This window comes from Augochlora pura, chromosome 3 (genome assembly GCF_028453695.1).
Source record: "Augochlora pura isolate Apur16 chromosome 3, APUR_v2.2.1, whole genome shotgun sequence".
NCBI lineage: Eukaryota > Metazoa > Arthropoda > Insecta > Hymenoptera > Halictidae > Augochlora > Augochlora pura.
Window position 1 is genome coordinate 27,189,672 of NC_135774.1, and position 66,249 is coordinate 27,255,920.

Genomic DNA, 66,249 nt, shown 5'->3' on the forward strand with positions numbered 1-66,249 from the left:
GCAAAGACTTTTGCTGCCATGATTCAATTAACCCTTTGCACTCTGAGGTTCCACTAATTTCTTATACTAACAAAGTTTATATTTAAAAGATTGTTAAAAGTAAAACTGTTGCTACGAGCCACAATTAATTTCATATGTATAAGATGCACTTTGTCACAGAGAATGGTAATACCATAAGCCAAAAAACATAGATAAAATGGCTTCGAGTGCAGAAGGTTAATAGAAGATAAAAATTCACTAAACAGCAGCAAGTAAATTATGTAAAATATTCTTTCCACTTCATTTTACTTCCTGTCACAACCTAGAGTCAATAATAGTCGCGAATAAAACTTGTTAACAACGCCGTAAAATTTTTATTATAATAAAATTCCCAATCAAGCGAAGATTTTGTAGTAAGTTCGACTAAAAACTGAAGCTCGATATAAATAATTAGTTTGATAAAATTTTCTCTAGTCCATCCATTCGTCAACTTAAAAATTAACGTTGTTAGGAATAATATTTTCAGAATAACTTCGTCAGAATAATTCCTTCAGAACAATTTTTTTCAAAATAATTCGTTCGGAACAATTCCTTCAGAATAATTTGTTCAAAATAATTTGTTCAGAATAATTTGTTTGGAACAATTCGTTTAGAACAATTCCTTCAGAATAATTCATCCAGAACAATTCGTTCTAAATAATTCGTTCAGAATAATCGCGATTCAATTTTTACTCTTCTAATCGTCGACAATTTTCAATCGTCTATTTTCCATCAAATCACCAACAGAGAAAAAAAATAGTTCGACGAGTGAAAACGTCTAGGGACACCCTATACAACCGTGTAGGAGGTTACGACGAGGAGCCGCGTGGAAAAGTCGGTCAACAAGTCTATGCGACCTAGCGCAGCGATATTCGGCTGGATCACGGACCGAGAAGCGGTACTATGTATCGCTGTATCGCTTCTCGAATTTGATACCCGCGCTTCCTGGTTTTAACACTTCCTTCAGCGTTTCGATTTCGTAAGAGTAAGCGCGGCGCAACGTGCACAAAATCTGTTATGCGAACGTTCCGCGTGCCGGCATGCTAATCGCGACAGGGGAACGCTGCCGGGACCCACGTTGGCGACGATAGAAAGCACGTTACGAATAAAATCGACGTTGCTCTGAACTCTGCACCTTCGACCATGTTTTAAATCTCGTCTGGTTTAAACAAGAATAATTTGTTTAATCCTTGGCGATGTTATACATTCGAGGTTTTTTTGTTTAACCGGCTAGCTGTTTCTGTGATGGGTGTAGTACTACTTGTCGTAAAGAAATGGTTTCATTTTGTGTTATGAAGAAAGATGTACGCTTTGGTATTTGTTATTAAATTATATATTTTATGACATTGTTACAATTAAATGAAATAGGAAGAGATTTAGACTATTTTCGAACCAAGCTCTATTCAAATCGCTACAACAATGCAATCTGGCAACTATCGCCAAGGATTAAACAAATTATCACTCCGATAAAACGTAAAACATGAAACGGGGCTAAACAGCTCGAAAAATCCCCTATTCGCCGATGAATTTCAAAGCAGAAACGCTTAAAAATCAGCGCAGCAAAATTCCAGCGCACATCTCCGCGATGTCCAGGTAAAATAATACCGCGTCAACCGCGCGTAGTCACAGGCGCGAAACGCAAATTCCCCGTTTCCGGAATACCTCGGCTCTTACGAACGAGATCTACGCCACACCAGGCCGTCGTTATCTGTGGATGCTGCGGGCCACACTGTCACACTTGCGATCACAAGAACACGGTCGTTTCGTTCACCAACCAGCTTCTCAGCTCGGACGAGGAAAATATGAATATTTTGGACTTCGCGGGCCGCTCGAGGACCGTGTTCGCGCGGGATCGAGGTACCGGATGCGGCCGCTTTCGAGAACGAGGACCGGAGGAGCACACAGAGGCGTGGAAAAGGCAGATCGTGAGAATCGTTGATTACCGTGCGCGAAGATATCGTCGGGCAAAACCGAGAAGATGGTAGGACGAGGCCGGAGTGCACGGATCAGGACGCCCGAACCGTCTGAACGTCTTTCTCGCACTGAGAGACGAGTCCGGTTGAGCAATAACGCGCAGACACCGCCGGCAGTCAGCCGACACACACACACACACACAGACAGAGGTTCCCAGCCGGGTCGCCAAAGACCCCGCTCCGACGGTCACACCACCACCGCGGCCGGTCTCGGTCGATTCATCTCGGCGATTTAATAAATAATAATTATCATCGGCCGAGACACCTTGCTCCACTTTCCGAGGCGAGACAGAAACGGCGTTGTCATTTACCTGGACACCCTATTATCGGCGAACTATGGCAAGGCGTTACGCTGTATTACGGCGCTTTGCTGTCCCCGTTACGCGGCTCACCTTCGGATAAGGGTCTTATTTATAGCTGGGCAAGGTTCCGGGTAGTTTTCAATGCCTTTGCCGAAGGAAAATTGCTCTTTAACCCTTTACGTTATCGCTTCTTTCGTGCTGCATCGAATAACACTTATTTGTCTTTAATATTTTTATTAATAGCACCTGGCAATTTTTGTGAATATATTAAGAATTTTGTAGATTTATCACTGGATGGATTGCTTCAGAAAAATTAACATAGACAATTTTATAAAATAATATTCTCCTAAAAATAGCGTTTTATTCAGTGGGACTATTATTGCATCGATAATAATTTCATTTTATTTCCACCCCCATTGCTTCCTACTAATATATTATTTTAATGCTGTTTAACTGCTTTATATGAATTTATTCGACAAATTCTATTATAATACTATACATCAGAGAAATATTAATATCTTTTAAAAAAATAATTCAATTTTCTTCAATTAAAGAAACATTTAATAAAGAACATATAAAGTAAAACTGCTGATAAGATTTTCGTAGCAATTATCTTACGATTTTACACACAGAAATTCTTTAAAATATACAACGAAATAAAAAAGATCTAAACTTCGTAATAATGTCTATTAATATCTCTCCCGCGAGTTGTCTACTAAACAAATTACTTTACTAATCAAATCATGTTCCCCCCTGGCTTACATTAAATGTCAAGCGGCAGCAATTAAACAGGAAGAATTATCAGAGCACGATGACCTCAGGGGAAATGATCGAGATCGATTCGTTCTCTCTGTACACCGCGTTCGCGCAGGATAATCAAGGTAAACGATTCAGGTTAATTCCAGTTTATTCATGAGTCCGCCGGCTTTTATGTAACCCGCGTTCTATACCACGCGACGTACACGCGAAGGGCTCAGCCATGAGATAATAACACGATTACGATTACCGAGAGCAGGAATTTCATCGTCGGAAGAAATCGTTAATGGATAGGGTCTAGGTGAACGCGTTTATTTATTCATTAGATTGTAAACTGCTAGCTCGACGAATTATCGAGGTGTTAGAGTAGCGTTTTGGAAAGGGGGTCGCCGGGTAGACAAGGCTGAGAACCTCTGTTCTAGGCCGACGCACTTCACAGGTGTACGAAGCTAGAGAGCAAACACATTCTCTGCTGGTCAACTACGCGGATTCATGGGCGCCGGCGCTGTTGTTCTAACCCCATGGGTGGGGAATTTCAACCCCCTTTGATCTCTCTACGTCCGCCGCATCGATTTCATTTCGTGGACTGTAGGTGAAATAAAAGAGAGAAACGATTTTTGTAAGACGTAAATTTGACACAGTGTATATAGTATGTTTATGTACAGTGTGTATATGTATGCTGTATAGTTAGGCTGTTATGTGTTTGTGACAGGAGTGAATGAATGGAATGTAGTATTTGAATCATGGTTAAATGTTTCTTGCAGTTAGAGACGATTTTTATTTTTATAGTTGAGAATTTGCTAAAAGGTGTTTAAACTCACCTACCTTTTAAACATTCACTAGACAACCCTGAAAATAATAATTCTTGGATAAAGATAGTGCTTGTAAAAATTATGGATTTGCGAGCAATATTTATGCTATATTAGTGCTATGTTATATTAAGTAAAAACTGACGATTTTATTAATGCAAGTTGCAGTATAAAATGGCCGATGGGCAGAAGTCTAAATTAGAATTAAATCTGAAATTGAAAGAATTCCATTGCCACAAAAATGTAACTAGAAGATATATGCCATAGAAATATGACTGCAAAATATATGCGATAAAAATGTGACTGGAAAATACGTATGTATATGTCTCTATAGATCTATGTACATGTCATATACATCTATGAATATGTTATAGAAATGACATATGCCATAGAAGTGACCTTATCCGCGAGAATTCCGGTGCTCGAATTCCACCGGGCGACGCCACTGTCCGTGCAAATTGCGCACGCAATAAACACAAACAGCGGCCTCGGGTCGGCTGCGGGCACTGCGTGATTCACGCAAGATTTGCTCCTCGACGGAAGCGTTCCAACTTGGCAGCTTTCGATTCGCGACTTCGCGAGTTGGATCGCTGGTGGTTCGGGTACACCGGGCCGGGCCGGGCCGGTCCGCGACACGCTTGTTTTCCCCGACAAGCCCGACACAGAGGAGTCGTGTGTCGCAAAACGAAAGTGACTGCGCCGCTCTGTGCCGTCATCTTCCGCGTGCGACGGGGCCCCGCCGTGATTGTGCAAGCGCTTGCAATTCGAAATTGACCGATCCGTTGCGACACGCGTAATGTCCGTCGATCGACGATCCGCGAACGGCGGGAGCCGTGGTCGATCGCTTCCGGTTTGACTTCGCGACCGATTGTTACCTGTCGTTCCGCTAATTTTCGCGACACTGCAATCTTTATATATGTACATACTATAGAATACTGCAACAGATATTGCAGTATCTATGCATAGTATGATATCTATGCATAGATACTACGGTATTCGTGAAAATTATTTTATATAGATTATAATGTATAGATACTGTAATCTCTAATGTATTGTATATATAAATATAAATATAATGTATATAGAGATTACGGTATTATACATAGTGTTGTACATATATACAGATTACATTATATATGTAATATAGGTACATATGTAATCTCTATATAATGTATATAGAGATATAATAATGTAATCTCTCTATACATATATGTATAATATGTATGTATCTCTACATCGAGAATGTACTGTACGTATATGTATAATCATTTCTAGAGAACTTATCGCACAAAATTGCAGCCTTCGCGACTGCAAATAATCGACTTAATTAATTTAGAAAATATCTGAATATTTTAGAAAATAAAACCAATTTCTCAGAAGTTGTGAAATAAGAGAAATCATTCTGGTTGATCGTGTACGATTTTTATCTCGAAACGCCGACAGCCCGAAGTTAATATCAACGACTTCACATTTTCACAATAATCACAGAGTCGCAAATGTTCGCGAAAGGAATGTTTCGCTGAGCAGACCCGATTTATCGTACGACGTCGAAGAAAGATATTTTTACGGTGTCTCAGCAGTCGGAAAATAAAGAATCGCGAAAACACGCGTGGATTCGCGTGACGCGGCCGTTCGCGTTCGCGCGTTTTCTCGTCTCTCGTCCGTTACGGCGGATTTTTTTCTTTTACGCTCCTTTACGACCGCGGGGAGAGTTAATATAAACAATGAGGTTTATGTGAAAATTCTGTCGTAATTGAATGTCGCTTTCATGTTGATTTACATTTCGCTGAAGATGCTCCCGGCTATCTATAGACGTTCGTATCGCAGGCATAAGCGATGCGTAGAATTTAACAGCGCGTAATTTCGAGCGCAGTTTTCTAGGCAGAAGCATTGTCTAGTGAAACACGGTGCATGCCTAATTTAAATAGTTGCGATCCTAATCGCCGCGTTGGAACGCTCTTTGTCTCGCCTGCTGGCGCCGTTTTCGCGAACGGCAAATTGTGAAACCGATGCATCGGACAGAAAAAGAGATTATAAAAACGAGATCAAAGAGGGTCGCAATATTTTAGCCTAGAGATTATTCCAGGAAGTTGTTCTAAACTGGACCACCGAAAGTTGTAACCCCATAAATTTCATTTCACCGGAGAAACTTCGCGGAGCCGTGATTTATCGGGGTTTTCGAAAATTCGCAGCTGCGGAAGCGAAATCCGCGCGAAATCTCTTTTAGAGCAAAAACGAGGGAATAATTTAATTTGTCAACTATGCGGAGGCTGCGCCGGATGAACAACGGGCTTTAAATAGCCCGATTGAGATACGAATCGCGGGAACTACCGCGCTGTATGGCTTTCGTCGTACGCGAGAAGAAACCGCGCGCGAGATCGCCAAGCCGTCGGAATACATACTTCGCGCAATTAGGGTCTCGCGGCGCGGTCGTTCCGACGAAAACCAACCAGAACCGAAGAAAGTGGCGATTAGCAATTTGGAAAGCCGTGGCGAAGGAAGTCGCGAGGAAAACTCGAGTGAAAACGATCCACCTGAATTAATCGGAACGAAAGGGAACACGGCGTGGTGAATTTTTCGCGCGAAAGACCGCGTCGTTCCGCGAACGAAAGCATCCGTCGATTAACTGGAGCGGAATCTTTTTCGCGGGCTTTCTGCGTTGTCATTAGAGAGACGTGAAAATGCATCCACCGGTTGCGTGCCGATGAGACCGGCAGACGCTATTACCGTTCGCGCTCGAAGCGGCTTCGCGACGCGCTCGCTCAAATGGCATCGCCGTTGCGTGCTAGAAATTATGCGCGAGAGGAGATCGTCTATGCCGCGGCATAGTACAATCATTCGATGACGCGATGAAACGATTACGGAGTCCTTCTGGCCGCATACTAATCGCCGTGGAAGTTAACGAGTCGGCTTTCGCTGCATCCCCCTAGTAATTCAAATAATCTATTTATGGGGGTGATTCGATTATAACCCTTTTCTTCATATTTTCTTCAAGAATATTATTTCCAAAATACATTCAATAGCTTCTTCATTCATCTCGAGAAAGCTGCAAAAACGCTGTGTCCACGCATGTATATTCCCTTAATTGTTAATTAATTGTAAGAAATGCTCGACCCAGTTCCAAGACGAAACGCGCGGAAACTTTTACTTTTCAATATTAATCGGCCGCGCGCGGCCCGTAACAGGTGTTCGCGAAACGTCGGCCTAATTAATCGGTCACAATCAGGACCATGTCTCGCACCAGATCGGAGTCGGCGACCATGACGAAGCTCGCTTTGTCGGCGCCGATCTTGATCCTATTCCCGGCGGAAGCGGCCACCCTCTTCTTCGCCGACGCGTGGAATTCCAGAGCTCCGGTCGCCGTCTTGATCTTCGAGATGTTGTTCCTGGTGACGCCGGAGCCCGGCATGATCACGATCCTGTCGCCGGCCTGGCAGACCAGCGACTTTATCGCCTCCAGGCCCTCCTCGGCGGTGTCCTTCTGGCCGGAAGTCAGTATCCTCTCGAAGCCGAGGTCTATCAGCGTCTCCAGCGACTTTGTAGGGTCGCCGACCTCGTCGAATGCTCGGTGAAAGGTGACCGGCGCGGGACTGGCGTGGCAGAGAACCTCCTTGCAGAATTCCACGTTGATTTCGTTGTTCAATGTCAGCGCTCCGAACACGAAACCGCACGCGCCGCTTTCTTTGAGGATCGTCAGGTCGTCCAGCATCACTTCCATGTCGTCTTCGGTGTAGACGAAGTTCCCGGTGCGAAGACGGAGCATCGCGTAGATAGGAATCGGCGAGAAGCTTCTGATCTTTTTGATCAGACCGGGGCTGGGGGTTAAACCGCCCTCGGAGAGAGCCGCGCAGACCTCGAGACGCTTCGCCCCGCCGTTTATGGCGTTCCTCGCTGATTCTAGGGAGTCCACGCAAATTTCCATCTGGAATATATCACGGAGCGATATATTTTTTCACCCCTTCCCTTGTTTGATAATTATTTTTTTTTAAATAATTTTATTCAATTTAGGGAGCGGTTTAATCGATTCGGTAATCCAGCAATTGCTCAGATATTCTTTGAAATAAGATTCTTACAGCACTGTCATGGAAATGTTTAGTTAACGAGCGACGATTATGCAAATAGTCAATAATTAATCGAGGAAATACTTGATTGGTAATTAGCAGTTATTAACATAATATTACGGTACTTACGATGTTACGCGACAAGGTTACGGCGTTTTAAATCGAAGATTTAAACAGCGGAAGTTGCAGAGATGATTGCCAATCGTTCGGGTTTACTATGAGAATGAAAAGTCACTAGTATTTTGTTACTAACACCGACCGAGGTACTGGCCACAGGCGTTGGATGCCAGTAATAATTTTACAAACCGAGCGTTTATTTCGAAATACTGATAATGGAGTTCGAGCTGATTTTCAATCGTGATAAGGTATCTGGTAATTAACTGATAAGCAGAAGCGACAAGAAACAACGAAAATCAATCTGCTGGAGCGCACATGGCTCTGGAGATGGCGGACTGAAGTGACCGAGCCGCCATCTTGAGAGAGTAGTCGACGTTAAATGCGCAGCGGATAAAATCGATCTCGACATTTTCTTATCAAAAAGCGATTACTAAATTTACTTACTGTTAAGTATTGATACAATTGATATTAACATAAGTGTTAATACAATGAACGTACTATGCTCTACTATTTAACTCTTTGAAAAATAATAGTAACGCTAAATGTAGTCTACACGCATTTACATGAGAAACGGATAACATTTACATTTGCTCTCGTTCGTTATAACCAAATCGATTTTTTAGAGAAATATTGCGTAGAAAAATAAACTCTCTGGAAACAGAAAAATTCCTGCTAAATGAAACTGTAATTATAACGTTAATTTCTCTATAGTGTAGAATTTTTTACTATACCCTATTCTCCGGATTCGGTGCAACCCAGAACCGATTCTTGATCGCAGAGGATCGACCAATCGGTTGAATAAAAACGTCAGTACACCAGTGGTTTATAAAGCGCAATGAAATTCTGTATTATACAACACGTGTGATAAACTAATACCAAGAGTTATACAAGTAAAAAATAATAATAATAATAATAATAGTAATAATAATAATAATAATAATAATTATAACAAACATTTAAGCGACATTTATGATGGGGCATTGGCAAAAATAGGGTCTAGAGGTAAAGAAATAAAATATTTATTAAAAAGGACAGGGGAAGAGCAGGACGAAAGAGGGGGAATGTTGTCCTATGTTCAGTCGCGATTGTCCATTCTCGTCGATTACCGATCGACACGGCCCAATTCGAAGCATCGGCCGAGGGGATTACGGGGGACGGGATCCGTGGGGAAGTTTTATTGGAACGCAATTTATAAATGGATCGATCGATCGATTCCGCAACAAGGCCCGCGGGGGGTTGTTTTTTCTTTTTAGCTGTGGGGGCGGTTCTTTGGAGAACTAGAACGATTTTCCATGGGTTTAGTCCCCGACCGGCGACCGGATTTTTGTTAACTTGTCGACGATTCACAGGCCGGATCTGGCTTGCCATTGTCCTCGCTCATCGGCGAAGTCAATGGTTCTCGTTCAAAGGTCGCCGTTCGAGACCGCGATCGGCGCCGGACTCGTCGGGTTGCTCGCGCTCGTCGTCCATTTGTTCTTGTGCGGATCCACGCCGAACCCCTCGTCGTAGTTTCCCCGCGTGATAAACAGCTGCTTGAAGTGCGGGATGCAGTACAGTTTACCATTGTTCAAGGTGAACGTGTCCATCCTGGTCGCAGAACAAAGAACAATTAACATCGAGGATTGAAGAATAAAATTAGACCGCGGATCTTTGCGCAAGAAACAGAAAATCTTCAAAATTAATCGTAAAAAGAGCTATTTAAAAATGCACAGTGCTGTTTTAAAGTATGTCAACTTGTTTGCAGTTGTCTTGGAGAAAATATAAAATTGATTGTGAACTTTTTAATTTCGTAGTTTGCATGTAAAGGAATATATTTCAGAACTAACTTGAATGTTTCACGAGTGATATGCAACGAAAATTATGGTACTTTCACTGTATTAAGAAATATATTGTACCTACAATTAATCTGAATAGACCACTGATAGTAAGCAATAATTATAGTCGTTCTGCATGCAGTGTGTTTTTTCGCTATGTTGGGAAATACGTTGCACCAACTATTCAGCTGAATACTTCACTAATAAGCAAAAATTCTAGTCTCTTATACTGAATTAAGAAACACGTTGCAACAGTAATTAAGCTAAATATAACGTTAATAACAAGAACAAATTACGAACATATTTTTACGTCCGATCGTGTGCAAGAAAACCGTGAATTTTAAACAAAATAAAAATCATCCCCATCAACTCCATAAAATAGAAACTAAACAGAATATTCTTTCCTTCTTCCTCGAATCATTTCACTAAATAAAAAGAAAATACATTAAGATTTCGAAATTCATCTTCACCTTTTCGTGCTATAAATTGCAACCGCTTGCAGTAAATACGTAGAATCCGCTGTGATAAGCAAAGTGGTTTACCTCAACACGCAATTGCATTGCAGACACCGGAAACACTGTTTATGGAAGATTTTATTATTCGTCTCCACCTTCTCCAGGGGGTAGACTTTCTTCTGGCAGCTCTCGCAGACGTCCGTACAGCTCGCCTGAATCTCCTGTATTCGTTTGTCGGGTTCAAAGAGGAAAAAGAAAACAGAAAAGAAAACGAACAAAATAAAATAACGAACCGAGAAATAAAACCGGTCGACGGGGTGAATTTGGGGGGATGATCGTGATGATGAGTGGGGCGAGGGGCCTGTTAGAAGCTTCGGGGGGGTGGTTCGGTCAACTACAGTGTTCCCTTGTTACCGGGGGGGTTCTGGAGGATGTGACGTGACACCACGGTCCCCGGTGGCTGCTGGTGTTTCGGGAACGTCGCACGGAACGGGACACTAGGGAGAGAAGGTACATTTTCAGAGGAGCTTTCCTTCGGGATTTATCGTCCCGAGTGAAACGGGTTCGTCGTGCTGTTCCTAGCGAAGCAGTTTAAGAACTTGCGCGTGATCGGCACGCGATGCAATTAGACGAAACGAACGAATGCTAGCATCTAGGTTATGTGAATGTTAGTTCAATTTTATGACAAGATTATGTCAGTCTTATGTCAATTTTTATGTCAATCTTTATGTCAATTTTTATGTCATTTCTATGTCAATTTGTATATCACTTTTATGTCAATTTTTATATCACTTTTATGTCAAAGTGAGAGAAATTTCTGAACCTATAAAGCGAGAGTTAATTAACCTAAAAGCTTGCGGCAAGTAATCGTCATAATTTGTACACCTGTACCAGCACGTAGCAATCGTTCGTTCGACCGAAATGCAGCATAGTACTCGCATCGTTTGGTATTTCGTCAGGATGTGCCCTTTTATTTATCGTTTGCAATACGATCGTAATAAATCGTTACACGTGAAAGGTAAAAGGTAAAGAACAAGAGTACAAGTCGCTAAAAATTATACAATCCCAAGACGCAAACGAGGGTCTACGTGAAATAATAATAATATTAATCATATTAATAATAATAATATAATAATAATAATTAATAATTAATAATAATAATCATAATTTTATAATAATAATTAATAATCATGTCTCGGCGGAGCAGGCCGGGAACCAAGCGCGGTTTCGCTTCAAAATAAATCCCACTCGCGGACATTTCTTCTGTGTTGAGTGTGAAAGATAGAGAGTGTGAAAAGGGAGGGAAAGAGAAAGAGAAAGAAAGAGAGTGATAGAGAGAGAGAGAGAGAGAGTGTGTGTGTATATGTGTGTGTGATATATATATAAATATTCTCCTATCCGCCGATCAACAACAAACAATCGCGCTCGCGTGGCTCAAACAACAACGATATTCCCCTAGCTGAAGACAGAAACTTATTGCACTGAAAAATCGATCACGAGGGATCAAGCTCCATCGGGGGGAAGAGAAAAAGAAGTATGGTGGATCGCTCGATCGAATCGTGTAGAGAATATGTATATATATATTTACGTATTTATATAATCTATATCCTTCGATCTCTCTATGTAATACTCGGAGGTCTGGTTTCTTTTGATTAAAAAAATCACTAATGCCTCTAGATCTTGCACCTGACCCGGCTCGTCGGAACGCGCGCACCTGCCTCGAATCGCACCTGATCGACGCGACTCCGGTAATGTCGATCATTAACCCTTTCGGTACGAGGAGCGCTATGTCCGCCGTGACGCTTTCTTTGCACGAGGCGCCGCGCCAAAAATTCACACTTTTATCTGCCCTACGTGTTAAATAAAAACTGTGCTTAACAAAACAATATTTTTTTGAACAAAACAATATTTTTTTGAACAAAACAATATTTTTTTGAACAAAACAATATTTTTTTGAACAAAACAATATTTTTTTAAACAAAAAGAATTGCTTCTAGCTTTAATATTAAGAAATATAGAATTCTATTATTTATACTGTCAAGGACGCAGAATATAACCGGCGCTCGTCCATACAGATCGTCGCATGGACGCCGGATATATCCAACACTCGTACCGAAAGGGTTAAGCGATCACGCGAAAATTGTCATCTGGCTCGAACAACGCCGATTCGACTAAACTGTTCTTAACAGCGTCCGCGAACGTTCCATAAATCTACGTTAACGTTACATAGTCCTTCAAGAAACTCGACTCGTTTGGTCCACTTTCAAAAGGGTGGCATCGCCTCGAACGATGCAGCGAGACTTCTCGAATTGCACATCGAATCGCCATACATTTAGAAACAAAGAAAAAGGTCCGCGCGACCGAGAACAAAAATCGTTCGAACGTTCGCCGGCGCTGCGCGTTGAATCTCGAGCCTCGATGACGCGAACCGTGATCGAACGGTCCGAGATCACCGGAATCGGTCGACGACGATCGATGATTATGTCTCTGGTTAGGGTGTGAGGATGGCTGCCCGTTCCGACTTGGCGCGCTAAATGGTTCGGGGGGGTGGGGGTTTCGATATACACGTCGTTTCTCTATACCAATGATAAATATATATATATATTATATTATATATATATATTATATAGTATTTGTAAGTATTACGAGTATGTTAATGCGTACTGTGCGTCCGCGTTGGCAATGCTGAAGGAATCGATACCAGCCCTCCCGCCGGGTTCGCGCCACTGCGGAGGACTCTGAGGACCACCGCGAGGGCTACCCCGTGTATCGTCCACCCACTGAACAACCATATAAAAATTATAAAAAGACTATTCTCGTTCGATGGGCGCTCGCCTCGCGGACTCGAGAGGCCGGTCTATTCCCTAACGAAGGAACCAAAGTGTGTTTCCGAACTCTGTGTGTCTGTATCTTTCAATTCACTGGCTGGATCATACGACGAGGAGCTCGATACTGACGCACCTCCGACCCCCGTTAAAAGCCGGGCGACGCGAAAGCTTCGCCCAGCCGCGCGCTTAACATCGTGCCAAGAGACTGCCGATCTTTATGAAAACTACCATCTCTGAATTCCATAGAAATTGTACTCACAAAAGTTACTTTTATAGAAATTGTTCATATAACAGTTGTTCTCATAAAAATTATCATAGAAGTTGTTCACATGGAAATTGTTCACATAGAAATTGTTCCTATAGAAATTGTTATCATAGAAATTGTTTTTATAGAAGTTGTTATCATAGAAATTGTTCTCACGGAATTTGTTTGTCTCGCGATCAAAAAAAATTAAAATAGCATCGTCGTCGTCGCATAAATTCGAGTCGGCAGTCTACCGTCACCTTTTAAGCCGCGGTTGGTCGAGAAACTTTTGCGACAACCCGCCGCGAGCAGTATTCGATAGGGGAACCGTGTCGAGAATTTCCCGGATGGAAAACACGAGTTTTCCCAAGCAGCGAGGGGTCCCCGCGATTCTTCGACTCTTCTTCTACCGGCTGACGGTCCCCGATGTCCTACGTCTAGCAAGCGGTATAAAATGACTCGAAACTCTGTAAAGCGATCGAAAATGCCGGTGCATTTCGCATACGCAGTGACTCGCAGGTTTGTTCGAGCACTTCATCGACGATCTCGGAGGCATCGTCGTTGCACGGTTGCGTCCGCTCGGTCCCGACGTCTTTTCTATGATACATTTTCCCGAGCGCCGGCGTCGCAACCTATGTTCGACGCGAACAATTATCCGAGCCACCGCGACTCGCGCGGCCGAAACCTCTCTGGAGAACGCTTCCTCTTCCACTTTATGTCGGTTCTCGTCGCTTGGCACTCGCTGAGATTCTAATTTCGCCCGAGGGAACGAAGCCCGCCGCGACATTTGGCACCCATTTGCGACGCGCGGATTTTTCGCTATTTCCCGGTTACAAAGAACAGGGTTCACCGATCTCAAAGAACGGGGCTCGCCGGTTTCCGAACAGTGTTCGGTTATCAGAGGCGTCGCGATTTGGCACGTGTGGCGTGGATCTCGGTAGTCGTCTCCACGTCGCCGGAGCTTTGTTCCCATCGCGGTCCCTCGCGCGAACTCCCTCGAAAAATCGATTACAAACGGTCTCGTGCAAAAAGACTGGCTTCGAAAAGTTCCACCTCCGATTAGTTCCGCTCGCTGCGACGCGGATACGCCGAGCGGTCCGCGCCGGAAAACGTTTAGGCACCGGTTAGACCGTGGGCTTCGCGGCGTGGGCCAGGGCTCGCTGCAGGCTCGTGATCCCGACGCGTTTAAGCTACCGTTGTTCAGTCTGGGAGACTTTGTAATCTCGGACGAAAGCCTGAGACCTTTGATTAGATACAGAAACCCAACCTAAGACTAGCCGCAAACCGAAAAACTAGACAAAGGCACGAGCCAGCTAGAGACTCGGGTTACCGAAGACAATTAGCTAGGGATCGGAAAAAGGTTGGCGGACCAAGCTGGTTGCGAACCGAGCTGGTTGCGAACCAAGCTGGTCGCGAACCCCGTGAAGCTAAAAACCCAACGTTCAATACCCAAGTACGACTAAAGACTTCAATTTGCTAACAACTTAGACTAATGGAAGCTAGCTGGGAACCTAGATTACGGCCAGAGTTAGTTGCCGGCCGAAGGATCGAAACCGGCGAGAAGACGCGGTTCCAGCCGAATCGTAGATCCAACGAAGATTCGCTAAAAATCCAAGCTAGCTAACGACCGAGAGAGGTCGGGGACCCAAATTGCCTAGCTAAAATGATCGAAGCCGACGACCCAAAAGCCCAGCGGAGGATCCTCCGTTATGGATCTTGGATCGCTTAACGTAGATCGAACGGAGCAGCGAGATCTAGGCCACGGCCGGCAGCGTCAATTCCATCGTGTTAGATCTACAGAGTTCCGGGTGCGGAACGGCCGACGTACCCCCGCACGCAACAATGTACACAACCCTAAACGCTAGATTCGCTAAGAGAACGCTTGTCAGAAAAGACCTCTAGAAAAAAGAAAACCCAGAAAAGACCAGTAAAAACCGCACAATCATTCCGGACAACGTGGCTCATCACCGTGTGAATCAACGCGCGGATCCCAACGATCAGAGAGTTCGTGATCATCCTCTTGCGTTGACGCGCGCGCGCTCGCGCGTTCCTCGATCCTCCTCTTCCTCGGTGATCTCCTCCTGCTCGAGTGTGTTGCGTGTCTCGCGTGTCCGCTTGCCTCCTCCTCTCGGATCCTCGACGTCGCCGCGTGCGTGGTTCTTTACTGTTCGCGATCAACAGAGAATCGATCATGATCCATCCAGCCGCGATCGGGCAAAAGCCGGCTCGAGAACAACACTGGCAGGCTCTCACAATGTCAAATCGCAAGACCAAAATGCGTGGGACAGAGAACTCGTCAAACGCGGGCAAACTAATCATGCTTCCTACTTCTATTTTGTTTTGTTTTGTTTTTTTTTGTTATTTTTTTGTTTGTTTTTGGTATGGTAGAATATAGGTGACACGAGCGGTTCTTTGACACTGATCTTTTGTTTTCTTTCGACCGGGCCGGTCGTCGACCGTGTACGGTCTCCGACGTTGACCGGTTTTCTTTTTTTTTTTTCTGTGCTTTGATCTTCTGCGATCAGTGACAGTGACCTTCGACATTTGCTTTTATATTTCTCCGCTCGTCGACACTTTCCTCCGAGCAAAGGAAACCAGTCGCCCAGCGGTCGCTCGCCTCACTTTTTTTCCGTTTACGTAACACCGTGTGAAAAACGAAACCAAAAAAAGAATTTCTGTCGGCGTGCGCTCCCCGAACGGTTCCGGAACTCAGAAGTCTGCGTGCACGCGGCTACAAAAGACCGTGCGCGGCTAAACCGCGGTGTGAAAATCGATCAAACAATAGATATATATATATGTATATAACGCCCAACTGAACACAGGTGCAAAGTCGAGGACGGTGTCCGGTCGCTCGCGCGACACCGTCGTGAGTCGTGCTTTTAGACACACACAGCACACACAACACGCACACGCACATATGGACACGGAAACGCATACGCACACGATTGTAAATTTAGAAAATAAAAAGGCTGTGTGTGGAGAAGCGGACAGGGTACGCACAAGTTTACGACACACCATGCGGAGAAAACACACACGACACTGAGTGAGCCGGAGAGGGTGGCTTGTGTGCTGTGCTATGGTGTGGGGTGAGCGGAGCGTCGCCTTCGTTCGAACGAAATCGATTAGCCTTCTATAGTCGTTCTCATCGTTTACGTGAACTCTATAATCCATAGTTCACCTATCTTTCCAATTAAAGGAAATATGAAATTATAACTCGCGAAGTAAGTTTATAATATTGTCTTCTACACTAGCAAAATGATAATAAGGTCCTGATGTCTTTAGAAAAATGGTTAAAATATTATTGCTTTATTTATGTATAGGAATATTGAAGATAAAGAAATTGAATAAAAATGATGCTACTTCTATTTGACATCTTGGAGCAAGAAAAAATAATATTATATCATATAATGGTACAGCAATATTTTGATAAGTATAAACAGGTCTTGACTCGATGGTGAAGGCGATAAAACAATTCCAAACCACTTTGAACAACCCTAAAACGATACGAAAAATAATCCCTTCAAAAAACCATATAATCCACTGATCTCAAAACCCTCGTTAGTCACTACCCTAACGAATCCTTACGATTCCGCCCTGTAAGTAAAGCGTGGCTCCGACCTCGGGCAGCTAAACGATTTCGCCCTTACTCCGGCGACAAGCCATAGTGAAAGAGACATGAACGATGTTGTACAGAGTGTTCCGTGAATGAGAACCGGATGAAGGCGGATGGTGAAGGGAAGACTACGAGGCCGTACTCACCACGAATCGATTGACTTTGACCTTGGTGGTGCGCGGGGATTCAGTCTGTTGCGAGCCGAGGGACTCGAAGCGGGCTCTTAGACTGCTCGCGGACTCTATGCTCGATTGTTCGCCGATGTTCTGCGCGATCTCCATCTCGGCGATGTGCTGGTTGCTGGACGTGACCGCCTTCGCGTCCGTCTCGTCCCAGTGCTCGAACTTCGCGCACAGTGTCTTCGCGCGCGCGGCGTTCTGCGCCTGCTTCAGGAACTCGTCCTCCACCTGTAACAAGCGCGTCGTTTCAGGTTTTACGGCCGTGAAAGAGGATCCCGGCCGGAGACGCCGCCGGTCGTAGAGGATCGGCCGGGCGATCGTTAACATGCTCTCGCACGAACGGGCCCGGTTTCTTCTTTCTAATGAAAGCGGAATTCATTAGCACCTGGACGAACGCTCGCGCAACGCCGGCTTCTCGGGTCACGGGCGAACTGGAATCTACGGGCTCTGCTTATTTCGTCGCAACCCGATGGAATTTGTAATAAAAAAAGACTTTTCGCGAATTTGAAGCGTCGCCTAATTTTTTAGATATTTTAACCTTCTTCAAAAAAATTCTCTTTACTAGTATTATACTCCTTAAAAAACCAAACTGCACACCGAAGATTTCAATAATAGGAAAAACAACCACCACATCCTACAGTACAGCGTCTTTTTATAAATCACAGGCTTTTTTAACTTTTCAAATATTTTTAACCTCCTGCGAAAAGATTATACTCGCCAGTATATTTTCCATGAAAAATCAGAATATTCGCTAACTACTCGAATAATTAGGAAAAAGTAAACTCCTGCTACGCGTTCTAATCGAATTATAATGCCGGCATCTGGTACGATTAATATTTCATCCGGAATTTAGAAACGAGATCTAGGCGAAGAAAATCTGGCGTGAGAGATCGCCGAGCGTTCCCGCAACGTGCTAATTAATCGCCAGCAACGTGCCAATTGAAACGATTCCATCCGCGGTGCTAACACGGTCCCGATATCGTACAGCTGCCGTTGGAATATTCAAACATTTTAATCCACTCGGACAGTCCGCGCACGTATTACGAAGCCATAAACGCCTAAGCGCGAACCGCGCGCGGTACAGTTGCTAAATAATACGAGACGGCCCCGAGGGAAATTGTCGGGACTCCGAGAAATGTATTTAGTCGGAGTCGGCGTCATTAGTCGGGAGCCACCGAGCAGAAACGATCGGTTTCGAAGAAAGCCCGGAGCACCGGTGTCCATTCATTTATTACATTCGAGCGATAATGCGAGATTGATGCGCCGCCCGAAAGAAAGTTCCCTCGGCTATCTTGTTTCATCTTCGTTGTATGGCAGTGCTAATTGAACGGATGCCTCGGATCACTCGTGTAAACACTGTGATTGCCGAGCCGCGAGCCGGCCCCAATTAAATCAACGCCGGCTAATCTTTTACATTCAATCTGCACGGCATTCTTTAGGACTATGATCTTCGGACTGGAATTATCCGTGCAGGATGTAATTTCTTGCTCGTTGCCTGATCGAACGATTTTGCGGACGAAGTCCTACACGTCGACACCTTTCGAAACCTGCCCTCCGTTTCGCCAAACGAACTCGACGTCTCTGTCAGTTCATTTGTGAAACGTGATGGTGTTCCTCTAATCAACTTTCTATATTTTTATTCGAAGCTATGTTCGACCATGTTACAGTTCTTAGAAAAACAAGATTGATATCTCTACTGCAAAATTATCTCGGTGACATTTTCTGGTTGACGCAAAATTATCTAGCAGACTTTCTAGGGACCTTTCTAAAGTTTTGTTTTTAAACAGAGTTGTGTAGAATTACGATTGTATTATTTAGAAAATTATAATTACAAAGTAATTTAATTACATTATAATTCAATCATATTCGTGAGTCAGATTCCATTCGGTTAAGATACAATTGCAATTGGAGTACAATTAGGAATCATGATGTAATTGATAGAATAATAAAACTGAGGAAGTGAATAACTTCTTCAAAATTTTGGAAAGCATTTTGAAAGATTGTAGATTAATCATCTGACGTTTCAGTTACGTTGTACATCAATTATTTTGCATCTCAAGTACGTTGTATATTAATTATTTTGGATTTCAATTACATTGTATATCAATTACATTGAGTCTCAATTACATTGTATCTCTACTGCATTACATCTCAATTGCATTGTACATCAATTACATTGCATCTAAACTGCAATTAAATTCACAGATATCAGTCAATGACATAATTAGCTCAAAACGCGCTTGAATAGCTACAAATGCACAGCAATTAAATAGGAAAATTGATTGACACAACTCCGTCGCCAGGATGCGACACAATCAAGCAGAAAGATTCCAGAGATATTTTCACAGCAGAGACGTCGAGATAAGTATCGGACATCCGAGGAATCCGAGCGACAGCTACGAAGCGACGACCGTTCCTCTGCCAGCAAGCTCATACATATTCAATCCGCGAGATTCTCTCGACTGTCGGCTCCGACTAGCTCCGGCTAATAAAACGCTACCATTTTCCGCGCGGAGAACAATGCGGCAACGAGTGCCGATCGACGTAAACGAACCTTATCCGAAGCTCGCACGTAGTTGGGATCCCTTTCCTCCGTGCTGTCCTCGCCTTCCGACTCCTCGCCCTCTTCCTCCTCCTCGTCCTCGGAGCCCGACATAGGCGGCTTCTCGTATTTGTCCTCCGGCGGCGGCGTGAACCGCTTCAGGGGCTTCGGGAATTTTGGTACCTCCTGCTTGGTCGCGTTCTCCTCCATTTGCCTGAAGATCGACAGCATCTTCCTCGCGGTGTCCGTGTGCACCACCTCGTTCACCCTGTCCTCGGCGCGCACCACGTCCGGGTCACGGTAGATCTCGCGCTCGGGGGATTCCATCTGTCGGAAGATACATGGATCAGTAACGAATACGTTGTTAAATATATACAAATTATAAGAAAAATTCTGGCTCTTTGTAAAATGTGGTTTTTTAGTCATTTTTGTTCTGCAAACTTTTAGTGTCCAGATTTAGTCTCTTATCGAATTCTTTATGCTTTTTTGCATTTGTTGGAAGATTAGTGAATGTTTTTATCTGAAAGACGATAAAGAGCAAGTTGCAATTATTGTAAGTAATTTATAATAGTTTGTAATTATTAATGAGTTAAAGTGGTTAATCGTTAATTGGCGATTTTTGGTTTTCTTAGTTTTCATCACACTCTGTATTTAAAACATTAAACAGCAATTTCAAAGTCAGACAAAATCAAATAATTCTTGCATGATCTTCGGTGTGAAAGTTCACTAATTTTCTCGTCGTCGTGTCGCAAAGTGTATTTGTTTAAACTTGACAGTTTCAGAACCCACGCCGTTTCCTTTTCGTTTAAAAGATCAAGCAAGCACACAGTTTTCTCTTTGTTTAAACAAGTAAGGAAGCACACAGTTTTCTCTTTGTTTAAACAAGTAAGGAAACACACAGTATCCTCTCTTTGTTTAAACAAGTATGCAAATACACAGTATCCTCCTTGCTTAAACAATTAATCAAAGACACGATATTCTCCTAGCTTAAACAATCGAGTAACCACGCGATATCATCCTTGTTTAAATAATTAAAGAACCATACGATATCCTCCTTGCTTAAACAATGAAGAAAAAACACAGTATCCTCCTGGCTTAAACAATAAAGCAAACACGCAATTTTCTCCTTGGTTAAACCAATTACTACACGATTTCCTTCCCCTCGAGAAATTAAGCAAACACACAGTTTCCCCTTTCCTCAAAGAATAAATCAAACACAGACTTTCCTCTTCGATTAAAAACTCAAGAAACACACGCGCAAGGGACTGTCTACCGAGTCTAAAGTAAAGATGAATATTCTGTAATAACTTAGCAGAATCAGTACAAGATGATAAAACAGCGTTTTCCCCTAGCCCCTTGTTTTATTTTGACGAATCTGGCTCGTCACAGAGATTTCTATTAATTTGGAAACTATGAAACGGGCGCTTTTGTATAGACTTTGTTCAGTTGCGGCGCCCATTTCATAGTTTCCATCCTAATACAAGAATGAGCACCTTTTCTACTGTAATAATTTCTAATAACCCTAATAACTATGAAGAAACTAATACGGCAAGGAGTTAAAACAAAATCTCTGATTCCCGCAACTTTCGTCACAAAGTGCTTGAATCAACCTTGTCTCCAAAGCGAGAACACCCACGTCTTCTTCGTAGCGAGAGCCGAGCACGACTGCCTCGACCGAGCATTTCTTGCGGAACGAGACCGGACAATGAAACACATCGGTCCGCACAATAGCCGGCGCGGGATTGTTTTCCACTTTGTTGGAAGCCGGGGAGCCGGGTTCCCAGGTACGGGGACGATTCAATTCAAACCGAAACGCTAATTTCCCCGAGCATTTAACCTTTCGTGCTGTTCTCAGGGTGGAACGAGCACACGGGACACAGCTTTTCTTTCCGAGCAAATTACCGAGTTGTAGGCAAATGAATAAGTATGCACGCGGCGGGCCGACCGGCCGGCGGAGGCGGAGGGGTCTCTCGCAGAAGGGAGAAGAATTCCAGCGGGCGTTTCGAGCGTGGAAAGAGGACGGCGCAGGGGAAATCAGGGGGATAAAGGTGTACACCACCTTTCCAGGAACGAAGCGGACTGAGTCAGCGGCGCGAGGCGTTCTCGGTGGTGCCTTGTGTCTAACCGTGGGCCAGGTAAAAGAAGAAGGCAGGGCCCGATGACAACGCAGTACCGCCCGTACAATGTCCGGGGCGCGCGCGCGGACCCCGTGTTTCACGCTATTTACCTGAGACAACCTGCGCCACGAGCGAAACATCGCGTCCAGCATGGTCGCCAGCTCGGTGAACACTGGCCGGACGAAAACCGTTTCGCATCGGGCATCGACGAAATTGATAGAGAAGAGGCACGGCCACGGAGAAAGCTAATTAGTTCGGGCTGGCACGCACGGATCTTTATTAATGACGTCTCGTCGACCGATGTTATTTAGAAAGAGACGAACGGACGGCCGCGCGTGTGATTTATCTGTTCGACGAACGCGGCTTGCGGAAAGATCTCGCGGTTTGAGTGCGAGGCGAGGCGAGGCGAGCGAGCCACACGCGCTTGCTCGTGCATACACGCTTTGCCGAACCCTCTGCTATAGCCGAGACACCTTTTTACGCGGTCTTTGTGCGCCTCGACGATCAGAAGAAACTTCTGCGGCTTTTTTCATCCTCTTGTCTGTACGGTTTTTTTTTCTCTTTGGTAGTTTCGAGCGGGACGCGCTTTCGTCGAAAGGAAAGCGATGTCTGCACATGCATCCGCGCGTCAACTGTATCGACTTTGTTGTACCGTTACAGAGGAGGGGGGGAGGAGAACGAGAAAGCTGGCAATTTTCTGCGTCGATTACACCGTTTACCGATGTTTCGAGGAATCGGGGGAAGGGCACAAGATCTTTTAACACCGGCGATCGTGGGACCACGGCTTTTAACCCTTGGATGCGTTTTCGTGGCGGCGATAATGTATATGTGATAATAAACCGTCGATTTTTACACGGATTATTAAGTATCGATTTTTAATCGGTAGAATATTATTGTAGGTATCGATGGTTGACCCGTAGATATTACTGTAAGTATCGATTGCTAATCAGTCGATTATTATTATTATTATTATTATTATTATTATGTCATAATAATCAATAGATTATTATTATTATATCAAAACATTCAGGAGATTATTATTATTATTATTATTATTATTACATATTATAATCGGTTGCTTTACAGTCTCACGTGGAGAACGGTAAAAATTTGTATTCATTATATTCATTTTATTCATTTTTATAAGACGATTTCCAGCTGCTTATTAGATACTCTTTCACCCACTTGTCCCTACCGTGTCCGAAACGGGCATGACTAAAAAAAATTTGCGAAAGGATAAAGACCGGGAAGTAGGACACGTTGCTCAACTGCCAAAAAGAATACTGGAGGTATGCTTCATGCTTCTGTAACTCGTAATTTATCTACAATACTCACCGAATTCTTAACGCTCATAATTCTGCTTAATTTATGTGGAGAAAGGTAATGAATATGTGGCAACGAATCACTAAATATCGAAGAAATGAAAGGATATTAGTGAATTACGTCTTTAGAAAAGTTATTCGAAAATGGTCTGAATCTTTTTGTATTCTCACTAATTATTCTTTTATAATTGATTTATTTATAGCATATGCGAAAAGAATGAACGTTGAATATTAATCAGAAGAAGAAATAAAGAATGAAGAAATTCTAAAAAATTCTGTACTTCTCGATAATTTCATTTCATTAATTTCTGTGAGGAAATTGCATGCAAAATATGTAAAAAATGATAAATATCGACATTTATCAAGGGGAAAAATAAAATGGAGTAACAAACAGTCCTGATAAAAAATCGCATAATAATTATAAGAATACAATTTCATTATATAAATACATAATCATATAAATATAATGAAGTTATAATATAAGCAAATAACTATCTGAAATAATAATTAATATAATATAACTTCTGTGATATAATTGTATTCACAGTGTATAAAATAACCCTAAACCTCGACGACCCACCACAAGAAGAAATAAAACTAAAACGATTTAAATCTATCGATAAAAATCAAACTCGAAAAATTCTATGCTCCTCAATAACTAAATTCCACCAATTTCTTCCAAATAATTATTCTCACAGCCTATGAAAAAGGCGTCAAACCACGACGATCCGCCAAAAGAAGAAATAAAGTGGAGCCATAAACATCCACCATAAAAACTTGACTCCAAAAAATTCCTGGGCCTAATTAAATCTCCATTAATTTTCCTAAAATGATTATACTCGTGGGGTACGAAAGAACTTTAAATGTCGATGACTCAGCGAAAGAAGAAATAAAAATGTAATCACTCACGTTCAACTTAAAAATCTTACTCTAAAAAATTCTAGATTCCTTAGTAAATAAATTGTAACTAAATTGTCGCTAAATTTCTTCCAAATAATTATATTAACAGCGTACGAAAGAACTCTAAATGTCGCGGATGCACTAAAAGAAGAAATAAAAATGCAACCACTCGCGTTTATTTTAAAAATTTCACTTAAAAAAATTCTAAACCCCTCAATAACTAAATTCTGACTAAATTTCAACCAATTTCTCTCTAATAATTACACTTACAGTATACTAAGAAATTCAAAACGTCGACGATCCAACGAAAGAAGAAATAAGAATGCAAGCACTCGCGTCCACCGTTAAAAATCCAACAGTAAAAATCCAACACCTGTCCCGGACGCAACTAGTTTGTAAACGATAATCGTACTCACAGCGTGCGTAAGATGCCTGAAACGTCGACGATTCACCGAACGAGATGAGCCCGAAAAAAAAATGGGGGCAGCGTGACGCCTGTAGGAGAACCTCGCCTCGAATGATCCGAACAGACGTGGAGAGAAGTTCCTTCTGCTCACGGGTTCGCGTTTCGTGTGTCCTTCGTTGTCGCGCGGCGCTCTCGGGTGCCGTAAAAACTCACTTCGCTCGGTTAGAGTTGCCCGGAGAGAGGAGAGAATCGAACTGAACCGAACGGAGAAAAGAGAGCTCGCCGTATAGCCCGTCACAGAAGGGAGAGCGAGCCTTTTGTCTCGGAGGGCCGGCGAGGTCCGAACTGGCGGCGCGCGGCGTGTTGCTATGCCGTTCACACGAGGAGGACGCACAGCTCTTACTGGTTCCCCCTTCGTGAGTTACTGGGAGGGCCGCGCAGCGGTCTGCTCGGTCTGCTCTCTTCACGAATGGAAGGATGTAGGAATACTAACGGTAAAAGTATGGCTGCTGACCACTCGAGGGGGTTCAAGGACAGCGGCGGAATCAAGTGGCGGAGCCCGGCCACTTCGCGGGGCTCTCGCTGGCTTTCGCGGGGCACCGATCGTTTGCTCTTCCCGTAATTAACAACCCCCCTACGCTCGATCGGGCCGATCGTTGATCTCCCGGCGCACGGTCGTGCCGCTGCCGGGTCCTCGGTGACCCGCGTACACGTAATTTCTATTAATTGATACTCGATTGCGACGACGTTTCGACTATGGCGATCCGAGCTCGTGGGAAACGACAGTCCAGTGAAAAGGTTTTCTGAATAAGAGGAAACACTGTCTGGACATTGTTAAGTCCCTCTGTACTCTCAGTATCATTATTTTAATTAATGGCTTGAGAATTATTTTCGAAGAAAGGCGCGTGTATAGGCTATTTAATTTACCGTAACTTTGTGTACGAAGTACTTACGTTTTTATTCAATATATTTAAATAAATGTGTAAACTATTTTTATTATAACAGATTAATAAAGTAATGTCAATATTAAGTAAAAACTAAAATATATTTTTCTTAAGTGTCAATGAAATTAAAAAACAAATTTTAAACGTGATTGATAAGAACGAAATTCATGAAACTATTTAAATTCCTTTTTAATATTGCTTAATTTTTAATCATCCATTGTAACCATAATGATATAATTTTTTGTAGTAAATGGCAATATAATGTGCAAACATTATATCGCGATTGTAAAATAATTGTTTTATAATCGTTCGAGCAATTTCCGCAATTTATTTGGCAAATATTGCCCGCTTCTCCGCCGCGATTTATCTGGACACTAATACGGTGATCATACTAATTGCCCTCCCCACTCCGAAGCTGCACCATCTGTGACAAACGAGTGGCGGGAGTGGGCCGAACAAGTATAGCCCTATCCCCCATGACTCCTCTTCCGACCAACATTGTAATCTCGTCGCGACGAATTTTGACGTACACCAATCAGCACTGATAGCAAGAACCATCAATTGCACTTTCTCTTGTGCAACTCGCTTAAGCAATGCACGTTGTACTCGATAAAAGTAATCGACCTCCGATAAAATCTACTCGAAACATATTTACGAAATGCTTGACTCATTCGACAATGATTCGGTGTAACCTGGTTCTGTTGAACGCTATGAGTCGGACGATATTTTAAATGGGATCGATAACGCTAACGAGAAAGGATCAATTGGGTAACACTGACAGGTACAATCCATGCGATTAGGATCCTGTGAAATAACCAATCAATCTTTCTCCAAATGGAATTTCTAGCCTCTGTTACGGATTAATAAATCCATGCAGCGTTTAGAACTGATCTGTCGGGAAAACTGGTTTAATTAACCCTCTGTAACCTTATATATTTATTAAATACTATATTGCAAATCTCAATCTTGTAATGGTGTTCTACGATTTGTTAAAACATTTTTAGATTATCACGTTGCACTATGCTTGCGCAAAATTTCACTGTAGTAATTAGAAAGCCTCGTTGTTTAACTCTCTGTACAATTATATTTTTCAGAACCACGTTGATTACGACCGTTTCGTCCTTAACCCCTTGCACTATAATAACGAGTCAGACTCGTGATACAGATTTCATGGAAAATATGTGATTTTAATTAAGAAAAAGAGAGTGAACATTCTAAAATTTGTAATATTATAAGTGCAAGAATAATCGAAGAGATACGCAGGGAAGATGCTTAAAATATGAAAACAGGTTGCAGAGGGTTACGGATTAAGTCACACAACGATCCAGTTAATTGTTAGCTTTTCACTCTCCACTCGGTCCGAACCTTGAGTTGACCGTCTCGCGGCGGGGTAATGCGGAACTGCTTCCGCTGTTTTTCCGGTTCCTTGTACGACTCGAAAAATTTGAATTTGTTCGATATATCCGAGGTCTCGACCTGGACCTCCTCGGTGGTGTCCGAGCTGCGCACCACGTCGTCCGAGACTTGGCGACCCATGAATGCCTTTTGTCCGGTACAGGTATCAAAACGATTAACCATTTGCACTAACCCACCGTTGAACATTGCGAACAGCGTAAACACGAACGTTCGATCAAATCAATCGCGGAAATAAAGATCAAGAAAGATGAAAGACTTACGTCTCTGGCGCGGCGGGGCGTGTCTGAGGGTGTCTTCGGGTTCACCGGGGTCACCGGCCTTCCGGTTTTCGCTGCTGAGGCGTCCAGCTCCAGGAACAAGGATCTAGACTTCCTACTGATGCCTGCGGAATTAATTAGTTGTCAATTAAAAGCAATAATTAATTGCTCATGCAGCGAGAGCTGTCCAAAGTTGCAGCACAAACCGAGTTGAATTGTATCTTAATTTAACCCTCTCAGTGACGGACAACGAAGCATCCTGAGAATTCTTAACAGATAATAATTTTATTATTTTACGACATTTTTACAATTTCTTTCCTTGTCGAAGAAAGTTTCGGAAAGTGGTTGTAAAAGCGTCGTAAAATAATTAGCTTCGAGTACGGCTACGCGCTTTAGGATGTCCCTTCGAAAATTCCTGGTTCGTGACACATGTAGCGACTAATGAGGAAGACAAAAATGAAGGTTGTTCTTAATCTCAGAAACAGTCTTATCGTCACGTCGCGACAGTAACCTTATCGTTGAAAGGTCTACGCGTTTCTTTCCTTAACGATGGAAGAGCTTAATAGAATAAGGAAAAATAGAAGCGACTTAGTCGAAGTCAACTGTCTCCATAGAAGAGAGGATTACAGGATCGTGGACCTGCTCGGCGAAATGTAGCATCCCTAGGTCGCTATACCTGAATCAATGGGGCCACTGCGAGTGCAGGTTGACCGTCACTGCGCCCCGTCTATTTTAGACCCCGCGGCGACGTCCCCGAATATCCACGGAATCGATAGATCAATCCGACTCTTCTCGACTCAATCTCGACGAAGACTCTCGGCGTTCGATTCGACGCAGTCGCGATCGAACAGGTTAGAAATAACTATAAATCGTTTTCATAAAGGTCGATAAACCGATTATGTCAATACTGCATGACATTGAGCGTCCTAACACACAAAACCTAACTGTATACACTTGTGCACGTATGAACAGACCGCGCTGAACAGAGCCTTACAGAAGCGTACGAAAACTCATAATACAGTTATTAAAATCAATTTAAGAGTCCCTCATTAACCCTTTGGCTACGGCAGACTTTGGCACGGCCGTAGCTTTTCGTTAGGCATGCATTTCTGAGGAAGTATATTAAAATATTCAAAATATTGAATTCTGTTACATTAAACCAATATTACTTGAAGTGAACAATAATTTAATTAATAATAAATATTACACGATATATAATTAACCAAATTTAATAATAAACGGGGGCGAAATTTGATCTTGACGCCTATTGGCGCCCACAGTACCGGGAAGCCAACATGTTTCGGATGCCAATAGGCGAAAATAGTAGTCAAAGGGTTAAAATACCCTGCACCATAGTTTAACAAAACGAGCTAAATAATCGCCGGCTTTCGATCCCCTTTCCGCTTCTGCGACGTCTCCGACGAACCAGAAATTCGACAGCGCTCCTCGCGCGGCACTGCGTTCGCGCGAATGATCGGCGACGCAACCGGCGAATCCTTGCCGGTTAATTAGACGGAATAGCGTTCTAAATATATATGGTCCACGCACCTGCCGCGATCACTTCCTCGTCGGCCTTCTCCGGTTTCGGTTTGTTGTCCGTCTCGTCGTCGGAGGCGGCGATCAGCTCGCCCCTCTCGAAACGTTCTTTGATGGAGCGCGCGTGGGCGGAGGAGTTTTGCAGCTCCTCCGCCGGGTTGATCTTCGTCACGCGGTCGCTTCCGGCCACCGCTTGCTGGTACATCTCTTTCATTTTACCCTGCTTGCCCTGGCGACAGAAATCGAACTCCTTTAGAACCGAAGGAGACTGCATTCAAAGCCGGGATCGACTTCTTTGAGGCGCCGCAAAATATGTCCGAGCTTGGAAGATGTCCTTTAACTCTTTGGGGCATAAAAATTCGGGAAATAAATAGACCCATATGGCACAGAAATTTTCTAGCGTTTTTAATTAAACAAAATTGGAATCTTATTCTTGAAAAGAATATATGGCACAGAAAATATTCTAAAAATAATTAGAACAGTGGATTATATAAATTGTCACTTTTTTAAGGCATGTTAAAAAATATTTCAGATAGAGAAACAGCTTAAGAATCGCTAAGATGGTCCCCTGAATAAATATAACTTCTTCAAGAAACGTCAGAAAATGTTCATCACTCAAAATCGCCTTAAAAATGAATAGCACGGTCGTCTGAATGAATTAACATTAACATTAACAACCACTTATTAACAATTCACCGATTGATAACCTATATATTGACTTATTCCTCCAATCGATAGCCTGTGAATCGACTGTCATGGCAACCAATAATTTATCTATTACCGAAGTGAAGGTACTACTATAAGCTCTCACATTATTATATCACCGTTTAAATATTAGATACCTTTCACAGCGAATAAAATAAATTAAGTAAATATAAAATAAACAGAATTAATTACCTTACAATCACATAAACGTTTACAGCCGACCAATCGCTAAAACACGTCAAAAATATCGAAGCTACAAGATCCTCAACTGGATCAATGAGATCGTTCCACTAAAAGGCGCGTGAAAAATTGTCCGAGAAAAACCGCAGCGCCACAGTTATCGCTTCGCGGTACAACATTGAAAATTGCGGAGCTGTTAAGTTATGAAACCTTTCCCCGGTCTTTAAAAGCGGTCGATGCCCGTCGGCTTCTGGGCGGTCGCCTAACATCGCTCGGCCGACAAAGCCGGTGGTTCCCGGTTCGGATAGGCCGCGAACGAATTAAAAGGAGGCGAGCAGGCTTCCTTTAATCATTCGTGTAAAAAAGCAAATTGTTCGCCGGCGATCGTCCGTCGTTTCACCGCGTTTCAGCGCACTCGAGATAGAGAGAACGAAAGAGAGAGAGAGAGAGAGAGAAAGAGAGACTGCGTGCGCTACATTTTCCTCCCGGTACGTTTTTCTGCGTCTACGTCTAATGGGCACGATGTCATTAGCCCGGACTACTTCGCGACTTTGCCGGCGCGAGCACGCCGGCGAGCGCCTCTTCTTCTTCATCATCCTCGCCCGGGAAAAGAAGAGTTAATCGACTTGTGTTTTCGTTTAACGAGCAGATCGATGATTTACCATGAACAGCCGCGAACGGATGCCGGCGATCTCCTCTTTCCTCGCCTCCCTCTGCACCTTGCGTCTGCCCTGCTGGCTGGTCGTCTCCCAGCGATTCTTTATGTCGTCCATTTTCGTGAAACTGATCGGCCGCTCGCGGGTCGCCCGTTTCGCCTTCACGATCTCCGTCTCCGTCTCTGAAATCCGGGGACACAGGCGTACATACAGAGGACAAAGTTCTCGAATGCTCTCGGCTGGACAAGTTCCCGGGGAAAGTTCTACGAAACATTTCTGGGACCTTTGGGGGACGCGGAGCTATCTACATTCGTGTCGAACTTTTGCTACACGTCTGCTAGGAGCAGCGAGTTTGCGAGGGAATTTAGGGGCGGGTTAACCTCTTGCCTTGCGATCCCTCCGAGCGGATCTGATCGCGAAGTGATGTATTTCGAAAATATAGAGACTCGAGTTTGTATTACGATAGCTTTCGAAGCAGAATAATTCTTTTAAAAGTGAGAGAAATTATTTGTATATTATTCGAGACTTTAGGGAGATTTTAGCATATTAGGTAATGTCTATACAATTTTATTTTATAAATCGTGTTATTGTTGATTTTATAATACAATTTTATAAACCGTTTAACCCTTTGCGGTCGATTGGTGAGTCTAAGGCGCCGCTAAAAGTTATTCTGCCAAACTTTATCTAGTTTACTAATATTTTGAAAATTGTTAAGAGCTATGAACTGTTACACGAATTACAAAATTCAATTCCATAATGTATAAACTCCAGGTAATATAAAATCGAGACACTGTAAGTTTGAACAAAAATTTTGGATTTCCAGTTAAAATATCTCTGATTGCAAAAGGTTAATAATTGTCTTCTACCGTTCAAAAAGAATTTAAGTAATATTGATCAATGTAAAACATATGATTCTATCTTAATAGACGTCAAAATATTAATGCGAATCTGTGTACACTGTTATCTACAATATTTATTTGCTGCTACTTTCTCTCGTTATCCCATAAAATATTACAAAAATCACGAAACTGAACCGCGATCAAAAAATTCGATAAGATCAATACCGCTGTATCGTATTGCAGCAATCATCGTTCTAGAATCTATACTACTTGCGCTGTACAAGAAACGCATTAGAAATAGTATAAGCTGCGCATAAAAACAGCGCGATTCGAACGTACGATCCGCGGAATCTCTTCGTAAAGATAAAAGCACGAGCGCAGCTCGCTGCATACAGATGCCCGAATAAAATTAATGAATCTCCTGTTAACAAGGTGTCGTTATCTCTGGTCTAGTAAAAAGACAACAGAATTAGCCGTAATTAAAATCGTTACCGCGAATAGCGGGGCCACTCCGCAGCGCGCCGCTTTCAGTCATTCGAACCTTTTTCCACCGCGTCGCAGCTTGTAAACGAAGAGGAAGAGATCTCCTCTCGAGGCGGGCAAAAAATCCCTCTCTCCGAAGGAAATGTCCGAACAAAAGGAAGAGAAAGGGACTAAGGGGGAGAATGCTGATGGGGGACGGCGAGGGGAGAGGCTATCAGCGAAACGAAGGAGCCCGCGATTCGCGCTAAGGGGTGCTTCCGGTCTAGAACTTTAAAAAGGTCGATCCTTTTCTCCCTCGTTCTTCAATTTCTGCGATGCTTTAAGAGTATGGCTAAAAGGGTATTTTAAAAATGTGATAATTGACTGGTGGAGCGAATATCTCGAGAACTTATCAATATTTAGTTAACACTTTTATTAAATTAAAGAATATGCTGGGCATATATTAGGTCTACTAGAAAATTCTATTTGTTCTCAAAATGAAAGAAAAATAAATTTTGTATGCACCCAATATTTATTGTATTATTATAATAACTAAATATAGTCGTCACTTATGTCCTGTTGCCAGCGTGGGAATATTAAGTTCATAATGACAGGAAATGATTAATAGGAAAAAGCAAAATGCGCGACAGTCCAAAGAGAGTGTTTAACAGTTAAAAAGAATTAAAAGGTAAATAATTTCCTGCCTGCTCAAAGGATGCGCACTAAAACGTCTAAAACATCAAATTAAAATCTGGTTCTAAATAAATCATAAAAACGACCTTTTTAACCTAACAGACCGGGACCTCCCTTTAAATGTTTCCCGGTTCTCACCCTCTGTCTCCTCGAGCTCCTCTTCTTCCTCGCTCTCGCTCGACTCCTCGTAGGGGATCCCATTCAGGGACTCGTCCGCCACACCGATATCCATGCCCTTCGCCTGGAATCTGCACAGAAACACCCGTAATGTAGACACGAACATATCCGCGAATATGTCGATATGAAGGCGATCGCGCACGCGGTGCATCCGTCGACTGCGCCGGGAAACCGCTGATCGCGCGAACAAACGCATCTGTTGCAACCGGGGGGGATCGTGTTCCTTTTTTTTTCCCGTAAGCTCGTTCTATATTAGCCAGCCTTCGCTTGCACATTTTCAAGTGACACGGCAACTTCGGACACCGTCGCGCGTTGCGCGACAGCAGCGGTGCAACGCGGCGCATAGCAGCGCATAGCACGGCACAGTTGTACCGTAGTTCGCTTCTTGCCGCTGCCCTCGGTTAATGCGTGCAGCGAAACGCTGGAATGCAATTTGCGACCGGGCCATGTTATTACGATGTTAGCGAGCGGGATGAGACATTGTAAATTGTGCAACAGATGCACCCTATTATGGAAGCTATTTTTGTGGGTGTTGGTGCACTGAATCGGCGCGGAGATGATATTCTTGTTTGGATGCGGAATTTTGGGAATCGATGGGTTGGAACTGTTCATGTAAATCTAGGACTAATAATATTTTTTTTATTTTTGCTGGTTGCATTTACTGATGCATCTGGATGCTTTTGATAACTCAGGAAAGTATTTCAATTTTTAACTGGTAGAATGATTATAGTATTGATTATTTTGTAGGACAATTCTCACAAATAATGGTGCTAGATTTATGGAGCACTAAAGGCAGATATTTATATTAGTTTTTAATAGTAACAATAGGACATTTAGTCTCATTTTTAACCAGTATTTTGCGAGCAAGGAATCTATTGAATAATTGAGCCATAAACATATCTTTACAATTTTAATAATTGTAGATTAAAAAATGAAGAACCAATCGTTTTAATTAGTTTCGTAAACTCAGTGATAAAGTAATTCGATATAATAACTTCTAGATGCACTTATAGCAAAAATAATAGGTTATAAAATTTAAAACAGACTCTGTGACTGTATTTAAGAAGGATGGACGATTGCAACCGTGAATTTATGAACGAAAACAATGATATAAAATTTATTTTAATACAAATTTAAGACTGGCGATATCTTGCCCATCTATCTATTGGAATCTACTGTTGCAGCAATATTACTGATGACCATAGACTGAAGAAAATAAATAACTAAAATTGTTGACAACTTTCACAATAAAAAAGGAGATTAGATGCTTCGCGACTCTGAAGTATAACCATTTTTAAAACAATTTAGGCCAGAAGGGAATAATCGTCAATCGAAGGGAATAATCATCAATTAAAAGGAGTAATTGCGGATCAAAGGGAGCGATCGTCGGTCGAAACGTTACCAAGAAAATCGTCGGCAGGCCACAAAAGTAGCCGGTTTGTGCCGATCTCGTGGAAACGAATCTGTGTCATGGCTGGCACGAGAGCCATCCCGACGGCCCACGGGGCCGCGTCGTATAAGGCCGCGGAACGAGCGGAGAGAGTGCGGCGCGATTATATCGATCGGGGATCGGGGCTCATCCTCGATCGGTCTCTAAGTCTCTTGCTGTCCCACTCACTTGGCGAGCTTGCTGAGGATGCTCGGCGACCTCTTCACGGCTACCTGGGACGGCGACCTCTCGATCTCGTTCGCCTCCGTGCCAGCCTTTTCGAACACCTTGAACCGGGACTTCACGTTCAGGCTCGACAGCTCCTCGAGACCCAGGTCCGGTTTGTCGGAGGCTGGAACGCAGATTGGAGAACGTTTTCATTAACGAGTTAATCACCGTTCACGCCGCCATGGCGCCACACTAATCGCAAACCCAGGGGGGAGGCAGAGCCACGTGGATTGCGTCCGCCGATGCACCGAGACCGGCTTGTTACGGTCATTTCCGCGAAATCGCCGGGCGATGCACGCGGAGGCGCAAGCCGACGCGTCTGGCCCCCATGGAGCTGAACGAGTGGCTTAGGATCGCAGTATAATATATAATATGTAATAATTTAGTCGCGAGTGAAAAAGTCTTTATTACAGGAGAAGTCAGTCGAAAAAGATTTTCTATAGAATAGAAATTAAAAAGATATATATAATAATAAAATGCAGAAGGAGAAATATTAGGAAATGCTAGTAACATAATAATGATAATAAATAGTAATAATAATTAATGTGTAATAGATATACTGAATCTGTATAGCACAAATAACAGATACTAAGATATAGAAAATAAAATATACTAAGTGGTAGACGATAAAACGAATAAAATTAAAAATAAAGGTCAAAAAGCGATGCACACATTAATAAACAATAACGCTACCTATTTTTTACAATGTAGAAATTATGATCGATCCTAACCCACTCGAATAGTTTAATTGTTAGAAATAATTACAAACTAGACTGCAGATTTTAGACACTTATTGCATCCCTAATGCAATTGTTCAGTCGAAGATCTGCTGTCTATCAACACTCTAGGCACTCCATTTCAAACACTGACAACTGTTAACATTAATTCATTCACAAAATTACATCGAGTGCTTCAACCCTTCGGCGAACAATCGCGACACTGAATAAACAATTCTCTGTTTCCAGTAAATAAGTAAAATGAGTAAAATCAGTCAAAAAGTCAAATAACTCAAATAAGTCAAGGAAATATCAAACAACAAATCCAAGATTTGAAATCGCCGCGCGATGATCGCCGAAGAGCCGAATCATCCACCCGAGGATGCAGACGATCGGTGGTTAGTCGCGTGGATCGACGGGAGCACAAAGAGCTCATCGATCTCGTTTAAGTCGTTCATGCCGGTCGGCCCATTTTCTTGCCGATTCTCCACGGAAGAATGATTCACCGGCCGATTTTTTTCTGTCGGCCCGTCCAAGGTCGCTTCTCCCACCGTAAATCACTCGGAACGCGGAGAGATGGGCCGACTGTTATCATGCTGCAGCAGTAATTCTTGACCGTTTTAACGGCTCGTTAAAGAGCGATTATCGGTGGCGCGGGGAGGCCGAGGGCAGCACACGCACGTACACGCACACACAGAGAACACTGGAAGAGACGGCGGGACGAATCGAAAGAAATTAACGAGTCGTTAAGGAAGGGCGAAACACGCCGGCGAATGGTATTAGAACTCTCTGCACTCTCTGCAAACGGTTAGACGAGTTAGGCTAGGTCCGGGTCTGCACGATCCGGGTAGGCTCGCACACTTCAGCCAGGACTTTACCTCTGACTACGTCGGGCGGCAGCTCTTTCGGCTCGTTCTCCCTAATGATCAGCTCCGGCTTTCGAGGTCGCACTACGGAGTTCATAAGACATCTCTTTGTCGCATTAACGATCTCTTTCCCCCCCTCTCGCTCACTCCCTTACACTCTCTCCTTCTCTGTCTCTCCCCCTTTCTGTTTTTCAATCTCTCTCTTTCTATTTCTCAATCTCTCTATCTCTCTATCTCTCTCACTTTCTCACCCTCTCTCTCTCTCTCTCTCTCACACTTTCTTCTCCTCTCTCACTCTCTGTTTCTGTCTCTCTCACTCTCTCTCTCTTTCGTTTTCTCACTCCATCTCTCTCTCTCTCTTTCCGAATCTCTCTCGCTCGCCGAGCCCGCAGTATTCGCGTGTAATTACTGAACCGGCGCGGCGGTCCCGCGGACGTCGGAAGAACGTTAGAGAGGGGAAGGGGGTAGTAATTTCTGGCGAGCACAACAAAGGGGGACAATGACGGGGCCCCCGACGTGGAATATGCGAGAGGTTATTCCAGCCGCTCGCTCGAACAGGCAATAGAATTTCCTCTGTCCGGGAATGGGCACTTCCATTATCGGCCACGTTAATAAGCGTTCCGTTTTTACGCGAGTCTCCGATTCCGAACGGTCCTAATAATCAGCCGACGAGGTTCGTCGCGAACCAGATAAATTAATGCCCGCGTGAATGCTCGCGTTCTTTCCTCGGATTTCTCGTCGTCCGCAAGAATATACTATAGAATATTCTACTGTGTTTAAGGTATAGGTTCCTTGGTAAGGTATAGGAGTTCCTTGTAATTCGATGATTCTAAGTATTTTTTTCATAGTCTTTTTACGACGTTGCGAATTGTTTAAAATCTTGAGGTGTGAATAAGAGAGAATAATATGGTTACGTTGCTAAATAATATTTGATAAGATTGTAATAATTATGCGCGATGTCGAGGTTTTAAACGAAGCATTTATTGAGCTCTTAATGTATTTCTCTTGCAACGCTGTCTAAACTCCTTCTATTATCCACAATGTTACGAAAATAAATATTAATCTATCCTTCAGGCTCTATACAATCATTCTAGGTAAAAATCACCTGCTCGACGCTTGCGATTAACCCTTTGCAGTCGGAGCTATTTTAAATAGAAGCACAATATATATGTCTAGACTTGCAGTGCTTCTATTTTATATAAACTGAAGCTTTTTATATATTATGGAATTGAATTTTGTGATTTTTTTAAACGCAACAAAATTATTTTCACAACAGTATCGTGCATAATTATAGACTTGGAATAACTTTCTACATTTTTAACGATATCTAAACAACAACTTAACAAAACACCATATTAATATATATTTCTCTATTAGAAACAATAAATACTAGAAAATTATACAAGTATATCTTGTTATACCTTCGTTTATACATAAATGACAATATAAAAATTACTTTGACCCTACAATCACGCAGACCACTGTAAGTACCACCTACACAGCTGCCACAATAGAACAAAATAACACAGACCAACAACGAGAGTCGACAGCTATATCTGTTGCAGCAGCATCAGTGAAGATGCACAAAGTTGACCGCCTTATTCCTCGCGTCGAACGTTTCTGGCAAACAGAGAGCGACGTAGAAAGGCTATTGGATCCACAAGATCTATGATCGCCAGCTGGGATTGAGACGCGAGCGTTCCGCCGCGGGATAGATCGGCTAAGCGGAGCCGGGCGCGAGTTTACGTTCCGCGGCTGATTCAAAGCGGATCCGAAGAGGAACGAGGACGAGAAAAAGAGAGAGAGAGAGAGAGAGGATGGAGATCGCGATGGATCCCCGTGTTTCGAATCGCGGCGTGTCCGGCGGCGATATCAAAGAGGCCCGGCGAGAGAGATTCGCGGATTAGACGCGGATGCTATTTTCAGAAGGCGAGTTCCGCCTACGTGAGCCGGACCGGCGCGGCGCGCGCGTGTTGCTTGTTGCGTCTCGCGATCGACTTACCGGGCTGCTCGGACTCTTCAACCGGTTTCGGTTGGAAGAGCTCCTTGAAGTGTGGCTTACAGTAGAGGATGGTCTCGTGGCTCTCGTAATTGTCCACGTTGAGCTGCTTGCTGCACTGCACGCACCGGAAGCAATTCTTGTGCCAGACCAGGCCCTCCGCCTTCGTCTGCTCCATCTGGAAGACGACCTTGCCGCAGCTGCGGCAGTTCGGGTTCGTGTCGCCATTTTGGCCCACCTGTCGGCAGATCGTAGCGTTTCAGGAACTCGTTTCTAACCGGGATCGATTTAACTAGCTTAGAGACGTCTCAGCCGCTCTAATCGATATTTTAGACGTGTATTTCGAAGCTGCAGAACTTCGGATGTCGACAGAATCGATTGGGTATCTTTGAGAAGCTTTAGGTAGGTTTAATGCTGTGCGAAGGGAATTCGAAGAAAATTGCAATGTTAATATTTCTCTTGAACGGTGGAGCGTTTTCACAAAAATTTGATCGCATTTTAGACATCATTTATCATTTTATTGAGCAAGTTTTATCGATATATCTTTTACGATACTCTATATGTATTATTTTTATCTAGTAATCTTATTGCAAAATCTAGCAATTGAAATTGTTTTGTCAAGGTTATGTCAAAATTATTCGACAAAATTATTATATAAAATTAATAATGTATCCGACAAAATTATTTTTATTATTAATTTTGTCATCATTGAAAGAACAATGTCTAAAATAGATCTACAATCTCCGCCGTTCAAGTGTTAAAGCATCGTTTATAATTTTCTTAGTTCATATTATACATCGTTTAGCAAATAGATCGTGCTAGCTCCGGTAAAAGTATGAAAGTGTCTGGTTATGTCTTCAAAGTGGCCGTCCTCCGTTAAAGAGCGTCCGAATATTAATGAGAATCGCTGCGCAGCAGCCAGCCACCGGCACAGGCTGTCGCTCGGTAATTAGACTGCGGATTATATGCACTTACTGCACTTATTACCTAGGATAAGGGCTTTGGAGTACCTTAACGAGATTTCCATTCTCTTCCCCGCGAGAGAAGCTCGGATAGGACGAGAACCGGTCGTCGAACCGCATTTTTGCAGAAACCCTCAATATTAATAACTCGCAATTAGACTGGAATTATGTTTGCCCCGCGACGATAGAGAAAACGAGAATGCAAACATTCGCCGCGTTCGCGGCGACGAGCGTCCTATCCATTAGATCGAATTAATAGAGCCATTATCGCGTGTACATAAGTGTCCAATAATGCTCGGCGAGTTTATTTACGGTCGCGACGCGACGCGAGAAAGTTTAATTATTATTTGCTCTTCGGGCTCTCGGCGACGTCGAAGGGACCGACGCTCGCGAATTGAAGGATAATAATTCCGCGTACGCGGATCCGTCCCGCAGTCCGTCCGTAATAGGATGGGGCGAGCCAACCCCTCGGGGCGTGCGCGCACCCCTTTTACTCGCGCATGAACACGACCCGCGCGGTACACTTTCTGTTTACCGTTGTAATTACTAGACAGCGAGCGAGTTTTTTTTTTCCTTTCCTTTCTTTCGAACGGAAATGCGCGTCTTTCATTAATTTTTCCTCATCCTGACTAATGGACTGCGGATCTTTGTGCGCGCACGCCCCGCGAACGCGTTGCGCTCTGCGCGCGGGGCTCGATAGCGAAATCTCGGGGAACGCCGACGTCCGATTCACCATCGGCACACCTTCGGCAATGAAACAAATGTCGCCCGGTAAATTACGGTCCTCGCGGCTCCGTTTATTACCTGATTCGTTAAGTGCATGCAATTTGCAGTCTATTATCCACAGACGTTTACGCATTCGCAGCTAAATAGAACAACAATGTTATTATTATACTTACGATCCTTTCTGTACAGCTTCGAGTTCTTTCTGACTTTTCACACAGATAATTAAAAGGGTGCAGCTTCTACGAAGCTGTCGTCTAACATTTCATAAGCAGTGCATACATCGAAAGCCTTCTTAGTGCCGACCGAAAATGTCGCGTGTACCTGAACGTATTCTGCGATACTTGTTCAATGCGGTCTGCTGAAGTTCTTAAAAGGGGATAGCAAAACTTATATGATGATTGAGAAATTAAAAAGTGAAGAAGTAATAAAAAATAAAAAAGTGATAAAAAATGAAAAAGTCATAAAAAATGATATTGTTTCTTAACCCTTTGCGGACGAGGGACGACTCTCGGTCGCCATAATGTTTCGTTTGGCAAGATGAGTGCGAGGTGATGGTCGGTGTTTATGTTAAGATAATTTGTGTATAAATTATATAATTGTGTATAATTGCATATAATCGTATATAAATTATATTTGTATTATATACGAATTAAAATAATCTGTACACAAGACACTTAACACATCTGAGAAAATCACCTCGTCTTACCGCCTCACTCGGTCGAAAAAATCATCGCCCGCTAAGGGTTAACGCTAGATAGCTGATTTTTATGCAGAATTGTCAGTTTCTTTTAATTTGCCTGCGTTTGATCGCCTTATTGTCAGGATTGCTGTTTATTGCAAATATATATATTATTCGGCGCTAGAAGGGTTAAGTATGGTAACGATAATGACTGCATGAAATGGCCTTCAAAATCGGTGTGAATCAGATTAGAACCATCTAGCGAAGCCTTTAAATCTGCGTAAATATCCGCAGCGCGCGGAAACCATGATCGCGTTAGGCGAATCTCTGGGAGCAACCCTTCGGCCGAGGATCGCCGGGAGTAAAAGCTACCCCCGTGCCGCCACTCTTCGTCGCTCGGCACCGAGAGGAGGCTATTTACACGCGCACTCCGCGACTGAAGGGTTAAGCGCGTCGATCTTATAAGTAGAGACGATGGGCGATGAAGAAGAACAGGACGGCGCGGAAAACGAGAAGAAGACGAAGAAGAAGATGATGATGAAGAAGAAGAAGAAGAGGAGAAAGGAAGATGAGGACGCTTACGGCGGCGTTCAGCTGCTGTTGCACTTTGCCCGCGTCGATCGAGCGCACATGCAGCACCGTCTTCTTGCTGAGAGCGTCGAATTTATTGAAGCTCGACTTCTGCGAACACAAACAGTGGAGGCGTCAAACGAGTGATCGCCGAAGCGAGCCGTGCTGATTGGTCGGTGGTGGTGGTGGTGGTGTTGGTGGTGGTGGTGGGGAAAACGAGAAACAATAGGAGAGAACTCTGGTGTGTTGGATCGTGGTGCTGGTTTTGTTCGTCTAGCTTTTCAAGCCTGTTTCAGCGTGAGCGTAAAAGCGTGTGTGCTCTCTCCGCGTTACCGAATTTTCAAAAGAGAAAAACATCGCCGAGAGCTTCTCTCGTCGATCTTCGCTTTTGTTCTCGACGATCGTGGCGGAGAAGCCGAGTGTGTGTGTAAAGGTGCCCACGGTGAACGCAGGTGGAGCGGGGTGGTTACCGCGTGCTAACTGGGTGCTCGTTAGTGTTCTCACACGGGAAAAAAAGCTGGTGACGCTGTCTCGGAATCGGTGAGGCTTGCCTTGAGACGAAAATTCTGCTGGCTTTTCCGGCTCGCGAAATTTTGTCAACCCTTTCATTTTGTCGTTTTCTAGAGTTATGACCAGTCGGTGGATTTTATAACATTGATTTTCGAAATTATTAATAGAATAAATTATTCAATTTTTATTTGTTACAGCTGACTGAGAGAATTTTTATCTAGCGTAATTCTTCGCTTAATTTTTCAAATTATTAATAGAGATAATTAATCTTCGATTTTCATTTCTCGCATAAAGATGCACAGTCTAGTTACGACATTGCTGGTCTTTAAATCCTCGTTTCTCAAGTCTGCTAATCCTCTTGATTGCTTAAGAACTTATGCAACACTTCTCTAGAAATGCTCTTTTTTTCCAAGCTCAAGAAATGGTCGAGAATTAATGGCAGTTCTAATCTAGAAATGCTCATTTCTTCAGTCCACTTGTTCCACCTTCTTCACATGTTTTAACCCCTTGCGCTACGATGTCTTTCAGAACTAGGTTGATTACTATTTTTTCGTTCTTAACACATTCGCATAGGGAAACGAGAATTCTCGTTTAAAAGAAGAAAACGTTGTCGTCGAGAAACAAGAATTCTCATTTTTTAATGTAGAAAAGTTGTCGTCGAGAAACAAGAATTCTCATTATTTAAAAAAAAAACGTTGCCGTCGATAAAAGATAATTCTCTTAAAATAGAAAAATAGCCCGACGCGAATGTGTTAATAATTTCCTTGATGCCACGAAATGATTTTTGTTTCTCGATTGTCTTCATTTGCTCACATTCCCAGATTTCGATGACAGAGCATTCAAATTTTCTTTTCGATTTAATAGAAATGATTGGCATCCATATTTATCGAATCGTGCACGAAATGTTCATTGCGAGTCTGACTCGTTATTATAGTGCAAGGGATTATTAACATTTCATAAATTCATAAGTTCAATAATTCATAAACGAGCAGAATTGTTGTTCCAAAGGCAGATCTTCGAACACTCGCGTTTGTATAAAAAAAACAGGGTGCTAGAAAACTGTGCTTACTTTCTAAGTGGAAACGTTTAGGATGTTATCAGTGCAAGGATGAGCACAATTGTTTTAGCAGGCGCTGTTGTATCGGCACAAAGATTATGCTCACTCTAAGACACACACTCCATACTCTTTTTCGTTCAGCAGATATCTAAACGGTGGATCTAGGTTCGAATAGTCTACGAATGATTATTGCCCTGGCAGGGAGATGGTGTAGCAGAGGGGACGAAGGGGTTAAGGTGTTCTACAACCACAGTCTCTGTCCGTCGAATTAGCGTCCACGTGGAACGATGTCCACGCGGATAGACGTAAAGATGATGCGTCAAGGCGAAAGAATGAAGAGATCCGATCGTGAATCGTAAAGCCAGAGGTTGATAGATTATGCGAACGGAGCGAGGCAGAAGCGGAGAAGTGAAATTCTATAGAGATCGAACCTTGCGGTATTACGAACATCTCTATTTCGGGGGGCTTACCTCGAACCTCGGCCGATCCGTCTCCACACCCTCGTTCGTTAAGTTTGCCAAACTACAGTAGGAAGCCCTCTGTCCCGAGGAGGTCGGTATTTTTTCGTGATTTTTTTTCGGTTAAGGTATTGTTTTCATGCACGGCCAGGAGAGGGCGGACCGAACAAAAAGAAAGAAACAGCACGGGCTGTGGGTTAGTGTCGCGGTTAGGCTCGATATTATAAGCGGTACACCTTCGTTCTCGGGTAACGCGGGGCAGCGGGTGGCGTCGATGACGTTTTCTCGTTAAAATGACGCTAATCGGAGTCGGTAATGTCGCACCTAAGTGTCACGATTTTGTTAGCTCGAGCATTAATTGCTCGTTAGGACAATCTATATTTAAATAGTAATAGTCAACGGTGGTATATAAAAGTCAAACTTGAATGTCATCATAAATTTTACAATATTTATAAGTTGTACAAGACAGCGTATGAAGAGCTGTGTAAAATACGAGATGTAATAAAAAAAATAATACGAGATAAAGAAATCATTTAAGATCAAAATAGCGACAAAAATCGATATCTAAAAATTATCAAATAAATATAAATCGATATCTAAACCGATTGTAATGATAATAGTATGAATTATTTTGTGACTATAAAAGGCCAAGTGTGACAAATGTAAAAATTATTTTACATTAATATTAATATATTAATTACGTAGAAATAAAGAAAACTCCATATTGTATACGTCTATATCAAAAATAACAAAAAATAGAAAATAAAAATACAGTGTCCTCTTTTGTCCGGTATAGTAACTGTTATATAATAAAAATATAAAAGTTACATTGACACTATAATGAAACGCCACCGTCTAAAGCAATAAAATCTTAATGCTCAAGGGTCGCAAGCAATTTCGCCCGCAGCGATTAGGGCGTGAGGCGCCATTAGGCCGAGTCTTTTCCGGACCGGCATCAGCAGCGTCTTCATCCACGTCGGATGATCTACAACAATTACGGAGCCGATTGCCAACTGGCTGTCATCTCTACGGACGCGTTAATTCGACGGGGCCGGTCAATCGCGCGCGGGGCCGTTTCCGTATAATACCAGAGCACAGCGATCGTAGCTGGCAATGGTGGCCCCGTAAATGGCCGCCGCCGGTTGCCAATCGACCGATACGTATCTCGCCAACCGCTGCGACGCGTACACAGAGAACGAGGAGAAGGAACGAAGGAGAAGAGCGAGAGGGAGCCAACGTTCGGAGACAGCTGGAATATCGTTCGAGTTTTTGGCACGGTTCGAGCACTCCCCGGGGCTCGCGTTCCCCCGGTCTCTCGATCGACGGATCTCTCGGTCACGTGCTCGATACGATCCGTTCCCGTTTTATCGTTTATCGGATCGACGGAAATTGAAACTCTCCGCGAGAGTCGTCGAGCCTGTTCGCGACGATTTTCCATTCGGCTTGATTATTTACACGGCCACGATGACGTAGAATGGCCTGCGCGGCTGCGGTACATGTGTGTAAGGAAAGCGAGAGCTGCGAGGCCACGCCCACTTCGATCGGAAGATATATCTAGCTGCGATCGAAGAAGAGAGTGTAATCTACGAGACGATTTTTGAACGCCGAGATCGAATTGTTACTATTAGAATGATTTAGTTATTGGAACAACTATTCAACATCAAGTAATTTAGCAACGGCTTATATTTTATTTAAAAAATGGAAAATCGTCTATGTATCAATTGTGCCGTTTAGATAGATTTTTGTGTCTGGAGACGACTGATTGCGTGTTTTAGCTCCGCGGAAGTGCAGAGAAACGGAGGGCCACGCCCACTTAGGGCTCACCGATAGCCTTGCATTAAATTCCACGTAAAAGGAGAACAATTTTAAATAATACCGTCCGCGGTTCCCCCAGAGCTAAATCACAAGGGGACGTAGAACCTAAACCCGTGAGCATAATTTACCCTTCGAGACGCCCGTCCTAGAAGTTGGGAGCACCGAGGCCACGCCCACTAGCAGCGCGCCGGTATACGCGTCGGGAGCATCGTCTTCTCTGCCTCGCGGAGTTAATGGCTCGAAAGCGTTGCCCCCCGGGGGGCAGCAGCCGAGAGCGTTCCCAGGACAATCTACGCTCGCGGAGACGATTTCACTTCGCCTGGAATTATGTCACCCGACACGAAATCCGTAACCGGTTAACCGATAAACGCCGGATACGCGCGGAAGCGGCAAAAAGGAAGAAAAAAGAGACGAAAGAAACAACGAAGAAGGAAAAAGGAAACGGTGAAAAAAATGCCGCGCGCGCGAGAGAGAGAGAGAGAGAGAGACCTCGATTCTACACGGGCGAGCCGTGTACAAAGTGGGGCAAATGAGCAGCAGTAGGTTATTATCAAAGCCGGCCCTCCCTTAAATGGAGAGACAGCATTCGTGGCGTGACGACGACCGACTACTATACGCGCCGGGCAAAACGCGCGGCGTACTCGAGCGGATCGCGATCACGTGCACGCACCCCGGCACGGCATTCCCCGGAGGATCCGAGCCCGACTACGGAATCCACGGCGACGATTTGTTGGTAGCGCGGGGACGATGTTCTTATCGCGGCGGTACTGTCTTGACGCGTCGAGCGCCGAATTCGAATGCAAAAATTTTAATCATGATATATTTAATTAACACAGAGTTCGGCATTGTTCAAATTGAACAATATTGTTCTTAAATAATCATTTACATTGATTCTTGTTAGCTGAATATTTTAGTCAAAAAACGATTGTTCGTTATCGTCATAAATTATTTTAGTTCGTATAATTCTTCGTTACAGTAAATTATTCGCACTATTCTTTTTACGAATAATTTAACTGAATTGCTGTTTATTTTTATATAATCGACTAAATTATAAATCAACCAAAAATTTACGTAAAAACAAGAATCGAATGAATTCTTACTTAGATTAATTTTTATTCAGATAAATTTATGATATAAATAAATATATATTTATTCGTTGATGTCAAATAAAATTTGATGCCTTTATATGTTATCCTTGAGATAAGATAATAAGAAAATTTGACCAACTCTGAATTAATAAAACCGAAATAATTAAAATTTAAGTGTCGAGCATCTTTAGCTATTCGTTTCGACTCTGTAGTCGTTCTATGAATTGAATTCAATGAATTGATGCCAAGCGAAGTGGTCTAGGTTCGAGTAGAGAGGTATTGTCTCCGGATCATGTGGTTCCAGCTGTCACCGAGGCGGCCCGACAGGTTTCACGAAAGGTGTACTTACTAGGGCCTTGACCGACACCCCGGTGAAGACGAGTGCGTCTCTGGCGAACTTCGAGTAACCCTTCTCGCATAATCGAAGATCACCCAGCGACCTTGCTTTCTAGGATCGTCGGGAGCGTCAACGGGAACTCAAGATTAGCGGTAAGTTGCGGATAGATCGCGGGCCCGCGTGCCTTGCGACTTGCATCTCGAAAACCCCATTTCCAAAATTACCCGATATTTGCCTCTATACATTCCCCAAAGCCTTCTTTTATAAATCAAATTGAATGCTCTTTAACAATCCTTTGAAATTATAGAAAATGAACCAAAGAAAAATCAAAGAAAGATCAAAGAAATTTTCCAAGCAATGATATTTGAAAATTATTTCCTAAGAGACAGTAACGACTAATAACTTTTCAATTAAATTCACAGAACCAATAATAGTTTCTAAATATGAAATTACTTCTTCTGGCTCAATAGTAATTAAATATTATTACCACAGATTTTTTTAAAGATTAAAATATCTATTTTATAAAGGCTTTGATTTCAAGGCGTTGAATTAAAAATTGCCTCAGCAGGCGGACGACTTTAATCAAAAAGTCTCCATGAACTGATCAGCTTCTAAATGGATCCAAGTCGCAAAGCTCGCGCCCTCGACGGCGATTAGTATGCTGTTACGATGATCAGGAGTTAAAATTCTTAGTCTGATCGGCGGATTAAAATCGTAAAAATATCAGTGGAACCGCGAAGCAACTGAAAACGGAAGTACGGGCGATGGCTCATGCAAGTATAACGATAATATCAACTTGTTAATAGGACTGCCGTTCTCCCGTCGCACACGTGAACGTCGGATGCTGGTGGCATGCTTCGAACGAACACCAATTGCTGTTCGCCCGTCCGAGAGCACCGATTCGTCCCGAACGAATTGAACCGATTGAACCGTTTTATGAATCGAAGCAACGTCGGCGGACACTCTGAACTGCGAGAGATCGAAATGTGTTTGCGCGTCCGTTGCGTCGTTGCACGGATTCAAAGCTGCGCGACACGATCCTGTCTCGTTGTCGGAATGCGCGCGACGCTTCGTTAGCTATGGACCGCTAAACATTGCTTTCTTAAATCCTGAATCATCATTTAGAATTTACAGAACCGCCCGTCCAGTCTATTTTCTCGGTTTGGTTGAGAAAAGAAGATTTTGTGAGACAATTTTCTTCTTTGAGATAATTAAGAAATGAAATTAAAATAGGTTAGGATTTTTTAAAGTGATGGGTGAATATCGTTGTAAGCCATTGATTATAAACGTTAAACAGACGTTTAAATATTGAACGAATTAATTTGGTAACTACAAATTAGTATACTATAGTAACAATATACTGTAATATACTACAGTTACTATACTATAGTAGCAATAAATGTTCTCTTCAATTGCGATTAGGTAATTGGAATTGATTTTAGTTAGATCATATCGTGGTATATACTATCGACAGAGTGCATTGTTCAAATTATTTTTAACCCAGATAATGACACATATACTATCATCATTGTTTCTATAGACTCAGATCGAATTTTTAGGAAACCTATCAGGATTAAGAGCGCTTTAATAACGCCATAATCTTCGTCAGAAACGTTTCCTGGACTTCAGATAAAATATCATAATTTTTCTCTTTAATCAATATCATAATCTTTCACACTGTTATCCTGTTTAATCGATCGCGTCATCAATAACAAATTTTGCAGGCTTACGACGATATCGGAGTTTTCTAAAATGCCACTGGTATTGCATAATAACCGTGTTACACAGCATTACAGATATAAAATAATTGCGGTCCAGGTTTCGAGCGAAGCCGACGGGCGGTTCCGCAGATATCATGTTCGCAGCTCGCGCGACAGATAGAAAACAAAATAGAAAAGAGCAGAAACTAAAATGACTTGATGAATATATAAAAAACAAAAAAAAAAATAAAAGAAGAAACGAACGAAAAGTGTATGTATATCGATACAAACCTCCTCGGTCTCCATCGCGTGATTCGCTTTCCCGTACGCCGTCTGATCGCCGTCGCTCATGCTCGAGATGTCGCCAAAGCTACGACACTGTTAGTGACAACAAAATACAACTGACAAAAGTGTATTCGACAGCCATCGAAGCGGTTTTTTTTTGCCGTTCAGCCGCGCGAACAAGCATCTCGAAAAAAAATGAAAATATAAAAAAAAAACAAATTAAAGAGAAGAGAGAAAAATCATAGTAGGAGACAATAATTGAGAAGTGAATAGAGACCACGGAGACGGAGAAGACATCTGTAATAAATGAGAGATATGAGAAAGAAATAGAGAGAGATAGAGAGAGAGAGAAAAGACTGAGAAATGAGAGAGAGAGAAAAATAGAGAGAAATAGAGAAAAATAGAGAGAAAAATAGAGAAATAGAAAGAGAAATAGAGTGAAGATATAACACAGATAGATACGTAGAAGATCTCGACGCGATATGACCGGTGCACGAGAATCGCGGGCAAATACGATCGTATCGAAGCAAAACGTATCGGATACTTGTTACTCACCAGCTGCTTGATCGACACGCCGGTCGCGATCTTTTCCTTGATCGATCGATCCTGCTCGTGGCGAGTCGCCTCCGATACATATGTCTGTGTCTGCATGCACAAAATACAATGCAACAAACCTAGTTCAGCATGCTTCTGTGGGTCACACGAATGGGTGCGACACACACTCACACACAAACTAACATTCACACACACTTGATACTCAAACACGCGAACGGACTACTATTACACGGATTGTGTGAGAAGGGTGGCAAGAGGGTAGTTACGAGATCGAAAACGGACGGGGGGGAGCTTCAACTAAATCTTGATTACGACAGTGTCGAGGACGGCAAAAGACGTACGGTGTCGAGCCACAATGATCTATAAAGGGAGATCTAGCCCGAACCGAAAACCCACCCGGATTAATTAATCACCTTCCCTGGACGTGCGCTTCGAGCGCGGATTGATTTATAGATCGCTTGCGGATCGGCCCCGACCGTACATCGGAACGCTGACTCTACGTGCAAGGTACTTACGGGTCAAATTGAGCAAGCGCTGGCTCATTAATGCTATCGCGGTCTCTTTGACAATGGGCTTCGCCGAACAATTCCGGGCTGGCGACGGGACGCGACGAAAAGCTACGCGAAATTATCGAGAATTATTCCAGGCTGTTCCAGGTGAGAGGGTAATAGGTTAAGCACTTTAAGATTGTCTTTCATGTATGCTGTGATTAAAATACTGTCTCTCGTATACTGCGATTAGTATACTGTCTTTTATATACTATTTTCTCACATGTATACTGCGATTATTTGTGTAAGAAAATTTTCTAACTTGTTAATACTTCATTAATAATAATGGCGACAAGATTGACGTATTTGCAATCAATAATATTAGATTTAAAACTAGTCTTTATAAAGTCTTTATATGATTCACTGATCTTTTGTCAGTTAACATTTTATTATTATTGCCAAAAATAGCTCTCTAATTTTTATCTCACATCGAAAATATTTTTGACGTAAAATTGGTTCAGACAAGGTTGTTTAAAAATACAGTACCCCTCATTTGGAACACCCTGTAGATATCCCGAACTCGTTGTACGTCGTACGTTGTCGCTGTACCAGATCAATAGTTTCTCATTCTCGACGAACCGTCGTGAAGCATTTTTTCAAACGAAGAGCATCGAAAGAAATTTCCTCGATCGATTTCGTCGCGATTACCTAACATCGGGCATTTTTCAGGGAACTTTTACTGACAGGCTTTCGCCGGCGCGCTCGAGTTACCCCTAACTGCGATACGAAGAAAGAAAGAGAGAGAGAGAGACCGCGTCGCGAATCCGATCGCGGTCAATTTGCTCGGTCGCGCGCGGATGCAATTTCTCCGGCTCGATCCCCGATGTTATTTCGTAACACCGTTGTCCGCGCGGATCTACCGTGTCACCGTGGGGCGCTGTGGGTGGGGTGGGGGGGGAGGGAGGGGGGGACTTACCAAAGACTTGACGTTCACGTTCGACAGATCGTTCTCGGCCGAGAAATCGAGCGATTCCGGTTGCGTTCGCCGGGAACCGGTGTGCATGCTCGGCTCTCGCAAGTTAGAGTTCTGACAACACAGAGAAACACGTGCCACACTGTACACAGAGGACATGCAACACAAACGTATTCATGGGCTCTCGTCCGGTCCCGTGAGGGACACTTAGAAACTCGTCGAGACACCGAGAGAGACTTCCGTGGCTATTCCATCGACTGCGTGCCCGAGGTGTACTTCCGGTTCACGAGTTTTTTGGGAGCTCTCGACACACTGTTCGTGGTCTACTTTTCGAATATTTTCGGAGAGACGGCGGATTCGAAAATTTGTTTAGAGAACTCGGTTATATGGTCTTTGGAGAGTGTGTGCAAAAATATTTTATTTTATTTTTCTTCGGTTGCAAAATGCCAAAATGCCGGCGAAAGAGAATTTTTCTTGAAAATAATAGATGAGGATCGCTAGTAAAATATAGTAAAATAAAGTAGAATAAAATGAAATAAAGTAAAATAAAATGAAATAAAGTAAAATAAAGTATAACAAAGTAAAATTAAGTGAAATAAAGTAAAAGAAACTAAAATAAAGTAAAACAATGCTTTTCAGTAAATACTAAAAAACTATCATTACACTCTCCAAGGCCCAATAGAGTTGCAATAAAAAGTTTCTAATCTGGTATCCAATTCTTCCAAAAAGATTCCTGGAGATGCAAAAGATTGCATCGATATGCTCCATAAAATTGATCGTACCGCAAATATTCCGCGAAAGAAGCTTCCAAAATCATCACAAAAATTAGAAAAGGGTACGCTCTCGTCCACAGAACAATTCAGTCTAAGAACGGCGTAACGAAACTTCAACGGTGCCGAGAAAAAGAGAAGAATGCCGCCGACAAAGGTATACCGTTCAAGTATCGAGGATTCCACGGCCAGCTAGTAAACGAACGAAGTAAAACGGAGTAAAACGTAGATAAACGGAGTTTCCCGTGGCCGCTCATTTCCCGGCTGGTTTCCCAGGCGATGGAATAGCCGGTCGCCGTGGCCGAATGGAACGGAAGTCCCGATTTCCTCTTTCGAACGCTGTCGATTCCCTTGCGCGCGCGGGCGCGTTCTCTCGGCGGAACAATTACTGCGAATATAAGGAAAAAAGACCGTGCCGCGGGCGCAAAACATCACAGACGTCCGGTTCCTCTCTGTCAATTAAAGTGAAAACCCGTTGGAAACTAACCGCGCGCGTTCGGAACCGTGCGGGAATCATGCGAACGAGGAATTGGTACCCGCGCGGAGGACTTCCGGTGCGTCGACGACGATCGTCCCTCGATCGGTGGTTCGCTTATCCAGCCGCTAATTAACGCGATAACGGTTCATGCAGGTTACTTTATACCCACGCTATGCGGTCTCCTGGCCCGCCTCGATCCTCGATTTTGGCCCACCTTCTTTGCCCCGAGATCCGGTGCTTCCGCTCGGAAGAACGCGCGCGGGCCGCCGCGTCCTCCGCGTCCTCCGCGTCCTCCGCGGCGGGAGGACGACGCGCGCGGACGGACCCTAATCCCTTCTAAATAAACGCCTGCACGAGAATTGAACGGGCACCGATCGCCGTCTCGTCCACTTACCACGGAGATGTTCTCCTTCTCCAGCTCGTTCTTCTTGCTCTTCTTGGTCTTCTTTGTGCGGGGCGTGAGGTTCGGCGAGGCATCGTTCCCGGCTACGCCCTCGATCTTCTTCTTCTTCGTCTTGGTGCCGCTCTTCGCCGTCGACGAGGTCACCACGGTCGACGTCGTCGTTATTGTCTCCTCACGGCTCTCGCTCTGCGTGGAAAAACCAGGATAATTAGACCTTGATTGCTCGGCATTTGCGACCACGCGGAAAGACCCCCCTCTCTCTCTCCCTCCCTCGCCATTTTTATTTCACCGTTGCTTATTCCCGAACTGGGCCACTCTTTGTTCGTCGCGGGTAGACGGGTCGCGGAATAATCGAATCACGTACGACCTCGGCGCAAATGCTTTTCCTAACAATCTTGATGACTGCGCCGAAGTGCGAACGCGCTGTCAACAACCGTGGAACGCGTGTTCTTTAAACCCGGTAAGAGGTTGCGTACACTTGTCTCGCGGAAGCTTTCTAATCAAAGCGACGCTACAACCATTTACACACTATGAAAGTTGGAGGACGAATCATGGGAATGATTACTTTAAATATAATGATTTTATAAATTTTTAAATGTAATAAATTAAATTTGCGCCATGTATGCTTGCCTATTCATATATTTTCCTATTTTATATTTTGACATCTGCTTTGTATTACATTTTTTATTATATTTATTTATATTAAATTAATTTATATTTTCCATTATAATTTTAAATATAATAAAATAAATTCGTGCTATGTATGCCTATTTATATATTTTCCTATTTTATATTTTTACATCTACTTTGTATGGAATCATTGTCTGCAGCAATGATTGTAATATTCGGTAATAATATTCGATAACGCGCGAGACATTTCGTTATCTGGCATTCTAGTTAAGTTTGTGGGACGTATTGGTTCGTTAATAATAATGTGATACCCCGGCGTAAGTTCTCCCATGCAGGATCGATAGAACTTGCCTCCGGCGCATTTCCCGATACTTTGTCGCGAAAACGTAGCCGATATCGGTCGTCATTAAAACGCAGCACCGTGGAAGATTGCTGATCTCGCAAGAACGCGTCGCAATAGTTAACGACCGGATTGAGGAGCGTGACGGCCAATTTCCCTAACGACGGTGCACGCGGATATCGCGGTGCGCTGGGAGACATCCGTAGGGAGGATCCACCTGGAAAGTTACGAAAGATTGAAAGTGGAGACGCTAATAACAGCGATCGGCCGCCGCGACCTCCTTCTGTATGTTTTCCTACGGCGGCCGAAGCGATGGCCAACCTCTCGTAATCCTTTTGGTCTTGGACGAAGCGTCGACGAACCCGGCGATTAGTGTCGCCGTCGTTCTCGGCACGACGGACTTTTTCGCGGGCGTCCGCTAAATCAAGGCTGACCGGTGGCCTACTATTTTGCATATTGGAAAGGTGACACTCCGACAGGCTGAGTGTAATCGCAACGGGCGGGTTTTCTACGGCCACGATAGAGAAATGGTAACTCGTCTTCCTGCGCGCGGCACGAAAGTGGATCGCGCGCCCGTTGGACGAGAGCGATGGCTGAAATCGGGTCGGAATTCTCGACCGATCGACATTTTATGCGGAATCGATCTGGTCGAACATCCTGCAGCTAACTGCCCGGCGCATCTCTGCTCACGACGGTGACAACACGAGAACCGGCGGCCGTTTTCACCGTTGCAGATGATTTCGTTTCGTGTTTCACGCGAAATTAAATGTCGCGACGCGAAAATAAAGTTCGAATAAATTCTGTGTCCGCGCGACGCTTCATTGCACTGCTTTAATTTAACGCTGGATTTACGGGACCAGAGTGGAACGACAGATTTTACATTTTTCATCTGCGATCGTTAAAGATGCCAAGATACATTAACGAGGAATTTTATTCGGCACATGTTATCTTTTATTTTACCCGGAACAAATATTACGACAAGAATCGCTAAAAATGGATGATCGTTACTTTTATAAAGAGGAATAAAGGAGCTTTATTTTAGTGCTCCGTAAATCTAGCGTTAACACGCTCTACGCCGAGCTATTTTTACTCGACTCTTCATTCTAGCTATTTGTTATTCCACTAAAACTTGCTATATTATTACATAACCTGACTAGCAATGTTTTTCGGATAATTATAATGTTGTTAATAAAATAATGTTTTTTAGGTTTAGATAATTGTTAAAAGTGAAACAGTTGATACCACGAGAATCAATTTGGTATTCATAAAATGCACTTTGTCACATGAAATGGAAATACCATAAGCTAGGAAAATGATTTCAGATTTTGCAGTTAAAACGGCTTCGAGTGCAAAGGGTTAAGGATGAGTAAGGGCTAATCAACGCAGCGTGGAAGGCATCGTAGTGCAAGGGGTTAACTCACAATTGGCGATTTTTGCGCGTGGAGTTTTCAATTACGCAAGATCGATAATGATATAATTTAATTTGTATATAATTGATATAAAAAATTCCTCACGGCGTTGTTAATGGTTCGAAAATATATTATACGATAATAAGCGGTTCAGGTTGTCCGGGTTGAACAACTATTACCGAGACAGATCAGGGAAACGATTCGAGGAGGGAACGGGAGCAGGCGCGTACCAAGATTTGTCGATCTATTTCTGGAGTCCCGCAATTAGCAACGCCGAACAACTTCACTTCGTTTAACGCACAGATGCGTCCGGGTTAAGAAGCCACGCGCAGCCGCTTTCTTCAATTAATAAAACGGCCTGAGTTACGAGCGGTGCAGAGCGATGAAAGGGCAAACCGGGTCGCGCATTCCTTTTCCACGCGTTAATAACGTATTAACAGCGAGATGGTTATAGATCGCGTGGCCGATGCTGCGTCTCCGACGGCGAATCGCGTCACGCGCAAATATTTCGATCGTTTCCTGCCCTTTTTCGTGTCGAGAATCGCAAAGCATAAAAGAAACAGTATTCACTGACAATTTTCTTTTCATTGACAATACTTCTTGTATTCCTAGATTTAAAAATATAATAATTACACCGCGAATTTTAGGCATTTATAAATAAAATAGATATTGGAAATTTAAAACAATTAAGGACATCTACGTAGTATTTTCAGTTCGCTCAAATTATTAATGAAAGGAAGAAATATATATTAGGTTCATGTTGCTTGCAATTGACGAGGATAATTTTTAATTTGCATATAGACCCGTAGTCTAATAATTATTATATGATGAAGGAGAATTCAAGAAATTAAATCAATTTTTATACGAGTCTAGTTTGTTGGAATTAACGCAGGAGATCTTGCAAACTAAGTTTATGATCTTGTAATAAATATTGTATATGTGAACGGTTCAAAAGCCGATTAGTATAAGTCCAGTTTTCTTTGCAAATCAGTCATTCAGTGCAAATTAACCTTAATCTTAGTTATAAGTCTGTAATAAACGTATTTATTTTACCTTTTCACTTGACTCTAATTTCGAATTGTTAATGTGAAAACTATCTCACAGGAAGCAATTTAATAGACTTCTTAGTTCAAGCATATTTTATAGAAATAACAGAACCTCCTAGTGAACTTGATATTCTTATTCTTCTGAAACAAGAAACGCTGGTCGCTTCTAATGCTCGACAGGCTTATCGCGAACAACATTTTAGTATCCCCCGATGTGGAGCATCCGAAGCGACCCCGTTGTGTCAGAATCGGATCCCGGGTCTAGTAAAATCGTCGCCGTTAATTATTCCCCGGTCTTCCGCGCGACCATAATCAAGCGTTTACAAGAGAACCCCGCGAATTGGAACGCCGCTTAAAAGCGGAGAGCGTCGCTCGCTCGACGATGCTTGGAAAACCGGGAAAGTCGCGTAAACGATGCCTGTAGATAAGTAAACGACACCTCGACGAGAGCCACCGAAACGCGGCCGGCGATTTCTCACGGTGATTTTTATCGTGGTCGTTATGCCTAATGAATTTCCGGCGCGGCGGTTCACGGACGTCGAATGGCCGCTTAACTCTTTCAGGCACAGAATTTTAGGAAATAAATGTAGACCCATGTGTGTGGCACAAAAATATCATCGCGTTTTTAATTAAACAAAATTAGTATATTTTTATTGAAAGCATGTAAAAGCTTAACCCCTTGCACTACGAACTCTTTCAAAACTGCCTTGATTAGTATTTTCTCATCGTTAATAATTATTTGTCTGCATTCACTTAAATTCCCAAATTTTGACGACAGAGGATTCAAATTTAGTTTCCATTTAATAAAAACGACTGGCAATTAGATTTGTTAAACTATTTACGAAATGTTCGCCACGAGTCTGACTCGTTGTTATAGTGCAAGGGGTTAAACAAATAGTAATCCAACTGAATTTGTCGTTATAGAATGGGACTCAACATTAATTTCTGACCAATTTTGAAAATTTATTTTTATTGCAATATATTTGAGCAAAACGCATTCGACTATGATTTTTCAAATGCGAAAGAGATCTAATGCCATCCTCTATGATAAATGTGAACTTTTTAGTTTTATTTTAATTAATTAAATTGCTTTTAAACGTGTTAAATGGTCTAACTGTGTCACATGGATTCATAAATGAACAGAGTAAAACTGCAGGTATTTCAATATTACGAGGTGGGAATAAAAATGTCCCGTAATGAGTTATCGTGTATCAAAGAGGTGGGTCATTTTTAATCCGACCGTGCCCCAAAGAGTTAAACGAAGAAGACCCGAACACACCGGGCCCGCCTGACGAACTGTGAACGCATCTCACTACGGTGAAACTCTCTGTTCGGTTCGTGCAGCCGCGCCGCGAAGAAACGCTCCGCGTTTTCGCTTTAATTGAAACGATCGCGATTACCGTTTCTGTTAAATATTCATGCGCGGACCGGAGCGGATCGGTGGTTCGGTTCCCACTGCGCGATCGTTTGCGGAGATCGCGGGTCTCTGAGCACGGCGTGTTGGTAAACATCGCGGAGAGGTTTTGGTAGAAATTCATATCGACTCTGCCGTAGTTTGCCGAGTTCCTGTGTTAATTGACACGGAGGGGGGAATTGTTTCTAGCGAAACAAACGGTCGCTGAGAAATATTCATGGGACCTCTCTGGCCCGCGGTCGAGTCCCCCGCCGGTAATGGAAAGCTGTTATTTCCACCCTGTGTGTGCCACCGTGTTTGCCCAGACTGTGAAGCGACTTCAGTTAGAATTTTACTTCGGGCAAAATTGACTGTGTTTTTGCATATAGTACGTGCATCAAATTTTTTTGTAAATGAAAGATTACGAGGTTTGTTGATTACGATTGAAATAAATAAATGTCTGAGTTGATGAGAAATGGGTCATCGGTGTTAAATGTCATCTTAACTCTCTTTTAATTTGCTAAAATTGTTATAACACGTTCGAAGATAATTTTTATATATATTATCAATATTTTAGATTTGAGAAAAGGTTGAAAGTGTAATTGTTGTATATGTCACAAGCTTCAATTTCATATGCATAAAATGCAGTTCGTCGTACAAAATAGAAATAGTATAAGCTAAAAATATTATTTTGGATTTACAGCTAAAATGCCATCGAGGGTAAAGGATTAAAAGTGCTGATAGTACCATAAACTGAACATAAACATAAACTGAAAGTACCATAACTATATTACTAAATTCTTTCCATGTACCCCAATATCATATTTCGCCTACACATTTTTACCATAAATACATAAAATCCCCCCTCCGCTAATCAGCATCGAATAAAAGCAAGAAACGCTAACCACACTCGAAGTATCATCGCAAGCCTGTTCAATGAATTATTCAACGGTCTCGTCTCAGAAAAAAACGATATCAGAACTTCATCACCTAAGCCTCGAAAAGAAACAATTTCGCTTGCTCGATCTCGCGATCATTTCCGCTTATTACGCGTAATAATAGCGTCTCGGGTGGACAGAGTCAGCAAGACTCGTCCATCGTTCGCTCTGGTTAATTACGCCGGCAGCGAAAGTTGGCGAACGAAATTTCATTCCGATTGTCTGCGCCATAATGAAGAGATCTCCGCGCGACGGAGGAATTAGTCGCGAGAATAGTCGGCGGTTATCGCGATCTTCTCTTATTAGGCGATAAGACCGGTCGATCGGCACAATGGTTCGTTACCGGCGTTGTCTGGGACGGTAGATCCCGCGCGCGTGGTTCGAGCTGGTCTCGCGCGCGCGCGTGCACGGTCCGCAGAAGACACGTAATTACGGGGCGAAGGACGTACACTACGCGACAAAATGATATGAAACCTTGAAATGATGAAACCTTTCTGTACATTATTGGTTTCGAGAAGCACGAAAAATTCTGGGGTGTCCTATCATTTTGTCGCGCAGCGTAACTCTCGAAGGAACCACGATTCGAGCCCGCGATTACGCTCGCATTCTTCCGAAAGCCGAGCGCCACGTTTCGAAAGTCATGGAGCCACGCGCGCGCGCCAAGTGCCGCGGACCGTATCATCTCGCGTTGTAATTAATATCTGTTGGCGTTGTGTGGCATCGCTTCTCGCGCGCGCGCGCGCGCACTGCATTGGCAACGATCGAAGACGATCGGAACGGATCCGCGATCGACAGCCGCGATGAAAATTTAAGATGGTCACGGTGAATAGAGGAGCTGCCTCTTTCCGCCGGCATTTTCGTAACATCTACTTTCTAAACACGGCCGGCTGCGCGATGATGATTCACCCTCGTGATTTTCGGATCGACCGTGACGACCGTTCGATCACCGTCCGCGGAAAAATCACGGCGATCGCGATCCATCGGGTTGCCCGATGTTGCAACAAGTGCCGGCTGATTAATAATACATCGCTGATTTATCGGCGAATCGATCCTCGTCGTTTGAATTAACTGGACGGCCATAGACGCCTACCAGATGTTATCTGAATTCCAGAAAATGGATTTTATAGAGTTGATTTATTCGAGCGATCGAGTCTTCTCTATTGATATTCAAATAGTTATTTAAATCACGAGATTTGAAGATTTTGTAGCAATATTTTATCCTGACAAGAAGTGCTCTGTTTTATTACTATATTCCATCGATTCATCCTCACGATTCTTCTTCTTCTTAACAGAATTAAATATGGCAAGAAAAACAACATAATTTTTACCCCAACAGACAAAGTAAAAATTTCTCCTGTTAAACTTCATCGGAGCTGTAAATTGAAAGACCCGTTTCCTCCACATAAAATTCAGTAATATAAGCGAATACAGATTTTTCAAATCAGGGCGTTTCGCGGAAGACATAACTCGTCGAACAATGAACACCATACTGAAACGGCGAGTATAGAAAACTCGATTGAAACTTTGATTCGGATCTATCTTAATTAATTGGATCCGCTGCGTGCGCGATGCCCAGCACTTTAACTCTTCTGCCAATAACCTGATACCTAGTTTCAAGCCTCGTTTACCACTTTTCTACCACTACGCGTCGAACCTTCAACATAAATATGCTAACAGACAGCTTCCGGCGTTCTCGAGGCGATTCGAATCTAAGGCGCACCTGCGTGCAGAACTGTCTCCTAGAAAGTGAGAAGAAGACCGCGCGCGGCGGGGCCTCTCAGACGAGGCAACGCTTCGCGGGCTCTCAGCGACGCGTCGGGCACTGTCGGACGTGTTCAGCTTCCGGAGACGGAAGCGTGGTTCACACACGAAGCGTGGTTCACAGACGTACCGTGGAGAATCGTCGTTACCATCACGCGAGCCGCGTCGACGCGCCGGTTTCCCGCGCGTTGCCCCTCGCTAACGATTTCGGCGGCCGCTTCCGGACGCTTCTCGAACGGATCCGCACACCTCGCTGCACGAACACACCGTTGTCGCGCGAACACACCGTCGTCGCACAGATGGACGAACGCGCGCACACTTGTCGCCGGGAAAATCGATCTCTCGCGTTGGTACGCGTGGAGACGAGACGCGCGAGGCACCGGCCCACCCACTCAGAACGACAGCGCGCGTCTACCTTGGCAACGAGGTCGACGAAAGCTGTGACGGAGGAACGTCGGCGAGCGAAACACCACCACCAGGAAGGAGACGGAAGAGACAAGGGAGTTTGACGAAAGGTAGGGGACAGACTTGCGGTTCCCGGCGTCCTGGGACACGCAGCTGGTAAAAAGCGTAATTGTCGTTCAAAGGCAAGGTTCGCCAATTCGATAAAAGGCTCTCTCGTTACAGCGATTGCTTTTTTACCGTTTTACGAGAACTGTACGCCGCGGACCGTTTCTAATTTCATAGGAACGCCGTGTCAAAATCGCGCGGCTGTTCGCATTTATTCGAGAAGACGACGGCGAAGATCGAAAGTGAGTGCACCGGGTATGAAACGATCATTTCGAAACGTTTGGAGAGAATTAATGGTCTTCCTTGATTGTATAATTGTTCAGAAGAATGTCTGAGGTGAACATATGTTCTATGAGAGAGGTTCTGTTTGAATTTTATAGATTAAATTCAGGTTGTTATTGAGTGAATTGTAGTATTAGATTGTCTGAGAGAGATGTCAGGTTTGCTTTTAGTATTTAAGATGATGTTCCTTTGAAGATTGATTTAAGATAAAAGGATAGTGACAGTGACCTCTTCCTATCTCAACTATCACTCTATGCAACAGTATAAAGCATTCGAATGAAATTTCATTCGAAGAATTCACTTAGATAATATATTATTCCAAGACTATATTCAAGCCAAATTTGATCGAAGAATTTATTCGAATAAAATATTATTCCATGACTTTATTCAAGTCAAATTTGATGGAAGAATTTATTCGAATAAAATGTTAATCGAAGTATCTATTCGACTAAAATTAAATTCGAAAAATGCCCAACACTGTCACCCACGTGAACACTTTCTACAATAACCCTATCAGCAAAGTAACTCGGAAAAGACCTAATAAACTAATGCATTCACCAGGACCGATAAAGAATGTTCTGATAAAAATCCCAGGGATCCCAAAAACGTCGAGCGAAGAGCACAGTGAACAGGAATCGTCAGGACAAAGGATCGAAGGGAGGTTGAGGATATTGTCGAACGATCGAAGACCAAGTCCTACCTTGTTGATGATCATCCTCTTCGATCCTCTGCGGAGGACCGCTCGTCGACCGGCTGGATCCACGGCTCTGGAGATGTCTGGGCTAAGCGAGTCCCAGGTTCAGGAAACTCGGTGCTCTCCAAAGCGTGGACAAGCCGGGAGAGGAAATCGTGGGGATAAGGTGGATTTCCGCGATTGGCCGTTTCCACCGGACACGGGGAGACGGTTGGCCGCGCGCGTGTTGCCCAGGTGAAACACACAGGGGGGCGAGCGGGGAACACGGTGTGCTCATCGGGCAGAACGAAAGGTGGCCGGGCCCCCGGGATCCAGCAGCAAGCGGAGCCACCGGATTGGTCGACGGTTATAGTCGGGCCGGTGTTGTTGGTGGTGCGCGCGGTCGTTTCGTCGTTTCACGAAAGATCGACCTCGATATCACACCGGCCGAGCGTGTTTCACGTAACACGCGCGCGCCGGTTTTTTTCTTTCGGAAAATCGGATCCTGACACACATCGGGACTATGCCCTGGAAACCTGGGGACCTTGACCGGTTCTGGCTCAAGGTCGCCGGACGAAAAGGATACCCAGGATCTCGGATGAGGGCGACCCCGTTTTTGAAGATCAGCGAAAAGGATTCGCTGGAGAAAAACAGCTGTCTTTAATCCTTTGAAATGTTACGAGTCAGACGAAGATTAATAATAACATTATTCTGCGATTCTTCTCTTCTATATTAAAAGAAAATTTGGCTCTTAAATTTCAGGAATGAAAGGAAAATACGTACATTTTTCAACAAAAGTGAAGACTACATTTACATTTTATTAAATTGAAAGATATGTATTAAGGTTAAAGCTTATTGCAATACCGTGTTACTTTTATCGCATATAGCAACCAAAAAATATAAGAAAAACGTAAGATAGAAAAATACAAATAAAAATCGTGAAAAGAATCGCATGGGTTAACGAATCCTGAATAAATCGTCTTCGATTCACAAAGGCGAGCAGCTTCGTGCAATTTGTGGTCGAGGCAATAAAACCGGCAGCTGTACGTGAAATTGTTTGATCGTTTACTTAGAGTACTCGAAGAAAAATGAAAGTGCAAAAACACCGTTGCCCACAACTTCGCAATCGTTTCCTAACGATCTCTCTTCGGGCGCTAAACGTGCCTCGAGCATTCATTTTCTCCTCTTTCACTCTAAAATCCGAGTTCATTGCCCATGAAAGACGTAATTAAACAGCTAGAAAGGAGAGTACTATAACCGGATAACTCCCTCGGTGAACGGGGCCTAACCTTTAGCTTCGGTACCAGGCTAACAAAGCTGAAAGGTCATTCGCAACGTCTAACCAGCATAGTTCGCATGGTTCGCGAACATAAGTGGTGCAGTCTCAAAATTGGCGATCAGAGATTGCAGCGAAATCCAGGACGCTGTGGAAGAGTCCCAGGATTAACCCCTTGCACTACGATGCCTTTCACGCTGCATTGATCAGCACTTATTTGTCTTGAATATTTCCCTTAATAAGACCAGACAATTCTTGTTCCTTTTACTGTCATTATGTACTTTCATTTTCGGATTTTGGTAACAGAAGAATAAATTTGATTTCGATTTAAAATAAATTAATATTAGGTTGGTGCATATCTTAAAACTGCATATCTGCATTTTTCATGAAATTTGTATCACGAGTACGACTCGTTATTATAGTGCAAGGGGTTAAAAGATCGCGGCTCTTTCCTGCGGACACTTTCATTTTCCGGAAGGAGAAGTCCACGGCCGAAGGCAACGCGCGTGAAATGGCCAATCATACCGCAACAGCGTGTTCCCCCTCGTTCAACCGATAAGGAATCGATAGAGCCGTTCGTGCGTCCTCCCGACACAACAAATGCCCCGCGATACACGCCGCTGAACCCGCGGGATAACGTACCAGAAGAGAAAGGAATTTCGCACTTCGATTGGTAAACGATGAACACCGATAAAACGGGCCGTGGTACTTCCATGTTCGCATCGCGAGGCAAATCTCTGCGTATTCGCTAAATCATACCACGGATGCGCGTCGAAGTGCTGTCGATATTTCGCGATCTAAAGATGTTTCCCTTCTCCATACTTTCATGGAATGAAAGTGAAACTTTTTCGCGAGAATTTGTTCCTCTTAGTTTAGATATGATCGTCCCTTTTGCAGATACAGTATCGTTTTTAAAACTGTATAGGCTTTAATTCTTTGGATTATACAAAATCATCCCTTATTTTTCCTTCACGTGTTATGTATATTATTTTGCGGCTGAATTATTCTCCATACTTTTATAAAGTAACTGAATTAAAAATTTAAATAAGGAATCCATGTTTTTAGTTTGGTATAAAATAATCCCCTTTGCAAGGGATCATTCCATGTACCGAAAAAGGGTACAGCAGTTTGTTCTTTTGTGTACCAAGAAAAATTTTTAATTTCTATTATAATTCTCTCGCTTTCCAAAAACTCGCCCTTAATTTCTACCTCCAGTGATCCGTCCAGCATCGAACATTTCCACACTTTCGTGAAACAATGAAAGCAAGAATCTGCATGGAGATTTCTTTTCCTTTCATTTCCTATGAAATTATCCCCCCTACTGGCAGACCGCCGGTAATCGTCTAAAACGCCTTCTACACACCAGGTATGCCAAGAACAAAGCAAGAACCGAGCAATTTCGCTCTCACGTTTCCCAGAAAATCATCCCTTAATTTTCCCTCCACCTGTTGCACAAGACTTTGGCGCGCAGAGCGTTTAAAAATAGTCCAGGGGGTTCTAATAGTCCGCTTGATCGTGGTTAGGAGACGATGTTTACGGCCGCGAAAAAACAGAGCGCGTTCGCGTGTAAAGAAAGATGGCGGAAGCGATGGGTGAGACGATCGAGATGCGGGAACGCGACACAACCGTGGGCAGATCGATCCGTAGGACGCGTCGCGACCTCGATCTTGGTCGAGCCAGTTCCGAGAGCCGGAATAGGTTACTCGTAGCAGAGGCGATTACAGTCGGCGGCGTGGCCGTTGAACCGGCCTCTGCCTCTGATAACTCGGTTTCGTAGCGCGGACGCCTTGATAAACGAGCGGATCGTTCTTCCGGTACGCGAGGACTGCCCGCGCGCCGCTGAATTATCGCGGACGTTTCCATCGGCCGCGGCGTTCCTACGAGGTGTGTGCTCTCGACAACGCTGTTTAACACTATCCCGTCCGGTGTCACCACAGTGGTGTAACGCGCAAGTATATATGCCAAACAAAGTTTACATTTATTTACATATGTATATCTTCGAAATTTCAGTGAAAACAAGTGGACAGGATAGAAAACTCATGAGAACCAACGATGAGATCAGTAGAACTTGACTATTTATAATTTCGCGATAAAAGCGATAAGCGAAGTAATCTGAATCAGTGCTGAAGAAAATTTTTGCGAAACGTGCGAACGGCAAAGTGTTAACTTCACGGCCGACACTGTTGTGACTGGCAGCGGCGTCGATCGATAATGGAACTTGTTGTTGACTGTGTTAAGCATCGCCGCCGATGATGACCGTGCGTCAACAATGCCCGTGTAACTCGAGACGCCCGGTATACCTGCATCCCGCGGCCGAAAATAAAAAGTCTGCGACGTTCAACGGATTAATTACGCTTTTACTGGCAATTATTTAGTACGTCGAGAGGCCGCCGGACGGGAGCGCTAAATGCAAGGCTGGGGTAAAATAAACTTATGAACTAATGAACAGACTGTAAATATTTGGTCTATTAGAGAGTTTTCTGCGTTTAGATGTGAAAGGAAGCAATAAAGTCTTACGTTTAACCTCTTAGGCACGACGCTATAGTGGCTTTCGTGAATGTTTCGTGCTTTACTCAATTATTTTATTAATTATGAAAGTAAACGATTAAAGTGAAAGTGTGTATGTACAATAAACTAAGAAAAGAATATACGTAATAAATACTGTATATAGTTATACGGAAAAGAATATATATTAAGGAAAATGGTGATTTAGTTATGAAAAACTTTATTTGCGCAAAATCCAGCCGTGCCTACGAGGTTAATAGCTATTTTTTTTTAAATATATGTCTGAAATGATCTACTATTTTACTTTTGCTATTAATATTTTTATCTTATCATTTAAGAGACAGAAATTATCTTTAATGCTACGTCTATATGCAACCATATCAAAAACTGTTTTTTAATTTACTAAATTCTGTATTTGATACGAGAGCACAAATATTTGCAGACCATTTACTACTTGAAAAATCTATTTTTCCTCAGCGCCGATAAAGCGACAAGTGCGCCAGGTGTGCGCGACAGCCTCCGCGCAGAGTGCCAACACTTCGAAACTCGATTGACCACCGTGCCGACCACCTTTATTGGCGTTAATCCTGGTTTCCCGATGACTAAGACCGTTTCGCAGGTGCTATATACGGTGTACAAGTTGCCCGTCGTGTTTTTCGGCCTCCGTTTACCACTAAATCCCGGACAGGCGCAGCCGTGAACTCGATTCGCCGTCCCCGTCGGACCGTCGCGGCGGTCGGTCGCGTGTCGTATTCTCGCCGGTGTCAATGGAGAGAAATAACAGAGGACGAAAGTGGTTACGCGTTGCCGCCGCGATGTCAACCGACCAATTACGCCTTTGTCGTTTAATTAGACGCGCCGGCTTGCGGCGGCGGACTACGCGCGGCGTTCACCGGTACCGGTACCATTCAATCCCACCGACAGCCATTGTTCCCGCCTTTCGTTCGCGGATAGTTTAATCGACGCGTCGTTCGCCGCGCGAAACGACGGATAAAAGCGCCGCCGGCCAGGCGAAAATGAATGAGCGGTCCCCCTTTTTATTACGTCTTGGCGCCCCGTCCATTCAGATCCCTCGACAGTGAGGTTTTCTACGCGATCGTTCTATCGCCGCGGAAATCTCGCCGCTACGGAACAGCTTCGCGAAGCGTTAAAGAAGATGTTCTACTATAAAACTTCCATGAAATCGATTCTTTTCTATTTTACTTTCTTAAAGCGTATGCTTTCGAAGATATTCATTTTTATTAATAAAATAATGGCTGGAATCATGGCAACCGTAAGAATGATTATTTCTTGTTGTAAAAATTTGTAAATGTCACCGAAAGACCAACAAATATGTCTGAAAAGTACCAATGCAACAAATCGCATAGTTTCTTTATAAAAAAAATATTACAAGGCCCAAGAAAAATCGATGTAGACCGGAATGTAGACTCTTAAACCCAAACGCAAGATTGCGTAATGAAATTTAGATATTCAAGATTCTACGGCAGATTGTTATATAATACCGTATTAATTGCCAAGCATCTGTGCAACAATTGGGCAACGCGGGATCCGACCGAGCGGTTCGATCGAAAAACCGCGTTGCCGCCCGATTACGATGTAACCGGCGAATTAATGAGATTAATTATTACGCGAGCGAAATACGCGTGGGAAGCGCGGGCGCGCCGTGTAATTGGTCTTAGGCACCGGCAGGAAAGCCGGAATGGCTCGTTTGCAGGAATTACTCAACACCGCGGAGGAACGCGAACAACGCCGCGCGCGGCTCTTTGGTAACTCGACCGGCGGCCGACCATCGATTCGGCCGATCCCCTCTCGATGGGAATTAGTTTCGAGGTTGCTTCGAGCCCCGGGCCGCGTCTACAAAGGATCCATATCGGGAACCGGTAGTTGGAAAACTTTAAACTGCTCCCCTTCCGTCGGAACTCCGAGCAACCCCCGAGAAGAAAGCCCCGCTTCGCAGAGTGCTTTAAACTTTAAGTGAGATTTCAACGAGGCTGCGCTCCGTATTAAAATTAATACTGTAGAAGCTGCTGATCTTGTGTCCACAATTATCTTGCCTGGAAATACTACGCAAAG

General features: G+C 43.4%; 3 protein-coding genes across 16 annotated transcripts in view; all 3 read right to left on the reverse strand.

Annotated features, from left to right (window-relative positions):
- The window catches only part of Snu (ABC-type transporter snustorr), a 58,721-nt gene extending 56,601 nt beyond the window's left edge, over window positions 1–2,120 (reverse strand). For both annotated transcript variants that reach the window (XM_078176395.1, XM_078176394.1), the window contains exon 1: window positions 1,962–2,120. The gene's annotated coding sequence lies outside the window, so the exon portion shown is untranslated. The remainder of the gene's footprint in view (window positions 1–1,961) is intronic.
- Window positions 2,121–6,818: 4,698 nt separating this feature from the next.
- On the reverse strand, window positions 6,819–8,743 carry LOC144478835 (copper homeostasis protein cutC homolog). The gene is made up of 2 exons (XM_078197143.1): window positions 8,049–8,743; window positions 6,819–7,780 (listed from the first exon to the last, which is right to left on the reverse strand). Exon 2 carries the CDS (start codon window positions 7,778–7,780, stop codon window positions 7,067–7,069), a length of 714 nt encoding a protein of 237 aa, XP_078053269.1. The 5' UTR covers window positions 8,049–8,743; the 3' UTR covers window positions 6,819–7,066.
- Window positions 8,744–8,858: 115 nt separating this feature from the next.
- On the reverse strand, window positions 8,859–60,476 carry LOC144478834 (uncharacterized). Of its 13 annotated transcripts, XM_078197129.1 has the most exons (20): window positions 60,423–60,476; window positions 51,405–51,599; window positions 49,766–49,876; window positions 48,302–48,391; window positions 47,753–47,839; window positions 45,774–45,872; window positions 42,534–42,602; window positions 40,509–40,607; window positions 37,563–37,797; window positions 35,573–35,644; window positions 33,940–34,102; window positions 32,283–32,392; window positions 30,157–30,332; window positions 28,622–28,838; window positions 27,077–27,198; window positions 26,766–26,942; window positions 19,724–20,038; window positions 17,137–17,397; window positions 10,393–10,526; window positions 8,859–9,623 (listed from the first exon to the last, which is right to left on the reverse strand). In XM_078197129.1, exons 1-20 carry the CDS (start codon window positions 60,435–60,437, stop codon window positions 9,440–9,442), a joined length of 2,931 nt encoding a protein of 976 aa, XP_078053255.1. In that variant the 5' UTR covers window positions 60,438–60,476; the 3' UTR covers window positions 8,859–9,439. The 13 variants fall into 13 exon arrangements, with proteins under 13 accessions (XP_078053255.1, XP_078053258.1, XP_078053256.1 ...); XM_078197132.1 differs by lacking the exon at window positions 49,766–49,876; XM_078197130.1 differs by lacking the exon at window positions 42,534–42,602.
- Between the last annotated feature and the right edge of the window lie 5,773 nt (window positions 60,477–66,249).

Bases quoted from the DNA above. Each gene is read 5' to 3' on its own strand.
- LOC144478835 (XM_078197143.1), bottom strand. From the start codon at position 7,780: ATGGAAATTTGCGTGGACTCCCTAGAATCAGCGAGGAACGCCATAAAC.
- LOC144478834 (XM_078197129.1), bottom strand. The intron at 47,840-48,301 runs GTGAGTAACAAG...TGTCACTAACAG, and splicing joins GCGTGTCGATCAAGCAGCTG to TGTCGTAGCTTTGGCGACAT. The intron at 45,873-47,752 runs GTTTGTATCGAT...CGACGATCCTAG, and splicing joins ACGCGATGGAGACCGAGGAG to AAAGCAAGGTCGCTGGGTGA.